Source organism: Haliotis rufescens, unplaced genomic scaffold (genome assembly GCF_023055435.1).
Source record: "Haliotis rufescens isolate VD_foot unplaced genomic scaffold, xgHalRufe1.0.p SCAF_7, whole genome shotgun sequence".
Lineage (NCBI taxonomy): Eukaryota > Metazoa > Mollusca > Gastropoda > Lepetellida > Haliotidae > Haliotis > Haliotis rufescens.
Window position 1 is genome coordinate 19,758,219 of NW_025964361.1, and position 72,089 is coordinate 19,830,307.

At 41.7% G+C, this 72,089-nt stretch overlaps 1 protein-coding gene across 3 annotated transcripts; it reads right to left on the reverse strand.

Annotated features, from left to right (window-relative positions):
* Window positions 1-1,055: 1,055 nt before the first annotated feature.
* Window positions 1,056-29,907, reverse strand: LOC124139809 (putative protocadherin beta-18). Of its 3 annotated transcripts, none has more exons than XM_048387928.1 (4): window positions 29,615-29,907; window positions 4,041-6,894; window positions 3,339-3,435; window positions 1,056-2,138 (listed from the first exon to the last, which is right to left on the reverse strand). In XM_048387928.1, the coding sequence occupies exons 2-4, from the start codon at window positions 6,798-6,800 to the stop codon at window positions 1,747-1,749; spliced, it is 3,249 nt and encodes a 1,082-aa protein (XP_048243885.1). In that variant the 5' UTR covers window positions 6,801-6,894; window positions 29,615-29,907; the 3' UTR covers window positions 1,056-1,746. The 3 variants fall into 3 exon arrangements, with proteins under 3 accessions (XP_048243885.1, XP_046363095.1, XP_046363096.1); XM_046507139.2 differs by lacking the exon at window positions 29,615-29,907 and adding an exon at window positions 16,683-17,040; XM_046507140.2 differs by lacking the exon at window positions 29,615-29,907 and adding an exon at window positions 8,581-8,705.
* Window positions 29,908-72,089: the final 42,182 nt, after the last annotated feature.

Here is a 72,089-nt window from a genome sequence, read left to right on the forward strand (position 1 = left end):
AATTGAACTATCGGTATACATACTTTCGAGATAAAAGGAAATGAGGAAACGACATAACATAAAACACATTCCTCCCAAACCACTTCCTGTGCCTTCAGCAGAAATCCGTTCTCTGTGGCTAAGCGTTAGTGGGCATTTGTCTCTCCCTAATTCTGTTATACAGTACTCATGGACTAAGTATTGTCATTAACACGTCCTATGTGCGTGTGTGATCATGGGTATACGCATGCACACACACACACACACACACACACACACTATAATAGACTGACAGTAAATATGTATAGGTGAATATGACGCTTTTGACGTTTGCTATCAGTTGATCAGGTCATATTGGCCATAGTTTATTCACACAAATACCTACTGAGACGATATACCACAAGATTGGCCTTGGTGGTTTACTTCCTCAACAACAATGTCAAACTTTCATTCATTAAAAGGCATGTGTAGGCACATTGTTGGATTTACCTATCAACTAGGAATAATGAAAAACTGTAGGTCAAAAGTCCTAGAAATTATGACAAGGAGTGATACCAGAGACTGTATATCGAAGTCTCGTTTACAAATATTTTTTCTCGTACCTAAAGGGTACACACGTAGTGAACGTCCACAAGTATGTGATGGGTGTAGCCGTACTTCAAGGTAATCGATTGTTATGACAGAAGTTAGGACAAAATTTAGCAATTCATAGACTGCTCATGTAACGTTGACAGTAACATGTTCATATGTATGTGTAATAGGCGACTATGCTTGTCGTAACAGGCGACTAACGGCATCAGTTGGTCAGGCCCGGTGACTTGGTTGATGCATGTCATCGTATCCCAATTGCGTAGATCGATGCTCATCAGTGGATTGTCTGGTCCAGACTGGATTATTTACAGACCGCCTTTAAACAACAAACAAATGCATTAGTCAGGACTAGATGTACTGTCCCATTGGCTGTGGCCAGCTGATGAAACTGCAGAGTGTGGGTGCTGTTTCTAAGTCCACTGGTTGGAGCGTAATAGTACCATTAACAAGTTCCATTATTTGTTTATAATAACAAAGGCATTCCATTACATTTAAAGACTTTATTTCTTCGAGTCTTCGGTTTTATATACATTATATACAAACACATGACATACACGTATGGCACGTACCCAGTAAGTAGCGTGCTAGCCCTAAGATGCTCTTCCGAAAATCCGGCCGGTAGTAATATTGGTGAGGATATAAGGTGGCGTATTCCCAACAATTTTCATAGTGAACGTTAGATCGTGTCAATTACACAAATAATAACAGGATACATCTTCAAATTATACTCCCATATTCCACTCTCACGTCAACTAGATTAAATATCTGACCCTCATGGGGGACATCCATGACAAACGAGACAGTGAAACAATGGTGTGCGGCATGCAGCAGTCACTGAAGTATGACATCAACAATGTCGACAACAGTCACAAATCTTTGCAAACTAAGTACGCGTGTGCACATTATATGTATACATCTGTGTAACTCGTTGGGTTGTCGTTTTTTAAGCACCTTTCGTAAAAAATTAGAACATAAATTGGCACCATTTGAAATCTTTTGATTCACGTCTTGAACAGTTTGTTCACATTGTAAATGTCTCACATTTATTATTTATTTGGCATGCAAGTATGATGTTTTACTCCACAACATCAGCACACATACATACACATCCTTTCACATTTACAAGATGACATTATGGCAATATTTGGCAGTGCGGACAATACTCTTTCAATACTCTTACACTATAACATCCTTCCCCAGAATTCTCTCCTCGAGTAAGTCTTCCTGGTTAAGTGTATAACTTCCGGATGTAGTTGTGCTGCCGTCGTCATCGTGGGACATGTTGGAAGACTGTCTACGGTATGACAACGGCCTTGAATAGTTGTTTGATCTGTCCTGGAAAGTATTGTGGCCTTGGCGCAATAAATAGTCACGTGACATGTCTCTTGGACTCTTCTTACTGGGGAAATCACGTCCCTCATGGAAACTGTTCGTGTGCAAAAACCTGACTTGATTGTGTCTGGAATTTTGAAAGTCAGGAGCCTGTTTGATCGGCAACGGGTAGCACTGGTCGAATGAGTGACTCTTACTGCCCTGAATAGGTGCGTCCCACCGTCTGAGGTGCATTTCTAGGAATACAAAAAAGACACATGTTAGTATTATCTCCAACTCTAACATAACATATTCAGTCTCACAGACTGAACAAAAAGCCATTTAGTTGATCATTAACACTATTTAACATTTTGAATGCAGTCTTAATCTTCCGAATAGCTTTCCAAGACAAAAAAACAGGAAATGCACTTTCCGAGGCTGTTTCCAGTTGACCAGCGTTTTGCCAGAACGCATCACATCACTGGCCAAGCCCCGCTGAACATGACAAAGGGCTGCCCAACTCATCTCATTATGTCTTCAGTGATAATACAGCCGGCTTTAGCCCTGAATATCTGCACCTTCATGGGAGTGGTTCAGAACTTACTGGGCTGAACACCTGGTTTGATAGCATATGCAACTAGACGAAATATGCTAACAATTTGTTGAGAAGGATAGTAACAAGAATGGTTGTATCGTATATGTTATCATATATACTGCTCATGTTTTTAAACAGAGGAAACATAGATTCAGAACAATGAATACTGTTTTGCCTAGTTTCTACTTGGGACAACAGCCAGGTTAGAAAGGTGTATTGGTGTATTGCATGAGGTTACCCACATATATCACGTTACCATCGACTGTCCTTCATGTATTGAACCCAACTGTGTGATACAGCACAGACAAATCAGCTATAATTACTGGGCTTGTTGACACTGTCACAAAAGAAAAACGCTACTTCCATGAATAGGAGTCACCGATGACTGGGATAACATCAACTGTGGTGAGCCTTTCTCTAAAGCCAAAAGCTCTCTATTGTGGCGATATACCAACACGTGTTGCCTGGACAAGCTTTTCAATAAACTAACCCAATGTGAAGAAAAGAAGAAACATTTCTGTTGATGGTCTGTAATTACTGTAACGATATAGCACATTAAGCATATGCCACATTCCGATAACTTATTTCAAATACAAAAGGAAAGCTCAGCAGTCGATTCTATCTGTACGTGTGTCTCAGTGATGACACATAATACGCGGCGTTCCTGTGATTGGTGGTGTGTTCGGGATTAAACTTTCCTAGGAAGAAGCCAGCCCTCTGTTGTTAACGTGATGTTGATGGTAATAAACAAAACTGACCCATGGATAAAAAAAAATCCCAGTCCTAAACATGCCTCAAGATCATTACACTCATTAAAAACCACCCACTATTATTTCAAATTGTGTACATTCAAGAAGCTTACTTTTATCTGTCTGGATGTTCACTTCTTCCTCACTGCCGCCTCTGCCGCTGTCGCTAGGAATTGTTTCCCCGGAGGTATCGCTATGAACGTCATCCAGCTGCAAATTAAATATACTTAATAAATAACTGTTCTCTAACATATCAACAAAGTCATTAACTCAACACAATGTAGTACAAAGATTCAAATTCCAAGTTTACCCATTATCAGTGGCGCATGCTTCATAATGACGACATGAGTAAACATTCCATGTATCCAGGGTATTGTGGAAGTGAATGGACAAAGGAGCGCAAGAGCTATCATACAATAGATTAGTAGCACAGGAGACAATATACCAGGGGTCAGAGATAGTAATGAACGTTTGATGAGAGGGTAAACAAACTACTATCACAAAAAGGAAACCAAGACGATCAGTGGACCCTCGAAAAATTATTCGTTATTATTATTATTATTACTTTTATTATTGTTGTTATTGTTATTGTAAGTATTAATTTTATCCTCATGGTGTTCAAATCATATCGGAATGTATGAAATGGCTGGTTACCTTCTCTTTGGCAGCCTATTTAGACACAACACTCAAACTTTGCAAAGTTGATATATTGATATGCGAAATTTATAGCGTGTAATCATTGCAAAACCGATTAAATTCAAGGTAATCTACATCTTCGTATATCATGACTATTGTATGGAGTGGATTGTGCTTACTTGGAGTATTTTATCACCCTCGTCCATGAATGTCAGTCTGGCGTTGGTGAAGATGATGTCTCGAGGTTTGGAGTCAAGGCTGTCATCAATGCTGAAGCTAACTTCCTTCTTTTTGGACGACTGGTCGGCTTGCTTGGCTTGTTTCTGTTGGCCGCTATGGACTCCATTGAATGGGGTTATCCGTCCACAGTCGACCGTGCCCCCTGAAGACAACTGCACAACCTCGGATTGAGCTGTGGCGGGGACTTTAACAGCCGCAACGAGGCCGTTGAATTTAGAAGTGTTTGTTGATAATGATGATGATTTCCGTCGGTCAGTCCTGAGCACAAAGCAGATGGCAGCAATGATGATGATGGACAGAATAATAGTTGCCGCGGCAACAACAGCAGCGATGATGACGTACTTGTCACTTCTAGTGTGCACTGGTGTGAGTATACTGGTGTTGTTGTCAAACTCGACATCAATAATAAGGTGAGTTTCAGTCTTCAGTTGAGGAGTTCCTGAATCGTGCACAGTAATTGTCAGATCGTACACATTGTTGTTCTGTAGCTTCCACGTGTTGGCAACCTTGGTCTCACCAGTGCCAATGTCTATGGAGAAAGCATCGTCGGCGTTGCCGCTTGATATAACAAAATTTAGAGTCGAATTTTCACCAAAGTCGGAATCGTATGCAACAATCTTACCAATGACGGAGTCTCTTTCCGGGGCCCTGGAAATGAAGACCGTGTGATTGACAGTCGTGGGGAACAGAATTGATGGGACGTTGTCATTCACATCCAGCACTGTTATTGACACTTCTGAAGAGTTTGTCTTGGGTGGAGAGCCCTTGTCCCGTGCTAACACTGTGAAGATGTATCTACTCTTAACTTCTCGATCTAAGGACTCTTCGGCAATCACTGTTCCATTCAACAACACCTTAAAAGGAATCATACCATCTGGAGACTCGGCTATGAAGTATTCAATCTCACCATTAAGGCCAGCATCAAGGTCTGTAGCGGTGATATTTCCTACGATTATGTTAGCGTTCATGTTCTCTACAACACGGAACTGGAACAGCTGGTGAGTAAAGGCTGGGAATTCGTCGTTGATGTCACTGATGTTCAGCGTCACCTCCGTCGTACCTGTCTTGGCTACCATACCCTGGTCGATGGCGAGGACATGGAACTTTATCACGGGTGTCACCTCTCTGTCAAACTTCCTGTTAGTTGTAATGATGCCGGAATCGTATTGGATTCTGAAGGATGGTTTCTGCGTATCTTCTACAACGAAATATCGCAGTCGGGCATTGTCCCCTTGGTCAGCATCATAGGCTGACACATGCAGTACGGAGTATCCAATTGGACTGTTTTCCGGAATAGACACGTTGTATTGTCTTCGCTGGAACTGGGGTGTGTTGTCATTAACGTCTGTAACATACATCTGGAAAAAGGCTGCCCCAGACAGTGGAGGGTCCCCTTTATCCTGACACACGACACTCATGTTGTACGAATACCTGGATTCACGGTCAAGAACAGTGTTCACTAATACCTTGTATCCCTTCCTGCCAGACAGAGGCTCCAGCGAAAATGCAGTGCTGGAGATGTTACAAACGACGTCCCCGTTCTCACCAGTATCTGAGTCCTCTACCTCTACATACGCCACAAAGAAGCCCATCCCTGCAGCCTCCGAAACAGTGTTTCCTGACGTCAGGGTGTTGATCGTCACATGTGGAGGGTTGTTCCCCGAGTCAAGCACTGTAACAGTGACCACTATCTGTGTCATGAGTGAACGGTCACCACTGTCTAAAGCCTCCACGATCAAGTGATAGGGTGTGTCGGGCTCATACTCGAGTTTACCGGCCACTCTTATTACTCCAGTAGTTGGGTCTATAGAGAACAGAGACTGCAACTTTGCTGACTGTAAGTTACTGAATTGGTATCTCACTTCGCTATTGCTACCCAAATCCGGGTCAGTCGCTAACACAACAAGGACTGTTGAATTGATGGCGGCGTCCTCCTTCACCATGACATCGTAGGACGAGTTTTGAAATCGCGGAGGGTTGTCGTTTTCGTCGATGACGTTGATTGTAACCGCGAGAGTTCCTGTTTTAGGTGGGGAGCCACCGTCAGATGCAATGATGTTGAAAAAGTACTGATCTTTAAATTCACGGTCAAGCGACTTTCCAAGGAGAAGATTTATCACCGAGCTGCCATCAAGGTTCTTTGTCGTGGTCAGTGAAAACATGTTTTCCAGTTGCGACAACTCATATTTCTGAATGGTGTTATTAAGTTGTGAGTCTCTGTCGACAGCACCGCTTATTTTTAACACTGTACCGACGCTGGCTAATTCTGAGACATCGAGTGTCACCTCTGTTGCGGGGAAAGTTGGGGCGTTGTCGTTGATATCCTCCACGTAAACGTGCACAGTGGCAATATTGGAAAACGCGCGAGAATGAACAGCGACATCAAACTCAACGCGACATGCGTCGGTGAAGTCGCACAGAGCTTCACGGTCGATGCGACCTTGGATGTATAGTTTTCCAGAATCAGGGTCGATGCGAAACAGTTTACCAGGGTGACTGTCTTTGTTCAAAATCCCAAACTTTAAAGTCTGTTTCTCCGGCTGTGAAAGGTTCTTGAACATAGCACTACTATCAGACACGTTTCCTATGTAAGTATCACGCTTGATTTCTTCCGGTATTCTCAACACTAGGTCTGGAGTTTGTCCCAGACAGTGTCCACATAGGACTGTCAGCAAGACGACGACACCAACCCTCTGCATAATGATCTTCTCTTATGACACTTGGATCCTCTCCTTCACGTCAAACATCCATCACAGCACGGCGTCTCAACACACAATGTTGCCACTGGACTTACTGAAAAGGGAATAAAAGATACAGTTTAAATCTTTTACGCATGTGCATAATACCTACAACGATTTTATATGACGTTGTTCATAAATGACATGAATACTGACATATTATCTGTTAAATAACATATTACCCGATTATATACATTCCGCTTAACAACGACGGGAGGTATTCAAAAGCATTCAGTTATCACATGAAGATCGCATCGCATGTCAGTGGTCAGGGTGATGTAGGACCACAAGTAGTGGGGAAGCTTGTAACCTTGTACAGTAATTGCGTAAATGCGTTTCAATTAATATTGCAATAGTTTTTTTATAAGGAATTTACGCATGTTTACGTTGGATATCAATGTACTGTGTTTCAATGTGCTGTGTTTACTGTGTTTCGGGACTGCTGGGATTAGCCATTGTTATTAAGTATACATCAGATTGTATCCACTGACAAGAATATACAGCCTTTCGGGTTGTATCGATTGCTAGAGATAAAGAAAACGTAGCGTGTTAAGTCTAACGCAGATATTCAGAGATCATATCGGCACTTGATACTTGGCACAATTATCAGATACACAAAGGTTGGCAAGAACGATACAACATATACTGGACAAATGTCCTCCAACACAAATTAAAAAACATGAAAAGACTAACAGAAAAACCAACATCAGACAACCCTCTGATCAGAGACAGCTAACTACAATGGGGATAATCAAACGTACAAATGGCGTTCGTATAACGAATGTCGTCTTTAGCTGCACAGTGGGGGCAAGGGAGCAAGGCCAGGGCTGAATACAAAGGCTCGTTATTTGGCGACATTAGGGTCGTGATCTTTGCAATAAAAGTTGGTGGAAAAATTAACGACTTTGACAGTGTGTTAGAGTGAAACGGTGCTATTCAAAACACCTCAGTCAATTGATGTACAAATAAATGGACCGTGAAAGTACGAGATACTAAAACAGCTAATAAATAGTAACGACCCACAATAAGGATCCATATGCGAAATCAGTCAGAAAAAGAGATCAATGTTAAGAAAATTGTTAACAGTGGAACTTGGTTGTTCATATGGCAACGTGGTTATGTTAAAATACTTCCATATATACGCATGGCAAGATGCATAGTAATGCATGTAAATATGTAGAGTTTCCATGAGCACAAGGAACAGCGGGCTCTTTCCGACACATCAAACACTGAATACGCCATCACTGATCGGAGGATTTACGAGGAAATGGTGAGGTTATACATTGTAGACAAATGATATGGCAGGGGAACAGATGTGAATATGCAAACGTTCGCGACCAGATGTTCAATTTTGTAAAACATTTATATATAATATGAGGTCCAAAGATACGTATCGTGTCAGTGGCCATTACTTGGACTACTGTTACGTGAAAGTACCTGGTTCATATTCATTACAAGTGTAGCATATTAGCCCGCAAATACAGATTGAAAACATTCTTCAAAGATCTATGAGAAATTATCTAAGTGTCAAACCATGCAGGCTAATCTTTTGAAATAATATTTTCCAGTAGAGAATAACAGTAATATTTTACAAACTAATACAGAATACAAATATTCAAGAAAAAAACGTTTACCAATATATACATATTGTATATACAAACACTGTACGATAGCCCAAAATCGAAAATCATATGGAATAAATTGTTTTAAAATGTGGCGTTCACTACTCGTATTGACTCACTGAGACACAAGGTATATCCACTGGTTCTGTGACGGAGGTGTAGCCTGCCAATGAGCCTGTGTACTGTCCCCGCTAGCCACTAGTCATGTACACTGAGACAGGGGAGATAATAAATACACGGCCACTCACACAGGACACGGAGTACGTAACTGTCCTTATAGCCTGGGACCGGGAGGATATGTCAGTCTGGGAGGACAAGCCCCACATACATCAATATAAATGTCATATTGTTTCACGTAAAAAGTAATAGCTTCAGGAAAAATGAAGCGATGGTAGTCATCAGCCGTGTGGAGAATGAGTAATCGGGATTTGTGGGTGAGTCTTCTCTAGCCCGGGGATATACAGTAGTATTAACAATAGGTACGGGAAACAGCAACGGCACTGTCCTATCAAACCTCTGATTTGTAGAATGTCCTAGTTACAACCATGTCGGTCGCTTCTGTGGCTTCGTGGGTAGAGGAGAGGCCGGACGTTTGATGCCAGGACGCGCCATACCAACTTGTCACCCCGCCTGGCGCTCGGCATAAGGGGACACACACTATACAGTGCAACGACGTTGAACTCCATTTCGCCTCACCCACATGCATGTCCTGCCAGGCAAGGTATGCTGTCTTTCTTGGTTCCCGAAAACACGAGGCAATGTATAAGACACACGTCCGTACTGGCGATAAAGCTTACAGCTACTCTCTTACTCAGTCATAGATGAAATGTGTCAAGATAAAACTGATTTCAAACAATTTCAATAATCAACGACACACCACCACTCAAGATTCAGGAGAGGTGACTCTTCACAAATTCGCGGAATATATTTATTTTATGGAAAAAAAACACAATCTAGAAGCGTATACAAAAGCAAGTCTAGCCAGCTCCAGTTAGCTCTATTCAACAATAATGAAATCAGCATTGGGACATTTGTTTATTTTTAGAATCAAGAAGGATATTGTGTAATATAAGATTTCATAGACTAAATGTTAGTCTGTGGTACCTTTGTGGTCAAAGCCTACTTTAAGCAAAGGTGACGGAGATTCACTCAGTTTTTTTATTCAGCTATATTTGTTTATAACATGGATGATATATCGGTGTGTGATCTCTGCTGATAATATATACATGATGCTGACTGATTCAAACACAATTTTCACATGAAACATGACATGAGTGATTCAGTCGTCAATATTGCCTACACGCCAAGTAGTAGATTTATAGCGGGGGTAACAAGTGACAGCCGTCAGTCAGCGCGTCATCACTGTACAGTGACATGGAGCGCCGGCAACCGTGTGACGTCACCACACGTACAGTAGGCTAACAATTTACTAATATTATATAATTTAGTATAGAATATATAAAATAATTAAGATATCGCGAAAATGAACTTGGATGTAAGAGCGAGAACACAAAGTATTTCCGTAAAATTGAACAAATCATATAACAAATGTGCAACGGCAATTGACATGTTAATCCTACATAATCCAATATAAAAATGCCACAGCAACTTCTGTATACTTAATTGTGCATACCTCACTCAATAAAATACAATGTCCCCTGAATGCTTCTTCACGCCTCCAACAAAAGCTTTGTTCAAATACATGAAGTATAATAGCCGAATAAAACCATTGGCCGGTTGGCGGATGAACATATGGACAAGTTGCTGTTATCACCGACATATAGTAAGAGGCACACGCACTTGTACCCAAGTCCTCGATGAGATGAGTTTTCTAACTTACGTGTACGCCGTGTATGTCAATACAATTTATCAGGAAGTCAACATTCTGTGTCATCTAATGTAAAAATCTTCTTGATTTTTTAGTGTATAATATAATTCAAGAAAAACAACAAACGTAAAGAAAGTGTTTGACTGAATTCAGTGATATCATCACATAAGTTAGCAATAGAAATAGGATCTCGATATAGCTGTCAACTATCAGAGTGGTAATATGTTACTTTACGGTTGCCTCAAAAATAATAAGGAAAATCATTTGGCTGTAGTCTTGCGTTTCCAACATTTTACAACATCTATAAAATGTAAATACACGACAACTATGTTTTGACTACACAGCCATTATTCACCACATGTAGTGCAAGTATGAAGAAAATGACTCTGACATACCACAACAGAATCGCCAGTTTTCTTTTCGAAATTCATTATGGGTAGTGGGACATGTGTTGTGTCTCATGTTAAACACATGGCGGATAAACACGACATGAAGAATCACACATGTTCTTGGGCCACCAGTAATACCGCGACGTTGTAATATTCCATTCTTAGTTCAAAGTCAAAGACTTGGCGTGTTTCAGTTTGGGGCTACTTCATGTGTCATTTTACAGACAAATGACCATATGGCAACAAGGAGGGACTATGAGAATAGTGACTTACCTTGGTAGGATGGATGTATATATCCGATGAGACTAGTTAATGTGGTCTGGCGTACACATGTGTGAATTGAGTGACCACGGCCGGTAGTGACCTGCCTATACCCCGGCCACGTAATGGTTGCACTCACAACGCTCAAATTATCGTACAAACTATCTGTATGCTCCAATTACCACATGGTCACTTGAGATCAAGCAGAGACAAACAACGGCTTAGACAACCATATCTGACCACTCAGTGACTCTTGACCACGCGGCTCTCTTGGTCCCGCCCCATTTTGGTCCGCATCCTTAATCCCCTTGTTCAAAGCAGGTTGTTTTCTTAGGCCAATGCCATTGTTGACCATGTGACCACGGAGAGAACGGAGGGTTTCTATTGTGTTTAGCACAGAAAAAAGTCGCGTCAACTACATGATCGAAAAAACACTTTGGAGAAACTTCTAGGCGTTTAAATAAATGCATTTTCCTGCATTCATCTCCAAAATAATAATATTAATAATAATTTGCCAAACTCTCTTTTGCAGTTAACGTTTAATGTGATGTTACTGTTTTGTCAGCCCAGTCATAATTATTTGTATTAACATAAGGGCACTGGTATTATTAATAACTAATAATGACAACGTTCAAACTCTTTTTGAATGACAAAACTATCTGAAACGCACATAACTTTGCTACCAAACATTCACACCTACACACAATGTTATTTCAGTTAGTTGCAATGTATATATAAGATAATCGGTAGAGGCAAGTGTGTACATAACCACTACTGCAATCTACCCTCCTTCCTAGTTTGCCACTGTGTCCACCCCGAGAGGCATCTATATTAATCAAACCTTTAGTCAAAACTTTGCATTCGGGCTTTAAGTAAACTGCTACATTGATAAATGTGGAACTAAAACTGACGTTCGCGTTGCTCTATGTTAGATATGGTGAAACTTGGACTGGCAGATCGCAATCATAGCGTAGGAAGTGAGAAACCTACTCAATACACGACCCCCTACTTGATAGTTGAAGTGATATTGGTAAGACCTACTCGACTTTACTCTGTGACATCTAGACGCCGATATTCAAAATACAATAAATTAAATTAAATTGAAATTGTTATTGGTAAAGACAAAGTATTATCACATGTTTCCATATATATCCTCCACATGCTGAGCGAGGTCTGTGTATAGCACATGTCAGACTGTTTACCCGCTCCCCGGGGCACGGGCACTGCAATCCCAAGCCAACAGTCTATAAACAGTCATTGCACAACAGATTTCTGTCAGACATGTCCATAAACACCAGTACAGACAGCGCCACCCATATATCGTAGATGGATAAAACTGCTGGACTGACATAACTGTAACAAATCGTTGATGCTGACGTTTTACACAGGGAAATATGTGTCTGACTGGACATGATGCTATCAAGCAATGACTGTTACTATCATAACAGCACTGTCAAATATGCTACTGTGATATACCTTCCATCTCTGCAGAAACTGGTAGTCTGTTTACGAGTTTGACACAACTAGGTTCAGCTTATAATGTGTTTGATATTAACTACCATATAATTAGAAGGGTCCCCATCCGATAGTCCCTACATCACAGGGCGGGGGGAGAGAGGTATCATAACTGACACTGAGGAACTTTGACACACTGTGAAATGGTTGTTTGATATATGCTTTAGCTTACACCTTTGTTGAAAGTTATTGTGAAACATCGTTGCTGAAAGAACCTCTTATCATATGATATTCATAATCGTAACCGAAATATTCCATTGTGTCAATGTCTCATCTCATGGCAGTGTCCACAGTTGTCGATGAAGTGCCAATTCATACCCATCAAGAAACTACATGGCTTAGCATATGAAACACTATTTACTTATTTTTGTCATTGTCTAACTGAGAAAATCCTTTTGAAATAATGTCTGGTTTAGAATTATTGACGGACTATCATTCAAGATTTGTTGCCTCAGTCCTCCAAATGTCCAGGCGCCGCGTGGATTCCGAGGTAGAACATCCCATGCTTTTAGTAAGAACCAACTGTAAGGGATCGAGTGTAGCCAGGCTCGTTGGCTGAGTATAGGTCGCTGTGATGTGGTTGGAATAATGCGGCGTTAAACAACATTCACTCACTCTCATAATCTTTCATTCGAGGAAGTGCAATTAATTTTTTTTCCATTCGTGACTGATAGCCTCTGTGAAAGCACAACCCTACGTTTTCTTGTCATGTGATGTAGTTGTAAAGTGGCACTCGATGTAAAACTATACTCAGTTTCATTTTGGAAACCTAACATCTTACGTTATTATTACCCGCTGACTGACTGACTGATATAGGAGATTTAACGTGCGCTTTCCGACTGTAGCGTATTTCGCACACGGGCCTGGCCGGACCATTTAGTGTATTCCGAAAAGGGTGAAAGTGGTGTGTGCAACCCAAGAGGGGGCTTTTAGGGGTTGCTTATATTGAATTTTTGGAATTTTTAAATTTGGAATAAATGCCGAGGTGGGTGGAGGATCAAGGATATTACCCGCATTAAACTAGGAATTTTAAACAATACCGTTTCTATCCACACGTATTTCCCAGGGCAAGACAGCTAGGTTAGGTCGCAGAATCTGAAAATATTTGACATTTCACACCACTAGCGATCAGAATAGTAGCACCTTAGTATACAATATGTTCTCCTATGGCTGAGAGAAATGGTTGATATCGAAAACAAAGTGTCTATACGTCGCCACACGGTGCCCTGTCATAAGGACATGACACGAGTCCAGTCTGCCAGCTATCTCAAGTGCCCCTTTTAGATATAGCACGAGCCCCTTCTACGTGCCTGCCTCAATGGTTGCTTATCTTTGTCTTTCACTGCGCTCAACTACTGGGTAAATGTTTTTCACATTAAAGGGATATCATTGGCCGTTGGTGGACGCCAGGTGTGCTGCATTGCTATCGCTCAAATACTAATCTTGCTAGTTTGCAAACAGCGCCGCAAGAAGTGTGACTTGAAATCTATAAGTGATAGTATTCTATTACCTGGCCGGGTGATAATCAGTTTGTCTTCTGGAAATTAACTCTTGGATATAGTTCGAATGGACGCATATCGTGGAGAGAAACTAGAAATCTATCCCCTGTAGTATTTCGAACGACTCATTGTGAAACTGAGTAAAACTGAGTCATTGTTGTGTAAATAAACCTGATATGATTGAATATTTTGAAAAGGATGAGCCTCATAAACTAGATCTTCGTTGTTACATTTCTTAAAAATTGAAAGTGATATTTTCCCCTTGTATACCCGTGGTTATTATGCAGCGGAGATGGACTGCAATCCCTACTACTTGTCACCAACGCACAATCAGACCTGTCAATAACCACATTGAAATGTATTCCCATATCAATCAGACAGGCTGCTGTAATCTCCGTCATCCACGGTAGCTCTTTGATGTTGGTCATACTAATCAGCACCGGGCTGGTCAAACCTTCCCTATACTAATCACTGGTCAAACCATCCCTATACTAATCATTGGTCAAGCCATTTCCCCTCCTATTGTGGCTCCCGTATGACCTGCAGGTGTTGTTCTCAGTCACAGTGAACACGCATTATTTCTGCAGCTAATCGCAATGCACTTCTTAGTTGCCATATAATTACAACAGAGAGAGAAATACGTGTATTAAAGGACGTGTGGACTTTAGCAGTGTGTGATCTACTTGGGAATTTTTAACAAGTAGTTTCCCGACTGTGTATTTGATGGTGTACCCTTTTATAACACATCGTCGTATCTATATCCTGCCCCACTTAGATGCTGGATGTATGTTCTCGTGCGATCACGTGACAGCTCCCTCTTTGATCCGTCCTCCCAATCCCTCACCTGTCAGCCAATCTATCACATTAAAGATGGGGGTAATCCCAGGTAAATATACGCTACGCTCTCCATACACGGGTCAATGAATCACCCCTACCACGACGACGTACGGTACTGCACAGAGGTGAGTGGAATTACCTTTTTTCGTCAGCAACAGCAAGTATAAGAATTTGAAATAAAGTCTTATGTTGAATGATTAACGTTTGTGGCGTCTACTGCTGTTCTCGGTGACTTTGGTCAAGCAGTGTCTGGGGGTACTGCCACTATTTCACAGCAAGTCCATTCAGACGACTTCAAAACCTGCGTCGTGTGAAAACATAGATGTCCCGGGGGTCCATAACCTCCTCTCCCGACAGACATGGGAATAGAGACATTATTACCTGTGTCAGTAATCTAAGCAGGGCCCTTACAGAATAGGCTTCGGCATTCCCGAGGGTGTAACTCCAATGTCAATTTCTACATCAGCGAAGTATTTTTCACCTTAATGAAGCAATAGCGTTGATCTCTCAAGTACACATAACGACAATGAGGGAAGATATTTCCCCAGATTTTGTTTCTGTAGTCTGTGAAGTTGATCCCCAACCCTCCCACATAATCCCCTAGTACTTGGTAATGCGATACAAAAGTCCTCTGATGAGTAACTCCGAGTCTTGATTTACTGACGGGACCTGACCTGGAGCTGTCATTCATTTTCGGACAGAAGACTGACCAAAAGGACAATACAGGGATTCATTCCATTGTCAACGGGGATCATAGGCTTTAACTTCAGAATTAAGCACTGTTATTTAAATCAATTTATCAAATGTGGCACCTTTACTACACCATGGGGACAAATCTTGCTACTAAGAAGTATCTACTGGAAATATTCCGTATACAGGTATTGTTGAACATACCCTTATAAGGAAGGTCACGTTCGTGTTTTCTTTCCCGAATGCAATGTTCATAACTTGAGCCATCTGTTTAGATTGACACACTTCCGTGTTTTAACACCAGCTCAAATAGACAGATCCAGCTACACAACATAAACAACTCTTTGAACAAACGAATGCAGATGAAAAGTTTCGTAATATGTCTTCTCCAAACATGAGATATTAAAGTTGGCATGCTGCTCCCGGATCACTGGGTGCAGTTTCACCTGAGTCGTGGAGAGATATTCTTACATTAAATAAAGCCCGTCTGACTTGAATGAAAACACACGGACATGCCTTCTAGTCGATGTGAAATGAACACATCCGTTGAGAAGAATATTCCTTCATCGCAGCAAAGTAAACACATTTATGTTAGATTGGGGATTATTAGGCGGATGTTATTATCATGCAGACCTCGCTCCGGAGCCTCGGCCACTGGGAGTAGCAATAATAAATGCGTACACGAGGAAAAGTATGTATGTAGCTTCCGCCCATATTGACTTCCATTGTCAGTTCCACATCCATGTTGTCAGTGTGAATGACAGATATATGTGTAAACTGACTGTGAGAGGAAAGTGTTATTAATCAAATTAGTACATTTAAAATCCTTTAAATGAAATACACGCTTTCACAGCATTCTATTCGCACTCTTATTATACAAAAGTAGAGGTTTCTAAAGAAAATTACATCCCATACAGGTAACCTCTACTTGTATATGTAACAATAAGCACCTCACAGACATCAATATTACTATAACGTAGAGCATATACCTAATGTCATTCTTTTTCAAAGGAGAATATCTTAAGCTTACCCAAACGCGAGTATTGTTAATTATATGTGTTAACTGTGTTGTGATCATCAGATGAGTGTCGACTGTCTCTGCAAGAGATACATGCCTACTTCTAAAACATGTCACGAAGATCCCGAGTTGTATTCCTACTAATGACACATCCCGCTAACGTTTAAATAAATGTTGTACTTACTGATGAATTATAGCGTCCGTGACGAAAGGCAAACTGTCCGTGACTTCCACCTGGGTATATGTCCAGCGGCTGCAATACAATCCGGCGTCCTGCCACAACCAGTGTAGCCGTCTATGTCCAAGTAAACGACTCGGCCAGTGCCGGCACAAGATATGTTTGATATCACAATATTTGTAGGAAAACAGCAAGCGGGAAAAGTAAACACCGCGTCTGTCTGATTACTGCACCATCCAACTGAAGGCCAACAGGCAAGTGGTTATTGACTTGGAGAAGGTCTCCTTTAAGCTAATAAATTCCCTGTGGTGTCAACACAGCAACATGCACGCCTAATCTGTCAATAAATTAGAATAAAAGGCTCTCCTGATTTCTAAAAATGTGCGAAAACTTTCTCCTTCCACACCGACCACCCATCAGCGAGAGGTCCGGCTGTCACTTATATTTCAATAACGGTGTAATTCGCGGTCGCTAGCTGTCACTCGTCTAACCTGGCCCCCCCACCACTAACATTTTCCTTTCCCATGTAATTCCCACCAGACCCGCCTGACCCTGAATTACGGGTATAAAAAGTCCTGATCAGACACCCGTGGGTAACAAAGGACCCCCTGTCCAGCCCAAGAGATTAAGACAAGGGGCTGCTTCACTGGGTGCCCCAGTTGAGAGGCTCACACTTGATAGACTGGGTAGTGTCGGCTACTAACAACATTTGTCACTTTCCTCATGCATGTCAATGTTTCACACAATCATGTATCTTGCTGGGTCGGGTTTTGTTCATCATGATTAGTTTCATTACACACACATTCTTTCAACAAGAAGATAACGCAATTACAAACCACTTGTACCGTAATTTTAAGTCTATATACATCTAATAATGTGAATGGGTACATGGTTAATGTTCTCTGTGCTTTGTTGGAACCTTGCTTACGGTAGTAGATTGCAAAGCCAAGGAGATAATAAGAAATGAAAAGCGACAATGTATTGTTCTATTATTGTATTACTTCATAACTTCAAAAGCTTTCCTAAAACATAAATTTGTCATGGGCTTGAGTCTGAATTAGTAAGATACTAGTTGACTAGAACCTTGTGTAAGTATTACTTTTTTTTGCAAAAATATATTTCTCCAGCTTCGCTGTTCTGGCACTGGGCCTCGTGGGTCTCGACATCGATTATCACTGGTTGTACAATTCATTGCTCTTGTCAACGTCAAACAGCGAACGACTTTCGTCAGTAACATCAGCTGGTTTTCAGGGAGGGGTTTTTTTGGAGTTAAATAGAGCAGTCAGTATCGCAATGTTTTGTGGGAGAAACCATCGGGAAGGGTATGATATAATGATCAAAATATGACATAGTAACATCACCGCCATGGGAGCTGACAAGTACGTACAACACACATGTACACTGTAAGGCGAATCATTACTTGAATGATGTAAGCGTTCTATTGGTAAGGTTCGGAAGACATCTGAGACCTTAATCCTCAACCGCGCCAATAGCCATAGAAGACAGACTGAAGAATCCAACACAATACACCACTCCAACACGCAAACCAATTCTTTACAACACATTTATCAGCAGATCACATTTTGAAACAGCAAATCCTATCTAAGGTTCCCAGTCATTTAGACCAACCCCCAAGAAACCAGAATAAAAATAGCTATGTTATGTCTCATCCTGCACGCACCTAATGCAGAGACAATGAATTGTTATATTCGTGTGAAGAAGCGAACAGCAAGCTTGTCAACTTACTGAATTTCACAGAACAAGACTTATTGTCACATTTCACGCCAAATTGGACAGATTGTTTGGGTCATTAATTCGAGAGGCAGGTAATGATATAACGTATATCGCCTTACGCCTGCCCTCGGGGGCGCACATAACGCGTGCAGAGAGCGCCTACGATTGCGTGCACGGTCTGGTGTGCGCCTACCAACGAGGACAGTTCTACAATAGAGACTGTCCCTGTCGCTTTACCTCAGTGGGTCGACGAGACGCCGCTCTGTCACTTGGTAAAGATAACACTTATTGATTGTGTCAGCTACACCTCACTAGAGTTCACTTATCATATACCAAAGGCGTGTCAAGCTCATAAGTATGTTGTTACTTGTTTCTAATGTCAAGATATAATGAACGACCGATTTATTTAATAATGGCTTTAGAATCGACACCGAAATGTCGCTACAATTGTAATATAGAGGTTGACCATCTGTACTTGCTTCTAAATGCCACAAAAACATATTACTTGATTCTTAGTTGTAAACGCCACGTATTTAATGCCGTGTAGCATGTTGAGGACAAGTAATCGAGGAAACTTGGTGTCTCAAATTTGTAAAATTGCAATACAAACTCCCTACAATAGTACAATGTGCACATCAATGTGACCATTGTTACAAGAGATCCACTACATAATTCATAAGAAGAATGTCTCGCGAAGCGAACTTGTTGTATCTTCCAAAGATGATTTTCTAGTGATACACAATGGGATTATATAGTGGAATCGTTTAACGCTTTACAGAAGACTCTCTTTATTTAATGATAACTAGAATTCATGTAAACGAATATTTGTGCTCGTGGGCTATTATATGGAATAATAATAGTGAATGCGTACAATGAGAGTACATTACATATGCGCGATAACGTTTCCTCGTTGTTGGAATGCTTTGTCCTCACCAAAACCCTTTATCTACAATATAGAATGCCCATTGTGATTAGTTATTTTTGATTATTGCTGTTGTTTTAAATATTAATTCATACAATCTCGACATGTTATCGATTTCTTGTGACAGAAATGAACATGACGATCATGTGTAATTAACAACGGTTGTTAACTGAAATGAAATCCGATATGCCTTCATTTAGCCGACACATACTTTATTGATATACAGAACGACTCATAAATAAATCACAGCCATACCTACAGCATTCCTTTCCCCTGTCACATACATAAGTCACTGGCGGTAGCATTTGACCTATCATAATTCTACTTTCTTCTCTTCATCATAAAATAAAATCATGCATCTCTACTGCCTGTTGTCTGTGGTGTGGTGTGTAGGGGACATGTCATATTAGCCATGTTTGTCTTGAGGGCCTTGTCGGTAGAAGAGTAGGAGGGAACTACCAGTATAAAAGATTATACATCTGTAACGCCACCTCACATGTCCTGGTTTACCCTTCTTTCAACCGCCCACCTCCATGCCGCCGTACCCTGACACCCAGCCCGTCTATCCTTCTCCTTCATCCCATGTCTCTACCCGGACACCCAGCCCGTCTATCTTTCTCCTTCATCCCATGTCTCTACCCGGACACCCAGCCCGTCTATCTTTCTCCTTCATCCCATGTCTCTACCCGGACACCCAGCCCGTCTATCCTTCTTCATCCCACGTTTCTCTACCCTGACACCCAGCCCGTCTATCTTTCTCCTTCATCCCATGTCTCTACCCGGACACCCAGCCCGTCTATCCTTCTTCATCCCACGTTTCTCTACCCGGACACCCAGCCCATCTATCCTTCTTCATCCCACGTTTCTCTACCCTGACACCCAGCCCGTCTATCTTTCTCCTTCATCCCATGTCTCTACCCGGACACCCAGCCCGTCTATCCTTCTTCATCCCACGTTTCTCTACCCTGACACCCAGCCCGTCTATCTTTCTCCTTCATCCCATGTCTCTACCCGGACACCCAGCCCGTCTATCTTTCTCCTTCATCCCATGTCTCTACCCGGACACCCAGCCCGTCTATCCTTCTTCATCCCACGTTTCTCTACCCTGACACCCAGCCCGTCTATCCTTCTTCATCCCACGTGTCTCTACCCTGACACCCAGCCCGTCTATCCTTCTTCATCCCACGTTTCTCTACCCTGACACCCAGCCCGTCTATCCTTCTTCATCCCACGTGTCTCTACCCTGACACCCAGCCCGTCTATCCTTCTTCATCCCACGTGTCTCTACCCTGACACCCAGCCCATCTATCCTTCTTCATCCCACGTTTCTCTACCCTGACACCCAGCCCGTCTATCTTTCTCCTTCATCCCATGTCTCTACCCGGACACCCAGCCCGTCTATCCTTCTTCATCCCACGTGTCTCTACCCTGACACCCAGCCCGTCTATCCTTCTCCTTCATCCCATGTCTCTACCCTGACACCCAGCCCATCTATCCTTCTTCATCCCACATGTCTCTACCCTGACACCCAGCCCGTCTATCTTTCTCCTTCATCCCACGTGTCTCTACCCTGACACCCAGCCCGTCTATCCTTCTTCATCCCACGTTTCTCTACCCTGACACCCAGCCCGTCTATCCTTCTTCATCCCACGTGTCTCTACCCTGACACCCAGCCCGTCTATCCTTCTTCATCCCACATGTCTCTACCCTGACACCCAGCCCGTCTATCCTTCTTCATCCCACGTGTCTCTACCCTGACACCCAGCCCGTCTATCCTTCTCCTTCATCCCATGTCTCTACCCTGACACCCAGCCCATCTATCCTTCTTCATCCCACATGTCTCTACCCTGACACCCAGCCCGTCTATCCTTCTCCTTCGCCCCGTATGTCTCTACCCTGACCATCAGCCCGTCTATCCTTCTTCTTCATCCCATGTCTCTACCCTGACACCCAGCCCATCTTTCCTTCCTCATCTTCCCGAGGCAAGAGAGTAATCTGACTTTAAAAGTCCACTTTCCAACCTTGCTGAACTATGCTGGAAATTGGCTCGATCGTAGCGCCACCAGTGGCTATTACGAGTTATGTCCATTATATGCCTCTCCCATGGACCAATCAGATTCCACCTCTCGTAGCACTTGCATTTGCTTCAAACAAAACGGTGGCGCCCAGTCAAGACGATCTGATCGATAATTAAGATCTATATATTGTGATAAAATGAGTCTTATATCGCGAAGTGCATCAAATCACGTGAGCAACTTAATTAAAACATGAAAAGATTTAGCACATATCTGTTGACAACGAGTTAGCAGTGCACGTGCTTTGCAAATCCTGCAATCGACCGAAATCTGCATGACAGTTTACGAACCGGATTTCGATTTCGGAGCGCGAATTTGATTGGACTATGCATGGACTCGTTAGTCCAGCCAGAATGTAACTCCACAATACCAGCCTAGATCGGCAAGGGTGGAAACTGGACTTTTATAGTCAGTTAACTCACTTGCCACGGGGAGATGATCCTTCTCCTTCATCCCATATGTCTCTATCCTGTGCAGAAAAATAAACTACATGACACTTCCGGAACTTTCCAGCAGAATACCACGCTGAAGTTTAAACTGCCTACTACTGTTGCAGTATTTTTCGTTGTCATACAGTGACGAAAGGTCACACTTTGTGTATATTAAATTAATCATCAAAACTTTACTTGATATTATTTATAACCTAGCCTTTGTTGTCGCATAATGTAAGTAATTGGTCGTAGCGTGTCTCATTTCGTGCGTGTTATTTCATGGTGTAACATCAGTGTGATGGGGACCCATGTCGTGATGTACACTGTCTAATTGTCTCGGGTTGTTGCCTTATTGGATTCCTCAGCTTACTGGGTAGTAAAACATTCGAAACGTTTCATTCTTTTTATCGTTATCCTTAATGTTGTGTGATGGCAGCGAACAGTTATTTCCCTGTACAAGACATTATTGCGGGCTCCTGTGGAGCTGAGAGTGGTAAAAGTATAAAGTTACATAAGTTGTAGCAGCAGGTTCCGATCATACACATTGACAGCATGCTTGACGATGACATAGCGTCGCGGCAAGGAATAATTCCATCCCTTGTAATTTGCCATGGCATTCGGGGACTGGTGGAATGACAACGAATTGGGTTTGGCCACGGGAGGCAGCGACAAGGCTGGAATACATGTGCGTCCCCGGAAGATGGCGGTTTAGTAATAACGGACGTATGTTACTCCGGTACTTTCAAACACTCCCCTAAATCGGTTCAACTGTAGATATTTATGCGCAGCGGCTTGTATGGAAAACACAGACACCGATAAATGAAGGAGATTCTTTTGTGAAATTAATTTTCACTCAAACGCCAGTTTCGGTTTTGTACGCACTTCTGTATCTAATTGACAAGCATACCGCACGCACATGTTGCTAGTTAAGTGATATAGGAATTCCTATTTTAGTAACAAACGATCCTCTAAAACATCTCATGTAAAACACAAAGTCCTGCATTTCCACGGCGGTGTGGTCTGTCCCGGTCTAATGTACCGTCCTTAATCTGAATACAATCATCACAAGCCAGACGAGAAAGAAAGCTGTAACACTTTAAAAATGCATTCACAACTTCACTGATATATACCTGTTAAACTACCATCTTATCTTTGAAGCAACCCGCTTATATACAATAGAAACAGATGCTACCTGATAAACTATTGTTTTTTGCTTGTTCTTTGACCAGCGGTCAAGTTGTTCAAAGAGACCGTGGTAATTGTTATATCTACTTATTACATATTATTCACACCCCTATTTTCCACTTATGCGCCAGCGTGATTTGCAATCAAAGCAACTTCTTGTCTCACCCGAGTAATCAGGCATTGTTCCAGCATCATGTCCATCACCTAGCAACCAGCCAGGTGGGGTAAGCCCCGGCGGACGCTGGGGTCTCAGGGAGGAGGGATTTGTGATAACGGGATGAATAAACATTATTTCAAAAGGACAAAGTTTTGTTTTTGTTTGTTGAAAGTAGTAAGCCTTGGCAAGAGTGTGGGAATGCGTCCGTTATCTTTTCCCGATCTCTCCTGGGAAAGTCGGGGAAATCAAGAACAAGGACATACACACACATTTGGTTTATAGTTTTAGAGGAGACAAGATTAAGAAACTATTTTATTAGTGTGTCACACCGAAGAGGCTACACTAAAACGAGTGGAATCGTGTCAAAAATAATACTCACTCAAAGTGCTTATATCAATACATGTGTTAAAATATGTGCAGACATAACAAAATTTCAGATATCAATGTGTATGTATTAATAGAGTTCATGAGAAGGATGACATTAAAACTTCGTACGCTTGAACATAATGTTCACGACACATGGACCAACGGTCACTCTCAACACTGCATTACACAGATAATTGATCAACTGGAGTCATATTAACTAACAATGTGTTAATTAGAGAGGTTTGTTAAAATAAATCCCCTGTCATATCCGAGTAGTATTCGCATATAACTAAGCCACGAGCCTCATCTTCAATTATACATCTATACATGCAGGCCAAGTGTATTGTTGGCGATCCACTAGTGGTATGCGAAGTGACATTGTTTTATACATATTGAGTGTATCAAATACAACCGCATTCTTGTTTATGACTATGCTAACTAAGAGCATGCTTGATGAAGATGGAGAACATCACTGAAGCATGTGTATAACATCACAGATATCAAATAGTTGATAGAATAAGGTCAACGGGAAATAATCTATCCACTATTTGGTCACAATAATGACTATGTTCACATTATCCACAGTAATCGTGCTCGGTACAACCCAAGGCTCGTAATAGCCGCGGATGAAAGCGACACTCAACAAGTTCTTACAGCAGATGAAATAATTTGTCCACGATACCTGCCAACATAAAGCATTACGCTTAAGTCAACAAACCAGTTCAGTTGACAACCCTTTCTTCTGACTAAAGATAGTCTAACTCAATATTTATAGTGCCGGCTCTCCAATCACACGGCGCACGTAGTAATGAGTATATTGGCTACATAGCCAATATTGGCCCCCTTGATATTGGCAGCTCTTGGATGTGCATGACATAAACTTCGGGCCGAGTCTGTTTAGTTTCCCCTTGGTTATTTTTAAGGCCCTACATATCTGAATTTCAAAACGTATAAAGTTAATAAGTGACTAGTGAGCGAGCTGGTGCTTTAATGCACGGCACGCGGGACACAAAGACGTAGCGGTTTGAAACAAGCGTGTTTATGTGGCAATTGTCAACGTAGAGTCGCCAATAAGTTTATCACGTGGACTTAGGATGACAGTTTCAGTTTGTCTATCACATTGACACATCTTAATTTTAAGATGCACGCCGAACGCTGACCCAGTTTGTTACAAATTAAGCACTAGGACAGACACCCAAGTACGCCGGGTGTTATCCACGACAGTTCCATTTCACGGTCCATGTTGCGGGCAGCTGTGAGACAGGTTCAAGTATAAAAAAAACACACGTGTCCGCTCAACGACTTTTTGAACTTTTGAATCATTTGAAATAGAGAATTGATAAAATATATCGAGGGTATTTTTCAAAATATTTAATTAAAGAAGTGCACGCAAATATCCACGTTACTGGCGACAGTGACTGCGGAGGGTAACTCGGGATATATGATGTCGTTAATAAAGGTGTCAATGTCAGATGTGGAGCGAGATACTTATTAGACTACATCAGTCCTCACTGACAACGCCAGGCACCCCATGCATAGTAAATGCTTATAACAAATTACGAGCACTGTCTCTGATACATAGAAACCTACAATAAATATTGTGAGATTGACATGGATAGGTGTCGAGTTACAAGTTGGTATTTCATTGTTGCCGGGTGCCTGTCACTGGTGTGTCATCAGGTTACCGCCTCCACCTGGTGTCAGTTGCACATCGTTCACTCGCGATATACACATCACCAAGCCGCTGGCTGGCGTGATTGATGACTTTCCTAACTATTGTCAATATACGTTGTCCTCATTACCATACTGGTCAGTCTATTATATCTGTCCGCGACATGTTGACACCAGCCTGTCCACAAGTGTACCACCAACGCCGACCCACATACTCTGCCTACGTTGTACAACCGTAGGTTTCACGTCATGTATTGTTAATAACAGAGGCTACACCCGAGTGTCGCCCATGGTGCAGACAATGTAGGTATGATTGGCTTCCGATGAAATATTTCTCTGCAAAAGGTCAATGTTACACACTCGTAGGGGGGATCCCGCCTGTCAGGTCGCCGGGAAGCTGAAAAACCACGGATCGATGTATATATCCAGTGGTAAACCAGAATATATGCATGGTTAAGACAGCTGCATCCATATACAGCCATCACTGAGATTTATACAAGAGTTATTCCCACAGATCGCACGATCAACCCATTTCATTGTAAATATCGATATCACCGCGTATTAGCGCATCATTAACAATAGCTTAGCACGGATCCACCCAGGAAAGATACGGGAACATAAACTCTTATTATAAGTGGTATATTCTAAATAAAACTAGTATTTTCTTTCTCAAATTTCAGTCGTTCTCATTCTGATATCAACTTGTGGTACAATATATCTGATGTCAATGTTGCTGTCATCGCACACTCTGACATTACACATTCAGTTGCTAGGATCAGTATTCCACACATTTGCTTTCTAACGTGAAATGAATAATTTAGACTCGATTACAGAATGTTATATTTCAGCAGACAGAGCATGCTCTCATTAGTATGGGTGACGATACAGCGAAACCTACTTTCTGAATATCTGTCAATGAGAACATGCAAGGTAAACCGATACAACTCAATTCGCAGACACACATGGCGGTTGTCAGTGTAATTGAAACACACCTATTGTTCGGGGGTTGACAGTTACGGTCAACTGTGTACCCCACACTGAGGTGCATGTGGCATCTACCCATCCAGTATATGTTAGTTATTACACGTGTACGTGGATGTCAACCAGGGTGACACGAGCTGTTTGTAGCATGTCTTTCTAATGATCACTCATACCAATGGCAGTTATGATTACTATTCTTTCTTACAGTAGGCCAATTCATATAACTTTCCCAGCTATTTTGCCCTTTACGCCAAACTGAATCTGTCTCGGTGGATAATCTAGACTGGTTATTCTTTCACATTGACAATTTATATATTCAGTCATTATTGCACGTGCCCGAGTTTTACAAATATGTGAACATTATGCAAAAAGCATAATGCCATGGAAATAAGAAGTACAGTGCTCAAAGTTCTACACATTGCAGAAAAGTAACCATAGCCAAACGTCCTGGGTAATCTACACAACTAATGAAAAGTTCATATTTAACGCAAATATAAACACCCCACCCGGAATTCATGATTTTTCTCGTAGTCCTGATTGTCTTGCTTCTAATCTTTCTCAGTATATAAGCTGTGACACTGCATCGCGAAATGTGGTGATAACATTATGAATATTGCGAGAAAACATAGTGTGGGGGGGGGGGGGGGGGGGGGGGTATCTACACAGCTGACCACCACACGCCCCTACCCAGCCCCGCTCCTATCTGCGTGCAGCAGCCTCGGATGTCTCAATCTCCGGCTCCCACCGTCCTGTCCGCTCAAAGTCACTGGCTCTCCACAGAAACAAGTCAAGCCTATATACACTCACTCCCGCTCTAAGTTTATGGTCTACATCAAACTGTTTGTAAAGAAACAAAATAAATGTTTGTGTTTGCTGGCTGTAGGCGGTCCGATTCAATTTAAGTTCATGTCTTGATGTTATGTCGTCATGCTGCAGTCTCTGGGCAATCCACATGGGACGTCCTTTTTGGGCGAATTAATCAAATCGATTCCTTTTGTTGTTACACAGGAGAGTTTCATTGCTATAGAAGGAACAGGAGTGTGTAAGATTTTATACGAGTGTTATTATTTCTATCCAGTACGGTATGTACAGAACCATTTCGACAGACTTTGTATTGACAATGTTCGTATAAAAAGCAAGGTGAAATAGTTTGTCCTCTCTACCCCATGTGGTGACAATACCATTGTGATCAACACTTTGAAGAGGAAAATATTTTGTAGAGGATAATTATGGGGGGGGGTATCTACACAGCTGACCACCACACGCCCCTACCCAGCCCCGCTCCTATCTGCGTGCAGCAGCCTCGGATGTCTCAATCTCCGGCTCCCACCGTCCTGTCCGCTCAAAGTCACTGGCTCTCCACAGAAACAAGTCAAGCCTATATACACTCACTCCCGCTCTAAGTTTATGGTCTACATCAAACTGTTTGTAAAGAAACAAAATAAATGTTTGTGTTTGCTGGCTGTAGGCGGTCCGATTCAATTTAAGTTCATGTCTTGATGTTATGTCGTCATGCTGCAGTCTCTGGGCAATCCACATGGGACGTCCTTTTTGGGCGAATTAATCAAATCGATTCCTTTTGTTGTTACACAGGAGAGTTTCATTGCTATAGAAGGAACAGGAGTGTGTAAGATTTTATACGAGTGTTATTATTTCTATCCAGTACGGTATGTACAGAACCATTTCGACAGACTTTGTATTGACAATGTTCGTATAAAAAGCAAGGTGAAATAGTTTGTCCTCTCTACCCCATGTGGTGACAATACCATTGTGATCAACACTTTGAAGAGGAAAATATTTTGTAGAGGATAATTATGCAGACCTCTTGTGTCCAACACAATGGGTCTCGAAATCGTTGTTTTAAACAGTGATCTAAATATTCCGATTTGTGTAAAAGTAAAATCTATTAAATGGACACCGGGGTATTACTATAGCGAGAAATTCACCCTCCCACTTGAGTGTTCTGTAACTATTAGTGTCTGTCAGATATTGCGAGGGGGCAGCTATTGTCGAGGCACCGGGGTCCCCTTTTATACACCCCATAGTTTTTGAGTTGCCAGGGTATTACAAAAGAGCTGAAGGTTCAGTCTCCCATAAGCAATAAATGACTCATTAACTTTTGACATTATATGTGTTATATTGTTCCAATGTCAGTCATACGTAGTCCAGATTGTTTCTGTTCAGAAATTAAGTTTTATTGCTGTCAGAAAAAAGGTGTAGGGATATCACGTGTACCCAAATTACGTTTGAGTTATACAAACCTATTGTCAATGGCCGGGGGACATAATACAATTAGGCAACAGCACTCAATCCAGGCAAGATATATAGAGAACAGATTACTATGAGTGTTTATATTGTCACTTTCACAGGATTCGTGTCAATATCTATTAGGGTAAGTTAATACGTGATAAGGCCAAGCGTGGAGTGTATATCCTGTCACGTCTCATACAACTCACACACCTGATACCCCCCCCCCCCCCACACACACACACACACACACACACCCACACACACACACACCAATTATACTGCATATGACACGATGTGTTCTTGCCATGCATCGCTACAATAAACCTTTATGTGTTCTCGTATTTTCTAAAATTAGTAAGACGTCACATATGTCTATATGTTGGGAACAGAGTGAATCAACTTTTCAATTACTAAAGACAATTATATTAAATATACTTGAAGCACGATATACGTAGGTTTCAGCATGTATGGCAGACCCATGTTAGACTACTGCTGACTGTTGGTCTAGCTCTAATGCTGGGCATATAAACACTAGGTCATGGGTGAAGTGTTACTCTATAAAAGTATCATATTTCTACAACCTAATGTGTTTCCACATAAAATAAGACAGTCCCTCTACAGGTGATTTCGATACACGTTTAAGCATGTATATTATTCAAGTAATGTATTTCTTTCACACGTATGAATATGGGGTATTACAACAATGCATATCTCAAACTTACTTATTTCGTTGTTTTTATTATAAAAAGCATAAATCAGTTCCACAGAATTCACAATAATTTTAGGGCACATTCTGTTTTCTAGCAAGATGTTAAATTGTTTTTTTCACTGAATTGTACTTGTGCATTTCATTTTATCATCAGCAAACATCTTACCATACCATAACAGATGTTGCCTGGTGCGAGAAGCAATATGTACGCCCCATGTTTTTATCATGTTATGTGTGTCATGTTTGGTGGACATACTGTCACCGACGTGATATTTACAATAATGTTACACATTGCCACTCATGTCTTGTCCATGTTTTTATCATGTTATGTATGTCTTTTTTGGTGGAAATTCTGTCACCGACTTGATATTTACATAAATATTTTACATTACCACTGATGTCTTGTTTGGTAAAGTTACCCCAGGTCATACATGAGAATGCAAAAATGTTAACTCACCTGAGAATAGCAATATGATGTGGACACAGAGGCAGGCAAATTACAGTCGTCAAGAATCAAAATACAACGTTGTTATCGAATCACGGTAATTTTCAAATGATACCGCCAAGATTCACCTGTCAGGTAAACATAGGTAGCGCCGTCCAGAGGTAGATCGTTTCACTCTCACAATCCAACAGCAGTCTGATAAAACTGTACGGTCCACATGCGCCTATCACTCACGCCGAATACAGAGAACAGCTTCACTCACATGCGTAGCTGTGGCATCAATGACACGGCAGGCAATCTCTCATCACGTACAGCCGATCATTGGTTAGAGCGCCACCTCGCGGCAATCTGCTCCGTCGTTGAGGGGAGTGCTTTCATACCCTCCGCCTCAGAAAGGGACTACCTCAAGGGCTCGCGATAATTATATTCTAGCTAGTTCATTTCTTTCATTAAATGGCTGCCGAGGCGGAAAATTTCTTGTATCGGAGCGTCTGTGTGGAAATGAACACGAGTAAACAGGGCAGGGCGACGGGCAGACCTTAGGGGTGAAGAATGGGATTGATGGGGGCGGGGCAGGCTCTCGGGTTCGGGTAACTATCTCTGTGTTCTATGTCCTACGCAGGGCGGATGCGGTCTTTATGTGGCATTAACAAAGCAATGATCCCACATACTTGCCGGCGATTTGAGTAGTAATTCTTTGTAAATAATATTGCGGAAACAAATAAGGTTTATGATATTATTTTCTCGAATTATAGAAACATGGCCGAACCGCATTTTAGCAAGTATGATTCGAGTCTAACACCAACTTGTTGGTCTGCTAACCAAAACATTGTTTTATGTTGATTTTAAGAATATTTTTACCCTATACCTTCACAGAGAAAGTATCCCAAACTCATCCGTGGCTCTTATTACAACGGCTACTGTTGATGTATAAAAGACACAAAGTGAGTTGACAAGACATGCATTCATTAAGCATCAAGACAGCCTTGTCGACATCTCCTCCACGCATCCCAATACCTCTGACTGGCGTGTGCGTTTGTGATTAGAGTAATACCCTTAAACAATTACAAGTTATGTAATTGGTAAAGGTGTCCTTAATGCTTGCTATTTAATGCTCTGAAATTGTTGCTGAGCAACAGTTACTAGTAACTTCCTAAGTACGAAATCAGGAATTTTGTACTCTGCCTTATCATGACACTGTGTAAAAAGTGTCTTCTTCTGTGACGTAATACTGTAGATGGGAAGGTAGACTGAAGCCCATCTCCAAAAGATCACCTTGGCAACGAGTGACGTCTCTTGTCTGCTTCTCCTAAACTCTCCCGAGTAACACCATCTTTAATTGACATGGAATATATACCGCAAACATAACTCATTGCAAGACACTGCATCGATTATTTCAAAATGTATCATTATGGCTATGTAGTTATTCGGAACCTGTGAATGTGCTGGTAAATGTGGCACCCTGTCTTGCTGTAACAAATGTGATATCAGTTAACGTGACATTCAATAAACATGCTCGCCGCCGATAAACCTCCCCTCTAATTGATGGAAAACATGTTGGAAATTTGCAATTAAACAAAACCATAATTCGATTTCAGCCAGAAAGCAAATGTTTGACCAGTGGTCTGTGTGCGTGGAATTTCAGCTGACCATGTATGTACAAATGACCAAATATGATACGTCACATTGTTCGATTGGCCAAACAAACGTGTTTTTGACAATATATGTGTGGACTAGTTCATATTGGATTAGTATTAGGCGCGACAGTGTGAACAAACTCAGTTTCCAGATTGTTCAGTTCAAGATGTATTTGATGTTGATGGCTTCATCGAGAAAATTGAAAATCCACACATTTGTCAAAAGCGAGAAGCACGAAGTATTTCATAATGCAATAGAAATGGCAGTCAACAGATACGACAGTGAAGAAAACATGATACGTGACTGAAGACATGGTTGGATCCAGAGCACCCCCTCGGCTGACCGGGCAACTATCTCCATGGCCAACGCCTCTGTGTGCGAATTCTCTTCATAATAAAGACATATCCAGGACTTCATCATAAAACTCAACATCCATCTTTACATAAACTGTAAACTGTCTGCGCAGGACAGATATTGACCATGTGCTATTTGAGGAAAAAAAAGATTTTGCAAAAAACGTAAAACGAAGAGCATTGAATAGACACGTTGTGATTATACAAGCATAACGACACAACGCTCTATTCTATATTCCATTTCGCGAATTCAAATCTATAAGTAAAATATAGTATGTGTTTCTCCATTCTACCGTGACAAAACTGAACGCGAACTCTTTGGTGTAAGCGAAAATATGAAGTAAAGCGGCGTGGTTGAGTCTAGGTTGAGTCAAGGAAACATATTATACCATTTTATAAATTATGACAAGGTTAAACATTGTGCGTTGTACATCACTACTTTACTCGACTATTTGAGGGGCATTGTTTAGCAGTGTAAGCCAATACCAAAATGGGCAGCACTCAAGTTTAATTCAGCAAGCCTTGCAAGGTTTAGTTCTTACACAGAGATTCGCCATGATGATGTCACACACCTCACTGGAACAATAAGACGTGCTAGACAACTATATGACGTCATAAAAAATGACGTCTCAGTATTTATTTATTTATTTATTTATTTATAGAAAAGCGCTAAATGTCAAGCTCTCTGTTGTCCCTAAAAGTGAAATACACTCTCGTAATCTCGTATCACTTTTTCTGCCCTAATGCATTGACACACATACTTTGAATATTGTAGTAACCACACCTTTGCATTTTGTTCGCAATAGTTATAATTATCATTATACATTTAAAGATTAGTCAGTATGATATTACACAGTGTATACTTTCTTTGATCATCACCACCCACTTTCAGCCCTAGTATGCTCCAGACAGGTGCTACGGTGCAGTATAGTGTCAAGGGTGCGTCATTTAATCGTCATAAACAGCCAATATTACCCCATCTATTTCAAGTGTGTCAGCGTTACAGGTACATGGCTGCATAAATCTCCCATGCCGTGTGTATGTGTACAGACCGAGGCCTCTTGGGTTGTTTGATTTCACATTAACGCTACACACTAGCCGCTGTTACGGCACGGTCATTTGTGTCGTCCAGGTCACATATTAACGTCCATTCTGATAGCACCATGCATCTCGTCCAAGCCAGAGCTCAGTGCTCGCATTGTCCCAGCTGGGTATTATTTACTATTATCTACATTCTCTGAGAAAGGACAAGGAATGATAAGGGCAATTTTGGCCCAAGGGGTTTTCATTATTTAATAGATGATCCACACCTTTCGGCATCATTTGATGCGTTCATGTAAACGAGAAATATACCTGTTGAAGTTCGAAAAATTAGTCATTTTCACTCATCGTAGCCGTACTTATGTATTTGGTCATGTCAGAAGTCCAAAGCTGGCAAGCGTAAGAAGGGAAAACTCTTGCTGTCAGCCATCCTACTTCGTCCAAACTTGAAGGTTCTACCAAATGAGATGACAATGCTCTACATAGAGCAGCACTGCCTATGTGATCCTACATTATCGCATATCCTCCCGAAGCGCCTTTCGGCCTGGCCATTGTAATTTGAAACGGTTAAGGTAGTGGTCGTTTTAATATCATCACTATATATCAGTTGGCCCACTGTGGTTAGCGGTGCTTGGACTGTTTGTGAGCGTTGGCGTCGCTGACCGTGGAAAAGTCCCTCGTGAACACAAAGCGGCCAATGAATGACAGCCCGTGGGGCAACCCAGCAGTTGGAATCACAGGGACGGGGGACCATTTCAAAAACTGTTCCTCATGTCATTTTTGATGAATTTATAAAGTCAATGGAGGGTGAAACTTGTGTGTGGATGGTGGAGGTAACAATATCGTGTAACGTCCAGGTGTACGGTTACACCCGCCGCCCCCCTCATGTCTAACAACATGTGAATGTTAGCTATTGAAACTCACCTCGGCGATATAATCACTGAACGCTGAGGCCAACGCCACTAAAATGTTAGTGACTGAAATCAACCCCGTGAAATGTGAAATATACAAAATCTGAGGCCCATGCAATTGAATAGATGCTTGAAAATGTTTCGAGTTTTAAATAACGACAGGGACGTTGTGATCGATTTTTACCTTTTCAAATGGGTTGTATGTTTCCCCAGTAGAGGTCAGAGAACCGTAATGTCCGCTGTCGTCTTTTGAAAACGATGAAAATATTAAACTCTAATGACACAAAGAAATGAGATAACATTTGGTTTGAAATGTGTATATGTTACACGGTTATAAGAAGTCACAATGAGAAGTATATGCAGTTAGAAACCCTTTGATCAGTGAGTTGATAATTCCGTCAGTCTGCACAAAGAGATGGAGTACAGGTGGAATGCCGATACCCCTACACTCCAGATACCCATTATGTAGCGAGGTGGCATCAGGTGGTTCCGCAACATCCGCGTACCTCACCGTCATGCCTCCACTCTCTTGCAAAGAAATGTATCATTCAGCGGCGTGCTTTATAACGTGTTTAACAGCCGCGCCAAGACTCTTTTGTGGGTATTATTCTATATTAAAATGTATGTTTTATTCATGACTTCAAAAATCAACCTGCTTAGAAAAATCTTAGATATCTGAGAACTGTCATTCTACAATAGTATCCTTTTCTATTATCTACAAACACGTATCAGCTGAGAGTTTAGTTGTTAATTGTTTCAGGGTTAAAAGAAAGTCATCTTATAAAACTTGCCCATCAACCTGCAACTGTGCTGGAGGGATGTCTGTTCAGAACGTGTTTGACGAAAGGAAACACCTATTCAGGATGATACACATTATTCGTTGTACATTGTCAAGCATTATTGTTTATAAACTTATGTCGTAGGGTTTAATTGTGTTTCAATATCAATCAAAATCTTTGGGGAAAATACCAAATAAATGAAATTGGTTTTTTTGCATTCAACAACAGTATTGCTGTGCAAACATTATAATCAGATATTATTTCTCACATCCGCTGAGATGATTGTAGGGCTATGTGAGGGCCAACTCAGCACGTTAATCCATTGACTGTACAAGCATGACCAGCAGATGGCTAGAAACCCACGCTTTAGGACCAGGAAAGTCATAACATAATCAATATATATGTTGACTCGATACAGACATGTTGGCATGAAATGTACACATTCACTGAAGAAATTGACAATTTCTGTAAAGACGTGCCATATATCTTTTAACATTGATCATATTCGTTGTTTACACCTAATCTACACTGACACGCTACTTGTTCCTTTTTCTTTTCTATTGACCTTTTGGTGAATTATTATTAGAAAATGCCGAATTTTACCCAGTTTTGTTCCTAGAGCGGCAAAGGGGCCACCAACGTGTGTTGGAGTTTATATGGTTTCATTAGACAGTTCACGTCAGACCTCCGACATCGACACGTACTGCTACTGAGTTGTTCCATGAATGATCTTGTAAAATAATAATCCCATCTGAACGCATATCACTGTCTCTTAGACTGAATCAATTTACTTCGCTTTCCTGTATAGATAATTTTATTACAATACCGATGTTGCTATCATTACACTGATCACGCGAGGCAAGCGGCGAGCTTTGCTGGCCCATTCCTCCCAGTGTAACGGGTGTTAGGGATATCGATTTCACATAACACACACGATATATGAAATTATTATCTTGATAAAATGTACATTTCACTTGGGTGTAATACGCTATTCACATATAACATCTGGGAAATACAATAATCTTTCATTCTGGCGAAAGCGTTCTGTATATTAATAAACAGGTGTCACCAATGAATATTTTGCTATCATTTTAATGTCACATCGTCTTGGCATTTTAATGAAAGTCTCTATTACGAGGATATTTGCTTCTGTTTGCATATGAAATATGATATAGAGATAACAGCAAGCACCGGGGTGTATTTAGTAGACAAGTGAGTAAAGGTTATGAGGTAAAGTTGTTCATCAACCATCAGGGTTGTTGTGGAATTACCGAAATGGATCTTCTATATGAAATATACCTGTGATGGGACCTATCACAGCCTATATCACATCGATAAATAGCTACATTATGGCGTCACTATATTATCTCACCGCACCCATCTTCTCATAAATGTGTCAACTGACTGTGTTGCCATTAACATATTTCACACGGATCACCATTTTTGTATTTATTAAAATTCATTTGCATGCCCGACACATATTCCGTAACTACATTGGACAATGCATGCGACCAGTTTAGGTCACGTCGCTAAGCCCCCACTTATTGTAGGCTTTAATCTGTACCTAAAACCCAGCCTGTAAGACTTCCGTGCACATTACATGTCAATATCACAGTTGTCAGTTTCACACTCGCTGTGTAAAAGCACATTGCGCTCTCTGTGGTCGCCGAATCTCTGTCGGGTACCCAGCCGCGGGGCCAGCCTTGTCGGGGAGCCCACGTCGCTGGGGAAAACAAACAGTTTATTACCTTCCTGTAAGTAACACCCAACAAAGCATTTTTTCAATAAACATGTGCCAGAGTGCACCATCATCATTTTCATCAAGTGATAGCTCGTAAAAGGTTTACACGCCTCCATATGTAACGTACAATAAAACGATAAACCTCCATAACATTATGGAGTGTTATCGAAGCTCCATTGCGATTGGGCGTTGCAATAAGTACGCGAAGTCAACTAACTGTTCTGGGTGTCTCGGCAACCGCAGCAGTAGGGGAGTAATGCCGCCCGGCACGGGGTATGAACCGAGGGGAGGGGGCCAGTTTCACGTAGATCCTCCCTGCATGGGGCATGCAGTGTATCAATCTGTAACGATCATTGATGAAGTCCTACTGCTTTATATACATTTGTTCTAGTTTGTGACGGATATTTATTGTATTTTTCAAAATAAAACACTAAGTCTAAAGGAAAGAGAAACTGAAACCATCTTGGCTGATGTAGTGCGATTGTATTATCCTCTACATCATACACATCACCAAGGCTGGCTACTCTCTGTTATCCTCAAGTCAGAATACTTTCCCAATAAATCAAGTATATATCAGTTGCCTGTGACCAACCAAAGAGTGTCTACCTATACTGGAATGATGAGAATATACTTTAAGAATGGAATAAACTCGTCAATAACACCCTGCCAACCTATAATTACCTGTTATGTTGAATGTGGAGCTGAATGCAGTGAGGATTAGTTGGTTCATATTCATGAGAGTTAACAAGTCAAGCTGTCGCTGTGGCACGACTGTTACTTCACAATCAATGCTACTAGCTACAAATAGTCGTGCCTATAGCTCTTTTCTCTGGCTACAAAACTGCTTATAGGCTGTGAAAGGAATGAGACTGTGTGGCAGGAATAGAGGGAAAGCTTGTTTGTATCGATGTAAAAAGTTAAGAAGCGAACTGAAGGTATTGGCATGTTGCACACATTTGCCTCGCCTGTCGTGGAAGCTTGCCTGACATATTTAGCATGGAAACTGCCATATACAGTCAGAGTAATGCCAACCCAGTTGTGTTGTTTGGAATATGTTAAGATTATTATAATACATCGCCCCAAGGATATATGATCCCTCCCAGTCCAGATACTAAGGACATAAAGGACGACAACGTGAATATCTTAACCTCAAATTAGTCACACACAAATCATTCTGCCTGCAGCTGCACAAAGACTAGTGTAAAATCTTTAATATGTGGGATGTATCCTATATCTTCTGTCACTCTGACAGCATATGTAGGATGCATCCTATAAACTGTTTGAATCTGACAGTATGTAGGATGTATCCTGGAAACTGCATCAATATGGCAGTATATGCTGAATGTGTCCAATAAACTGTGTCACCCTGGCAGTATCTAGGATGTGTCCTATAACCTGTGTCAATCTGGCAGTACATAGGATGTGTCCTATAACCTGTGTCAATCTGGCAGTATCTAGGATGTGTCCTATATACTGTGTGAATCTAGCAGCATGTAGGATGTATCCCGTAAAACTGTGTCAATCTGACAGTATATGTAGGATGTATCCCGTAAACTGTGTCAATCTGACAGTATATGTAGGATTCATCCCGTAAACTGTGTCAATCTAGCAGCATGTAGGATGTATCCTATAAACTGTGTCACACTGGCAGTATGAAGGATGTGTACCGTAAACTGTGTCAATCTGACAGTATATGTAGGATGTATCCCGTAAACTGTGTCACACTGGCAGTATGTAGGATGTGTCCTATAAACTGTGTTAATCTGGCAGCAGGTAGGATGTATCCTATAAACTGTGTCACACTGGCAGTATGTAGGATGTATCCCGTAAACTGTGTCACACTGGCAGTATGTAGGATGTATCTTGAAAACTGTGTCAATCTGGCAGTATGTAGGATGTATCCTATAACCTGTGTCAATCTGGCAGTACATAGGATGTGTCCTATAACCTGTGTTGATCCGACAGTATATGTAGGATGTGTTCTATATACTGTGTGAATCTGGCAGCATGTAGGATGTATCCTGCAAACTGTGTCAATCTGACAGTATATGTAGGATATATCCTGTAAACTGTGTCAATCTGGCAGTATGTAGGATGTATCCTGGAGACAGTGTTAATTTTGCAGTATCTAGGATGTATCCTATAAACTGTGTCACCCTTGCAGTATGTAGGATGTATCCTGTAAACTGTGTCACTCAGGCAGTATGTAGGGTGTATTCTGTAAACTGTGTCAATCTGACAGTATATGTAGGATGTATCCTGTGAACTGTTTCAATCTGACAGTACATGTATGATCAATCCTGTAAACTGTGTGAATCTGGCAGTATGTAGGATGTATCCTGTAAACTGTGTCAATCTGACAGTATATGTAGGATGTATCCTGTAAACTGTGTCAATCTGACAGTATATGTAGGATGTATCCTGTAAACTGTGCCAATCTGGCAGTACATGCATATGTAGTATGTATACTATCAACTGTTTGAATCTGGCAGTATGTAGGATGTATCCTGTAAACTGTATCAATCTGACAGTATATGTAGAATGTATCATATAAATTGTGTCAATCAGGCAGTATGTAGAATGTATCCTGTAAACTGTGTCAATCTGATAGTATGTAGGATGTATCCCGTAGACTGTGTCAATCTGACAGTATATGTAGAATGTATCATGTAAACTGTGTCAATCTGACAGTATGTAGGATGTATCTAGTAGACTGTGTCAATGTTGCAGTATGTAGGATGTATCCTGTAAACTGTGTCACTCAGGCAGTATATAGGGTGTATTCTGTAAACTGTGTCAATCTGACAGTATATGTAGAATGTCTCATGTAAACTGTGTCAATCTGGCAGTATGTAGGATGTATCCTGTAAACTGTGTCAATCTGACAGTATATGTAGGATGTATCCTATAAAATGTGTCACCCTTGCAGTGTGTAGGACGAATCCCGTAAACTGTGTCAATCTGGCAGTATGTAGGATGCATCCTGTAAACTGTGTCAATCTGACAGTATATGTAGGATGTATGCTTTAAACTGTGTCACCCTGGCAGTATGTAGGGTGTATGCTTTAAGCTGTGTCACCCTGGCAGTATGTAGGATGCATCCTGTAAACTATATCCATCTGGCAGTATGTAGAATGTATCCTATAAACTGTGTGAATCTGGCAGTGTATGTAGGATGTGTCCTATAACCTGTGAATCTGGCAGTGTATGTAGGATGTGTCCTATAACCTTTGTATCTGGCAGTGTATGTAGGATGTATCCTATAACCCTCGAATCTGGCAGTGTATGTAGGATGTGTCCTATAACCTGTGAATCTGGCAGTGTATGTAGGATGTGTCCTATAACCTGTGAATCTGGCAGTGTATGTAGGAAGTGTCCTATAACATGTGTCAATCTGGTAGTATGTAGAATATATCCTGTAAACTGTGTGAATCTGGCAGTGTATGTAGGATGTATCCTATAAACTGTGTCAATCTGGTAGTATGTAGAATGTATCCTGTAAACTGTGTGAATCTGGCAGTGTATGTAGGATGTGTTCTATAACCTGTGTCAGTCTGGTAGTATGTAGAATGTTTCCTATAAACCGTGTGAATCTGGCAGTGTATGTAGGATGTGTCCTATAACCTGTGAATCTGGCAGTGTATGTAGGATGTATCCTATAAACCGTGTGAACCTGGCAGTGTATGTAGGAAGTGTCCTATAACCTGTGAATCTGGCAGTGTATGTAGGATGTGTCCTATAACCTGTGAATCTGGCAGTGTATGTAGGATGTATCCTATAAACCGTGTGAATCTGGCAGTGTATGTAGGAAGTGTCCTATAACCTGTGAATCTGGCAGTGTATGTAGGATGTGTCCTATAACCTGTGAATCTGGCAGTGTATGTAGGATGTGTCCTATAACCTTTGTATCTGGCAGTGTATGTAAGATGTGTCCTATAACCTGTGAATCTGGCAGTGTATGTAGGATGTGTCCTATAACCTTTGTATCTGGCAGTGTATGTAGGAAGTGTCCTATAACCTGTGAATCTGGCAGTGTATGTAGGATGTGTCCTATAACCTTTGTATCTGGCAGTGTATGTAGGAAGTATCCTATAACCTGTGAATCTGGCAGAGTATGTAGGATGTGTCCTATAACCTTTGTATCTGGCAGTGTATGTAGGATGTGTCCTATAACCTGTGAATCTGGCAGTGTATGTAGGATGTGTCCTATAACCTTTGTATCTGGCAGTGTATGTAGGAAGTGTCCTATAACCTGTGAATCTGGCAGTGTATGTAGGATGTGTCCTGAAACCTGTGAATCTGGCAGTGTATGTAGGATGTGTCCTATAACCTTTGTATCTGGCAGTGTATGTAGGAAGTGTCCTATAACCTGTGAATCTGGCAGTGTATGTAGGATGTGTCCTATAACCTTTGTATCTGGCAGTGTATGTAGGATGCGTCCTATAACCTGTGAATCTGGCAGTGTATGTAGGATGTGTCCTGTAACCTTTGTATCTGGCAGTGTATGTAGGAAGTGTCCTATAACCTGTGAATCTGGCAGTGTATGTAGGATGTGTCCTATAAACTGTGTCAATCTGGTAGTATGTAGAATGTATCCTGTAAACTGTGTGAATCTGGCAGTGTATGTAGGATGTGTCCTATAACCTGTGTCAATCTGGTAGTATGTAGAATGTATCCTATAAACCGTGTGAATCTGGCAGTGTTTGTAGGATGTATCCTATAACCTTTGTATCTGGCAGTGTATGTAGGATGTATCCTATAAACCGTGTGAATCTGGCAGTGTATGTAGGATGTGTCCTATAACCTGTGAATCTGGCAGTGTATGTAGGATGTATCCTATAAACCGTGTGAATCTGGCAGTGTATGTAGGATGTGTCCTATAACCTTTGTATCTGGCAGTGTATGTAGGAAGTGTCCTATAACCTGTGAATCTGGCAGAGTATGTAGGATGTGTCCTATAACCTTTGTATTTGGCAGTGTATGTAGGATGTGTCCTATAACCTGTGAATCTGGCAGTGTATGTAGGATGTGTCCTGTAACCTTTGTATCTGGCAGTGTATGTAGGAAGTGTCCTATAACCTGTGAATCTGGCAGTGTATGTAGGATGTGTCCTATAAACTGTGTCAATCTGGTAGTATGTAGAATGTATCCTGTAAACTGTGTGAATCTGGCAGTGTATGTAGGATGTGTCCTATAACCTGTGTCAATCTGGTAGTATGTAGAATGTATCCTATAAACCGTGTGAATCTGGCAGTGTTTGTAGGATGTATCCTATAACCTTTGAATCTGGCAGTGTATGTAGGATGTATCCTATAAACGGGTGAATCTGGCAGTGTATGTAGGATGTGTCCTATAACCTGTGAATCTGGCAGTGTATGTAGGATGTGTCCTATAACCTGTGAATCTGGCAGTGTATGTAGGATGTGTCCTATAACCTTTGTATCTGGCAGTGTATGTAGAGAGGGGCCTATAACCTGTGAATCTGGCAGTGTATGTAGGATGTGTCCTATAACCTTTGTATCTGGCAGTGTATGTAGGATGCGTCCTATAACCTGTGAATCTGGCAGTGTATGTAGGATGTGTCCTGTAACCTTTGTATCTGGCAGTGTATGTAGGAAGTGTCCTATAACCTGTGAATCTGGCAGTGTATGTAGGATGTGTCCTATAAACTGTGTCAATCTGGTAGTATGTAGAATGTATCCTGTAAACTGTGTGAATCTGGCAGTGTATATAGGATGTGTCCTATAACCTGTGTCAATCTGGTAGTATGTAGAATGTATCCTATAAACCGTGTGAATCTGGCAGTGTTTGTAGGATGTATCCTATAACCTTTGAATCTGGCAGTGTATGTAGGATGTATCCTATAAACGGGTGAATCTGGCAGTGTATGTAGGATGTGTCCTATAACCTGTGAATCTGGCAGTGTATGTAGGATGTGTCCTATAACCTGTGAATCTGGCAGTGTATGTAGGATGTGTCCTATAACCTTTGTATCTGGCAGTGTATGTAGAGAGGGGCCTATAACCTGTGAATCTGGCAGTGTATGTAGGAAGTGTCCTATAACCTTTGTATCTGGCAGTGTATGTAGGAAGTGTCCTATAACCTGTGAATCTGGCAGTGTATGTAGGAAGTGTCCTATAACCTGTGAATCTGGCAGTGTATGTAGGAAGTGTCCTATAACCTGTGAATCTGGCAGTGTATGTAGGATGTGTCTTATAACCTTTGTATCTGGCAGTGTATGTAGGATGTGTCCTATAACCTGTGAATCTGGCAGTGTATGTAGGATGTGTCCTATAACCTTTGTATCTGGCAGTGTATGTAGGAAGTGTCCTATAACCTGTGAATCTGGCAGTGTATGTAGGATGTGTCCTATAACCTGTGAATCTGGCAGTGTATGTAGGAAGTGTCCTATAACCTGTGAATCTGGCAGTGTATGTAGGATGTGTCCTATAACCTTTGTATCTGGCAGTGTATGTAGGAAGTGTCCTATAACCTGTGAATCTGGCAGTGTATGTAGGATGTGTCCTATAACCTTTGTATCTGGCAGTGTATGTAGGAAGTGTCCTATAAACCGTGTGAATCTGGCAGTGTATGTAGGAAGTGTCCTATAACCTGTGAATCTGGCAGTGTATGTAGGATGTGTCCTATAAACTGTGTGAATCTGGTAGTATGTAGAATGTATCCTGTAAACTGTGTGAATCTGGCAGTGTATGTAGGATGTGTCCTATAACCTGTGTCAATCTGGTAGTATGTAGAATGTATCATATAAACCGTGTGAATCTGGCAGTGTATGTAGGATGTATCCTATAACCTGTGAATCTGGCAGTGTATGTAGGATGTATCCTATAAACCGTGTGAATCTGGCAGTGAATGTAGGATGTGTCCTATAACCTGTGAATCTGGCAGTGTATGTAGGATGTATCCTATAAACCGTGTGAATCTGGCAGTGTATGTAGGAAGTGTCCTATAACCTGTGAATCTGGCAGTGTATGTAGGATGTGTCCTATAACCTGTGAATCTGGCAGTGTATGTAGGATGTGTCCTATAACCTTTGTATCTGGCAGTGTATGTAGAGAGGGGCCTATAACCTGTGAATCTGGCAGTGTATGTAGGATGTGTCCTATAACCTTTGTATCTTGCAGTGTATGTAGGAAGTGTCCTATAAGCTGTGAATCTGGCAGTGTATGTAGGAAGTGTCCTATAACCTGTGAATCTGGCAGTGTATGTAGGATGTGTCTTATAACCTTTGTATCTGGCAGTGTATGTAGGATGTGTCCTATAACCTGTGAATCTGGCAGTGTATGTAGGATGTGTCCTATAACCTTTGTATCTGGCAGTGTATGTAGGAAGTGTCCTATAACCTGTGAATCTGGCAGTGTATGTAGGATGTGTCCTATAACCTGTGAATCTGGCAGTGTATGTAGGATGTGTCCTATAACCTGTGAATCTGGCAGTGTATGTAGGAAGTGTCCTATAACCTGTGAATCTGGCAGTGTATGTAGGATGTGTCCTATAACCTTTGTATCTGGCAGTGTATGTAGGAAGTGTCTTATAACCTTTGTATCTGGCAGTGTATGTAGGATGTGTCCTATAACCTGTGAATCTGGCAGTGTATGTAGGATGTGTCCTATAACCTTTGTATCTGGCAGTGTATGTAGGATGTATCCTATAAACCGTGTGAACCTGGCAGTGTATGTAGGAAGTGTCCTATAACCTGTGAATCTGGCAGTGTATGTAGGATGTGTCCTATAACCTGTGAATCTGGCAGTGTATGTAGGATGTGTCCTATAACCTTTGTATCTGGCAGTGTATGTAGGAAGTGTCCTATAACCTGTGAATCTGGCAGTGTATGTAGGATGTGTCTTATAACCTTTGTATCTGGTAGTGTATGTAGGATGTGTCCTATAACCTGTGAATCTGGCAGTGTATGTAGGATGTGTCCTATAACCTTTGTATCTGGCAGTGTATGTAGGATGTGTCCTATAACCTGTGAATCTGGCAGTGTATGTAGGAAGTGTCCTATAACCTGTGAATCTGGCACTATGTAGCACATCGGACACAATGTCTGACATGTCCTTTGTACTGTCTCCCCTTTCTGATGATTAATTCTCTGTGATGTTTACCAACCTGCAACTGTTCTGTGGGCAGAAAGTGGAGGACGGGACCTGACCCTCCGACCCTGACATAAGCACTGAACCCCAGCTATAAAGTCTTCACATCTTTAGATCTACGGTAAATATATTGCCGGATAAATTAGTCGACGGTTAAAAGTAATGGCCAAATAAAAATAACAGTGCACTTTTATAGCACATTTCATATCGTATTTGTGGTTCACTGTTTCAAGACTGGTTACCCAACCTGTTCACATCAACAACACTCAGGTTAGCCAATATCACGATGATAGGAGAATCGCAATAACAGGGCAATGATATGTATTTATTGCACGTGATAATAGGGACTAATACGCTATGTTTGATCATTTTTATCGTACAAACATAATTTGATGCTTTTAAATCTTTTATTCTGACAAATTCTGAGAATTGGTGATTGATAACGTAAACACTCACACTACATCCGTTAACCTGAACCTTAACATTCCCTGACGTGAACCGAGTAACATATTCTTAATTATTCAAATAACAATACAAATATCTGTGCAAAATCCCCTTTGATCATAATCAAGATGTTCATCATTGCTGCAGGTCACGTTGGTTTTCGCGAGAAGATCGCCATTTAGGACTGTCGACTTTATTGTGCCAGAGGCACAATCTGTTTGTAGCATGAATTGATGCCTTATCTTCAAACAAGCGACAAGTAAATCTTGTACAAGCTGAGAGAAATTAATCGTACAATCTGGTTGTAAAAAGAGACGATGCTTTAATCCAGGCGTGACCTGGAGGCATCTGTTTCCCCGGCACAGGCAGAGACATTCTGAGACATAGAGCTAATTTCAAACCTTTACATCATCAGTCTCATTAAAATCGGGAAACTTCGGGGTCAGGATTTGTCCCTGAGGTTCCATCCCCGTGGAGAGGGGAATAAAATTGCCACACAGGCCAATCTCTGAAAGATTTGTCGCTTCTTTTAACAGGACAGTTACACTATTTACAGATAATGAGTTTACTGCGTTCATGGTCCTGTGGGCCAACAAGTTATACTCCCACCTGAGAACCAGCAGGCACACCAAACTGCCTTTATGTAGAATTATACACCGATAAATTACATTCCAATATAAAACGTAATGTGTTGTGCGAAACAAACCACCCATTTTTTGTACAACAAAGCTGTACTTAAAGGTTTGATCGTGACAGAGCGAGATATGGTTCCACTGGCTGGCTTCCCCGCTCCACCTTGACACTATAATCCAGTAACGGAAAACAGTGTTATGTTCAAATGAAACCCAACCCAATCTTCTTTTCAAACCTAACGGGATGCTTCATACTTGGTGGTAAAGTATATGGAATTATTACCCACCTGACTCACCTTACTTCCTCTCTGACGTTGGGGATCAACTCTAACATTATCTTGTTTTTAAAGAAAACATCATGACACAATAGCAGCTTGTGTGACCTTACACCGACACCCAGTTCGCAATCACCGGGTTTGTCATGGTGTTTGAACACGAGGACAGCGTCGGCGAATAATAATGACAGTACACGTTAGATCGGGGCAGAACAGGAAGGGGATTACCTCTCTAGTCGTTGTTTAGGTGAAATCTCGAAATGCAATTGGCATACGTCCCCGTGATTGACACTGTGCTGACGGGTCATGTACGTACAGCCTGTCTTACTGGCTCTATGATGGGAAAGTCACTAGAACCCCTTCATCTCTTCCCACCCGCTCTCCTGTAATAGCAGAAACACATCTGACCTCTCGGGCATAGCACACTGAAAACAACGTTTCTTTACTTAATATACTTGAGCAAACCATATCATAATCACCTGGCTACCTTCGATAGTTTTATTCAGAAACGTGTGGTATATAAGAATGATGCTTTTTTTTAAAGCCCCGACTTTATCCTTACTCAAGGAGGTCCCTCGGCTATTCCTCCACCAAGATCTCAACATACGAAGGAGATAGGGTCAGGGAGCAGTTTATGTGTTGTTCGTCTTGAGCAGTCGGAGGCGAGTGCAAAAGTGACAGTGTCAGGTGATGTAGGCGGCCACAAGCCCCAGCAACATCGTCTGTTCTTATCTGTATAACCCTTGTGTAAATCACACAGTCTGTGCTATACAGATTAACTCTGTGTTCACGACACGCACAAACTATTGGCCTAACGAAAGCAGTGAAATGAGCCGTTGCTGTCTGATGAGTTACAATAGGCCGTATCTATGACACGGGATTTATATGACAGGGCACAACAGTCATATTAATCACATTATGTCTGAGGAAATAATGTCATAATTGAATAACCGTTCTAGGTTTCATAATCGTCATTCGATCACATAATTCATGATTTTCCTGGTTTCCAAGAGGAAACAAACATCCAATTTTAACACTACCCCCGATTGTCTCTAATCTTCTGAGAAAAATATCGAGGACCCATTCGCCACCACAACTTCGCCGGGAGTCTGGTTCGAATGACACGATGCTTAAAATAGCCATCTAAACAAATTGCACTGTACTCTCATGATTGGAGGCAGAGATGTCACCTGGATCCCGACTTACCGTTTGGGAAAGTTTTGCAGTGGGATCGACTTGTCTTAATGCGACAAAACCCCTTCCATATTCATTAGAAATCTCTGCCAAACGCAGAGTCGACTGTACGATTCCGACTATCCTGCCCCACCGGTGCAACGTTTCCAGAAATTGTATTAGCGATCTTATTCAATTATGTATATTGAGGACTCGCTACTAATGTAGCAGTATACGGGGTACGGATTTAGGGCTTTAATGCGATACCTTGTATGAGCAGATCAAAGATCACATATCAAAGACGTAAGATGCCCTGAAATACATAATTATATAATAAGTAATAGGTACAACATTATCATCAACGCTACATACATATACATAAGATAGACTTATCGTACGTAAGTATTACATATCAGATATCCATTAAAACACTAGATAGGCTGTGCGCTTAACGCTTGTACTAGAGCATATACAGAAGTAATAATGACAATACAATACTGACATCAAAGGGAGATAACTCCTTGATTTTTATATTGGCGAAATAATATATACACAAAATAATACATAACGCTTACACATTCTGTATAAACATATACAACGCTTTAAGACAGAAATTAATTATATGTAACATTACATTAAATGTGATCATAACTTTTACATTACACTGTAAACCTTAGACACAAGGGTGTGACTCCCCACTGCCAAACTTATAGCAGCACCATACTCATGGATCTGAATAAATAATACATAGACTAAAACACTATTTAACACTTAATATATTGAACAAAGTAATACACACATTTTATTTACAATGATTCGCATGTATCGCCTCTGAATCTTTACATAACAAAACTTTTTAAACCATTCTAGAAGTAAAAACAGCACTTATAGAAGTAAAAACAGCACTTACACACGTTTCATTGAAGTGATAGAACATATTTTAGGGATAAATTATGGCTGCTCAGCTTACCTTTAAATAATTAGATATAACCAACATTTATATTGGATTACGTACATTTTGTTTACATAAAATAACACTTTAATCATACTGTATTATATCAATACAACAAAAAAATAGAGATGATAAATTTATATTCATTTAACTCACCTTATTTATACAACTTTATTCCTTGCTGGTCTGAGCAGTTCAGTCAGTTCATGTGCTGAGAGAGTATGCAGTTTAACAACAGGTGTAAGCTTGGCCAATCAGCATATTGAGCTGCTGGCCATGGGGCAGTTAGTAGGTAAAACGGGTCAGATACGCTGTGTTGTAACTGACAGATGAAACTAACAACTAATTATATATAATAAATATATGTAAAAACCTGAAATGAAATTAAAACAAATATATACAAAAAAAACTGCATTGGCCTTGCCAGTGACTGGATCCATGATTGCATTAGAAAGTCTGTATCATGGCTCCCGGAACAATTTGTCAGCTTGAAGTGAGTTGGGATAGTTGGCTCAGTACGGATCTGCAACTGCAGAGAAAGCAAACTCTCCACTCTTCATACATTTCGGCTGTGCCCGGGTCCGAGTCGACTGTCGTGGACGTGGAACAGGAATGGTTATCTGGAGTTGGCTGTTGCTCTCTTTCTTCGGAACTCATTGTCATCATCATTTCTTCTCAATATTTTTGTATTAATATGATATAACCAATATTGACAGTACCCGATGTATTTGACACGAAATGGTACAGAGGTGGATGTACTGTCTGAACAGAAACGGTGCAGAGTTGGGGTGGTACTGTCTGAATAGGTGTGGATGCAGAAGCGGGGTGGTACTGTCTGAATAGGTGTGGATGCACAGGTTGAGTGGTACAGTCTGAACAGGAGATGATACAGAGGAGGGTGGTACTATCTGTACAGGAGTGGATACAGAGGTGGGTTTGTGCTGTCTGTACAGGAGTGGATACAGAGATGGGGTGGTACAGTCTGTACAGGAGTTGATACAGAGGTGGGGTGGTACAGTCTGTACAGGAGTGGATATAGAGGTGGGGTGGTACTGTCTGTACAGGAGTGGATACAGAGATGGGGTGGTACAGTCTGTACAGGAGTGGATATAGAGGTGGGGTGGCACTTTCTGAATAGGAGAGGCCACAGAGGAAGGGTGGTACAGTCTGTACAGGAGTGGATACAGAGGTGGGGTGACACTTTCTGAATAGGAGAGGCCACAGAGGAGGGGTGGCACTGTCTGTACAGGAGTGGATGCAGAGGTGGGGTGGCACTTTCTGAATAGGAGAGGCCACAGAGGAGGGGTGGCACTGTCTGTACAGGAGTGGATGCAGAGGTGGGGTGGCACTTTCTGAATAGGAGAGGCCACAGAGGAGGGTGGCACTGTCTGTACAGGAGTGGATGCAGAGGTGGGGTGGCACTTTCTGAATAGGAGAGGCCACAGAGGAGGGCGGCACTGTCTGTACAGGAGTGGATGAAGAGGAGGGTGGTACTGTCTGTACAGGAGTGGATACAGAGGTGGGCCGGTACAGTCTGAACAAGAATGGACGCAGAGGTTGGTGGCATTGTATGAACAGAAGAGGATACAGAGGTGGGATGGTACTGTCTGTACAGGAGTGGATACAGAGATGGGGTGGTACAGTCTGTACATGAGTGGATACAGAGATGGGGTGGTACAGTCTGTACAGGAGTGGATACAGAGATGGGGTGGTACAGTCTGTACAGGAGTGGATACAGAGGTGGGGTTGTGCTGTCTGTACAGGAGTGGATACAGAGGTGGGGTTGTGCTGTCTGTACAGGAGTGGATACAGAGGTGGGGTTGTGCTGTCTGTACAGGAGTGGATTCAGGGGTGGGGTGGTACAGACTGTACAGGAGTGGATACAGAGGTTGGGTGGTACAGTCTGTACAGGAGTGGATACAGAGGTGGGGTGGTACAGTCTGTACAGGAGGGGATACAGAGATGGGGTGGAACAGTCTGTACAGGAGTGGATACAGGGGTGGGGCGGTACTGTCTGTACAGGAGTGGATACAGAGGTGGGGTGGTACAGTTTGTACAGGAGTGGATACAGAGATGGGATGGTACAGTCTGTACAGGAGCGGATATAGAGGTGGGGTGGTACTGTCTGTACAGGAGTGGATATAGAGGTGGGGTGGTACAGTCTGTACAGGAGTGGATACAGAGATTGAGTCGTACAGTCTGTACAGGAGTGGATACAGAGGTGTCGTGGTACAGTCTGTACAGGAGTGGATACAGAGGTGGGGTGGTACAGTCTGTACAGGAGTGGATACAGAGATGGGGTGGTACAGTCTGTACAGGAGTGGATATAGAGTAGGGGTGGTACTGTCTGTACATGAGTGGATACAGAGGTGGGGTTGTGCTGTCTGTACAGGAGTGGATACAGAGGTGGAGTGGTACAGTCTGTACAGGAGTGGATACAGGGGTGGGGCGGTACTGTCTGTACAGGAGTGGATGCAGAGGTGGGGTGATACAGTTTGTACAGGAGTGGATACAGAGATGGGGTGGTACAGTCTGTACAGGCGTGGATATCGAGGTGGGGTGGTACTGTCTGAATAGGACAGGCTACATGGGTGGGGCGGTACTGTCTGTACAGGAGTGGATACAGAGGTGGGGTGGTACAGTCTGAATAGGAGTGGATACAGAGGTGGGGTGGTACAGTATGTACAGGAGTGGATACAGAGATGGGGTGGTACAGCCTGTACAGGAGTGGATATAGAGGTGGGGTGGTACTGTCTGAACGGGAGCTGGTGCTGTAACGTGTGATACCTTATCTCATGATAAATATGTCTGTGTGTGAATCGTATGGAAATATACCCGCGCTTCAACTCTGTGACATTGACAGATGCCAGTGTATGTTTTCTGCGGTGACAGCTCCTTAACATATACCCTTGATGTTACAACTGAGAATGTTACGAGGAGCTTGATTGATTATCTAAATAACGTTGTGCCCTTTGTCTTTGTAGTATGGCCCGTGGCTACGTTCCAAGTCACGTGATCTGGGCTGTCATTCAAACCATACTGTCAGTTTCTTCGAGCGTCTTCGCAACTGGCGTGTCAAACTTCCCTCCCCAATTTGTACGAACATGGCGATTTTCCTTCAGCATTTCACTGCATCGCGCACTTTAAGTCTTATCACTCGGAACGGTTTTGTTCCCCTGTTCGGTCGTTCCTCACTGACAATGACCACGATGTCGTAATCAAGTGAAATACACGTCGGCCCGACACCTGGTCGCTGTGAAGCAATGTATGGCGTGTTTATGTAGGAAAGAACAACGCACTCTCCCCACAGGTTTAGGCATTTCTTTATTCTCTCATAGCACATGTAGGGATAGGGTTACATATCGCATATAGGGATATGGTTACATATCACATATAGGGATAGGGTTACGTATCACATATAGGGATAGGGTTACATATCACATATAGGGATAAGGTTACATATCACATATAGGGATAGGGTTACATATCACATATAGGGATAGGGTTACATATCACATGTAGGGATAGGGTTACATATAACATATAGGGATAGGGTTACATATCACATATAGGGATAGGGTTACATATCACATATAGGGATAGGGTTACATATCACATATAAGGATAGGGTTACTTATCACATATAGGGATAGGGCTACATATCACATATAGGGATAGGGTTACATATCACATATAGGGATAGGGTTACATATCACATATAGGGATAGGGCTACATATCACATATAGGGATAGGGTTACATTTCACATATAGGAACAGGGTTACATATCACATATAGGGATAGGGTTACATATCACATATAGGGACAGGGTTACATATCACATATAGGGATAGGGTTACATTTCACATATAGGGATAGGATTTCATATCATATATAGGGATAGGGTTACTTATCACATATAGGGATAGGGTTACATATCACATATAGGGATAGGGTTACATATCACATATAGGGATAGGGTTACATATCACATATAAGGATAGGGTTACATATCGAATATAGGGATAGGGTTACATGTCACATATAGGGATCGGGTTACATATCACATATAGGGATAGGGTTACATATCACATATAGGGATAGGGTTACATATCACATATAGGGATAGGGTTACATATCACATATAGGGAAAGGGTTACATATCACATATAGGGATAGGGTTACATTTCACATATAGGAACAGGGTTACATATCACATACAGGGATAGGGTTACATATCACATATAGGGACAGGGTTACATATCACATACAGGGATAGGGTTACATATCACATATAGGGACAGGGTTACATATCACATATAGGGATAGGGTTACATATCACATATAAGGATAGGGTTACATATCACATATAGGGATAGGGTTACATATCACATATAGGGATAGGGTTACATATCACATATAGGGATAGGGTTACATATCAAGACGTCGTATGCAGTCCTTTCATATAACTCTTCTTCTATAATCCAGTATCATAGATTGAAAATACATGAACTTGTTAACTGAATTTCGAGTAGGTGTCGGTCGTTCTGCAAGAATCATGAAGCCCCGACTTTGTACCACGAGACGACAGTTAGGAGTATGTTGTCTAACTTAAAATACGTCTTTACTCTCAGACTTTGACAAACTTGCTTTTATGAAAAAATATAACCTAGAACTCTGTAGGTATCATAATGTAACGCAACATTATACATATCATTTTCTAAATCTTTAAGGACATACAATTATTTGAAAACATTCAATAGTTAATTTCAATTTCAACTTCCATCATGTGTCGCTTTAGTAGAGGCCAATATTACTCGTCTCTTAATCATACGAAGCGCGACACATGTCTTCTGAGAAAGTTTGAAATTATTAACTTAAGCGTTAAAACAAAACAAAAAAATGCGTAAATCCCAAGTGTACACTAACTGAAAGGATAGTTCAAGAGGATGTAGACATAAGTAATGACAAACTGCCATGGCGTGAGACGATCATGCATGTAACAGAGTGACGTCACGGCAGTGTCTCAATTACTCTAAAAGGATGAGAGTGTTCATATGGGTATCGCAACAAGACATTATACTGCCTCATTTCCCTTAGCTGTCAAACTCTTATACATATACACAAGGTACAGAAGTTATACTGATGACGTAGACAATTAAATCATCCTTAGAATTATAAGAGAGGTAAAAGAAAACCAAATATATCAATACTCTAACGCCACTTAATTGGGTGTTTAAGTCAGATGTAGGATCAAGTCATTCAAGGAGAATGCATTGCGTATCCAAGGTGATACAAAACTTCTAATCATCAGTTATTCTAATTTTAGAATATCGGCGTAAGTCGTCCATGAAACGACACCCCGCGGGTTAATTAGCATCGTTGTCTATTTCATTTTACGGTTTAATTGCTCGCGTCTGCAGATCAATCGAACATGGAATCTAAGTGTCTCATTCTGAGACTCACCGCAACGACCAGAAATTAGCACGTGTCTGTTTCATCATGGAATAATCCGTTCCGAATTGAAGTCTCTATCAATCAAGTGTCAATTTCATGCGACCGGTGTTGTGTTATCAACACCCAGCTGGGACGGGTCGACTTGTACGCGACGGGGAGAACAATGGTCCTCGTTATATACAGGAATGTTTTTTCCTGAGGGAGAATAGAAAAAAACTAACTCCGAATCAGTCGGTTTACCTAAAATATTATACTGAACCAAATTAAAAATTTCACAATCCTAAAATTTTAACATTTTGACCAGTTGTCATTGTGAATGGCCACGTATTGTCTTCAGATAACACCCGTTTTTGTGCAGGTGAATCGATCAAAATCATGTGCACAGCACTAAAGTGGCAAAAGTGGTTTTTCACGTGCAACTGGTTACGTGGCCATAATACCGCACGTGTTTTCAGCCATACTTGTTAGCAGTCATTAACAAAAAAAGAAAAACACAAGAAAACAAAAGTCTTTACGGCCATTTGTCATGCCACGCCTTTCAAATGTGCAACATGAACGTGCCATCGGCATGTTGCAGACGGGAACGTCCGTAGCTGAAGTAGCAAGGACGATGGGTTGTAGTCGACGGACTGTTTATGATTTAAAGACGCGTCTACAGAAAACGGGTACCACCGCTGATCGCCCTCGGCCAGGTCGACTACGTGTGACGTCACATCCAGAGGATCGTCAGATTGTCTTACGTCACCTCCGTAACCGATTTTTTGACGGCTACATCAACCAGAAATGAACTGTTTAGGGGTAGACTGAGTGCGCAAACTGTTCGAAACCGTCTGAGAACTGCTCACCTTCAAGCACGACGGCCATACTGCGGGCCGATTCTGACTCAATTACACAGACGTCAACGTCAGTTGTGGGCACAGCGACACTAACGATGGACTCAGAGGAATTGGAATCAAGTCGTCTTCAGTGATGAATCCCGATTTAATCTTCGATTTGCTGATGGTAGGGCGAGGGTGTGGAGGCGCCGTCATGAACGTTACGCCCAGTGTTGTGTACAGGAAGTTGACAGATTTCGAGGCGGAAGTGTCATGGTGTGGGATGCTTTCTGTGGCAATGCACGTTCCAGGCTTCTTGTCATCCGTGGCAACCTCAACGCTGCTGCTTACCGCAACCAGGTACTGGCACCAGAACGTCTGCCTTTTATGGCAGCACATGGACCCGGTTTGATCTTCCAACACGACAATGCCAGACCCCACACAGCAATTTTGACAAGGAATTTCCTTCAGAATGCGGGAGTCAACGTCATGGAGTTGCCGTCAAGGTCTCCCGACCTCAATCCCATCGAACACGTCTGGGATGCTCTTTGCAGAAGTCTGCGCACTCCCCAGAACCAACCACAGAATTTGCAAGATCTTGGCACCATTTTGCAGCAACAATGGCGTCGTCTTCCCAATCATGTGTTCACAAGCATCACAAGGTCCATGCGGAGGCGTTGTGTGGCAGTTGTCAACGCACATGGTGGCCATACACGCTACTGAACTTGTGTGTCATCAGATTCTCGTGCTTGGGACTTATGATTTAAACTGTTGATGTTATTACCGAATACCGTAGGTGCTTGGAACAAACTATGGTTACCACCGTTTATTAAAATCCTTCTTTGGACATTGATGATTAAAAATTACCTTCTCTGATACATTTGTCCGTTGTATTTCATATAACGGATTACTTTTAAAAATGTGAAGTTTTTAACTTGACTCAGTATATTTATCTGAGCAGTAAAGGTACAGATGAAAGTGATTAAACTATTAGATTTGGGATATGAGCGATGTCCCCCTGTGGGTTAACATGTAAATTATGACTCAGTAAGTTAACTGACGTCGGTTGGGAATAGACTACAGTTCTGATACTGTGGCACTGTGTGACGTCACGGACACACGCATCAGTCAGCACAGTTAGTACAAAATACATGCCGCTTCATAGTCGCTGTAGATGTTCTGTTGTTCAAAACGAGCTCATAGCGCTATCATAGTGCTGTGAGGGTGATATCGTAATACGATCCTAGTGCTATAAACTGTTATCATAGAGATATAGGATTGTAATCATTGTGTCATAGTGCTGTGTTAGAGTTCTATCATAGTTTCTTCTTAATGATAATATAATGTTTTCATAGTGCTATTATATAGTGTATAAGGGGTATCAGAGTGTTCATCACATCCAAAAAAAACACCTAGCCAGAAAAAGTTTCCCCATGCACACAGCACAGCACAGCAAAGCATGGCCGGCGGTACAAACCAGGAGACAGTGCCCCGCTGTGGTGAACAGCTGTCTGTTCCTGTACATGGTATCCTGAGTCTGTCTCACAGTCCCTGAACCATTGCTTTCCCTTCCGCACACCTCCTGTACTTCAAACGCCCAAATGAAGATAATCTAGATTTTCCTAGGGCTCTGAATCTCCCATCTCACTGGGGCTCATTTTCAGTTTAAATGGAAATATTTGATTCTATCAACATCATATATATTCAGACTGTAAGCGTTAGTCTAGTACTATCCTGTACGCCACCGTAGTGTGTTGACAACACTGTCCAATCTGTACGTCAACTGCAGTGTGTTGACACCACTGTATAATCTGTACGTCAACTGCAGTGTGTTGACAACACTGTCACCTCTGTACGTCAACTGCTGTGTGTTGACAACACTGAACAATCTGTACGTCAACTGCAGTGTGTTGACAACACTGAACAATCTGTACGTCAACTGCAGTGTGTTGACAACACTGTACAATCTGTACGTCAACTGCAGTGTGTTGACAACACTGTACAATCTGTACGTCAACTGCAGTGTGTTGACAACACTGAACAATCTGTACGTCAACTGCAGTGTGTTGACAACACTGAACAATATGTACGTCAACTGCAGTGTGTTGACAACACTGAACAATCTGTACGTCAACTGCAGTGTGTTGACAACACTGTACAATCTGTACGTCAACTGCAGTGTGTTGACAACACTGAACAATCTGTACGTCAACTGCAGTGTGTTGACAACACTGTACAATCTGTACGTCAACTGCAGTGTGTTGACAACACTGTATAATCTGTACGTCAACTGCAGTGTGTTGACAACACTGTCACCTCTGTACGTCAACTGCAGTGTGTTGACAACACTGAACAATCTGTACGTCAACTGCAGTGTGTTGACAACACTGAACAATCTGTACGTCAACTGCAGTGTGTTGACAACACTGAACAATCTGTACGTCAACTGCAGTGTGTTGAAAACACTGTACAATCTGTACGTCAACTGCAGTGTGTTGACAACACTGTACAATCTGTACGTCAACTGCAGTGTGTTGACAACACTGTACAATCTGTACGTCAACTGCAGTGTGTTGACAACACTGTACAATATGTACGTCAACTGCAGTGTGTTGACAACACTGAACAATCTGTACGTCAATTGCAGGGTGTTGACAACACTGAACAATCTGTACGTCAACTGCAGTGTGTTGACAACACTGTACAATCTGTACGTCAACTGCAGTGTGTTGACAACACTGAACAATCTGTACGTCAACTGCAGTTTGTTGACAACACTGAACAATCTGTACGTCAATTGCAGTGTGTTGACAACACTGAACAATCTGTACGTCAACTGCAGTGTGTTGACAACACTGAACAATCTGTACGTCAACTGCAGTGTGTTGACAACACTGTACAATCTGTACGTCAACTGCAGTGTGTTGACAACACTGTATAATCTGTACGTCAACTGCAGTGTGTTGACAACACTGTCACCTCTGTACGTCAACTGCAGTGTGTTGACAACACTGAACAATCTGTACGTCAACTGCAGTGTGTTGACAACACTGAACAATCTGTACGTCAACTGCAGTGTGTTGACAACACTGAACAATCTGTACGTCAACTGCAGTGTGTTGAAAACACTGTACAATCTGTACGTCAACTGCAGTGTGTTGACAACACTGTACAATCTGTACGTCAACTGCAGTGTGTTGACAACACTGTACAATCTGTACGTCAACTGCAGTGTGTTGACAACACTGTACAATATGTACGTCAACTGCAGTGTGTTGACAACACTGAACAATCTGTACGTCAATTGCAGGGTGTTGACAACACTGAACAATCTGTACGTCAACTGCAGTGTGTTGACAACACTGAACAATCTGTACGTCAACTGCAGTGTGTTGACAACACTGAACAATCTGTACGTCAACTGCAGTTTGTTGACAACACTGAACAATCTGTACGTCAATTGCAGTGTGTTGACAACACTGAACAATCTGTACGTCAACTGCAGTGTGTTGACAACACTGAACAATCTGTACGTCAACTGCAGTGTGTTGACAACACTGAACAATCTGTACGTCAATTGCAGGGTGTTGACAACACTGAACAATCTGTACGTCAACTGCAGTGTGTTGACAACACTGAACAATCTGTACGTCAACTGCAGTGTGTTGACAACACTGAACAATCTGTACGTCAACTGCAGTGTGTTGACAACACTGAACAATCTGTACGTCAACTGCAGTGTGTTGACAACACTGTCCAATCTGTACGTCAACTGCAGTGTGTTGACAACACTGAACAATCTGTACGTCAACTGCAGTGTGTTGACAACACTGTACAATCTGTACGTCAACTGCAGTGTGTTGACAACACTGTACAATCTGTACGTCAACTGCAGTGTGTTGACAACACTGAACAATCTGTACGTCAACTGCAGTGTGTTGACAACACTGAACAATATGTACGTCAACTGCAGTGTGTTGACAACACTGAACAATCTGTACGTCAACTGCAGTGTGTTGACAACACTGTACAATCTGTACGTCAACTGCAGTGTGTTGACAACACTGAACAATCTGTACGTCAACTGCAGTGTGTTGACAACACTGTACAATCTGTACGTCAACTGCAGTGTGTTGACAACACTGTATAATATGTACGTCAACTGCAGTGTGTTGACAACACTGTCACCTCTGTACGTCAACTGCAGTGTGTTGACAACACTGAACAATCTGTACGTCAACTGCAGTGTGTTGACAACACTGAACAATCTGTACGTCAACTGCAGTGTGTTGACAACACTGAACAATCTGTACGTCAACTGCAGTGTGTTGAAAACACTGTACAATCTGTACGTCAACTGCAGTGTGTTGACAACACTGTACAATCTGTACGTCAACTGCAGTGTGTTGACAACACTGTACAATCTGTACGTCAACTGCAGTGTGTTGACAACACTGTACAATATGTACGTCAACTGCAGTGTGTTGACAACACTGAACAATCTGTACGTCAATTGCAGGGTGTTGACAACACTGAACAATCTGTACGTCAACTGCAGTGTGTTGACAACACTGTACAATCTGTACGTCAACTGCAGTGTGTTGACAACACTGAACAATCTGTACGTCAACTGCAGTTTGTTGACAACACTGAACAATCTGTACGTCAATTGCAGTGTGTTGACAACACTGAACAATCTGTACGTCAACTGCAGTGTGTTGACAACACTGAACAATCTGTACGTCAACTGCAGTGTGTTGACAACACTGAACAATCTGTACGTCAATTGCAGGGTGTTGACAACACTGAACAATCTGTACGTCAACTGCAGTGTGTTGACAACACTGAACAATCTGTACGTCAACTGCAGTGTGTTGACAACACTGAACAATCTGTACGTCAACTGCAGTGTGTTGACAACACTGAACAATCTGTACGTCAACTGCAGTGTGTTGACAACACTGTCCAATCTGTACGTCAACTGCAGTGTGTTGACAACACTGAACAATCTGTACGTCAACTGCAGTGTGTTGACAACACTGAACAATCTGTACGTCAACTGCAGTGTGTTGACAACACTGAACAATCTGTACGTCAACTGCAGTGTGTTGACAACACTGTACAATCTGTACGTCAACTGCAGTGTGTTGACAACACTGTACAATCTGTATGTTTTAATACATTACGGGCCATGCATAAATGTTGTGGCGAAAAAAACTGTGCATGTCCAAACAAGACGCCATGTTAACCCCAAGACACCAGATATATGTTTGAACTATATTCAGCAATGTACATACGTATAGGATGAAACTGTACCTTGGCTCCTCCCCTATAAGACCCACACACACCACAAACACACCCTCTCCTGCTCATGCCCTCCCCCTCCCTCCATGTCAGCAAGTTGACATATGACGCTATTACGAAGGTCACAAACAAATGGTTGACACTGGCTGGAAGAAAAACGAAATGACTCCACAACAAGTAAACACAACGGGGGCCAAAACACATTTGATCAGTCAGTCCCGACAGAAGGGAGGGATAGGTGTCCTAAATCTGTGTACACACACATCACCTAATTTACCCCACCACACGTCGAAGACGCAAGAAGAGTTTGACCAACAAACTGGACCTTGGCCTATCTTCTGTCGTTTCTGCCGTCATGGTCAGAAGAGCTAAATTTACACCAGTCAAGTGCTAAACCTGCTGCTAACGATTTAAGTCTCATGCGCCATATTGAACAAGTCAACACTGCCTGGAAGGTAGGGTACACGGCAGGTTCGAACCTAGGATCCCAGCCCGTACATGTCGCGGTCCATACCAGCGGGGGTATTGTTGACAAGGAGGGGCAACTGTGGACTTAAGGGAGATTTTTAAGCTTTAAGCGGTGTTAGAGGCTTTGATCGACTCCCGCAAATTTGATGACTTTGTTGATTTTCTTGGTGAACATGTTGACGAACGTTTATTTGGTAAAACATGGCAAACCGGCAACGTCAACAGGTAAAATCGGCAGTAAACACGTTTGGTTAGTTTGTTCTTGAGCGACACATGGCGACCTGTGTTATGCAGGCCGGCAATATGATCGTATTTTTAGCTTTATTAATCCTCTTCACTGTTGTGAACTCTGGGGAACGTTTGTGCTGCATTTTAAAGCTGGTTTGCTTGTAATAAAAGGAGAGGACATTGGGAAGCCGTGTAAAATGTATTGATCAAGATTGTCAAACCACGGAGAAAATTGTACATCGTAAGAAGTGAAGTGTGTCAACCGGAGGCCGATGACACGATGTAGAACGCTATGTCTCGTGTGTAGGTGACGACTGTAATGAAGTCAGGGAGTTTCCGGTTTTTCATACTGTACATTAACCATACTGTAACACACGCAGGTATACGGCAATGTGACATGTACCCAGTCAGTCACTGTATTCCAACAATACTGTAATACACGCAGGTATACGTCAATGTGACATGTACCCAGTCAGTCACTGTTCACAACAATACTGTAATACACGCAGGTATAAGGCAATGTGACATGTACCCAGTCAGTCACTGTATACCAACAATACTGTAATACACGCAGGTATACGGCAATGTGACATGTACACAGTCAGGCACTGTATTCCAACAATACTGTAATACACGCAGGTATACGGCAATGTGACATGTACCCAGTCAGTCACTGTATACCAACAATACTGTAATACACGCAGGTATACGGCAATGTGACATGTACCCAGTCAGGCACTGTACACCAACAATACTGTAATACACGCAGGTATACGGCAATGTGACATGTACCCAGTCAGTCACTGTATACCAACAATACTGTAATACATGCAGGTATACGGCAATGTGACATGTACCCAGTCAGTCACTGTATACCAACAATACTGTAATACACGCAGGTATAAGGCAATGTGACATGTACCCAGTCAGGCACTGTACACCAACAATACTGTAATACACGCAGGTATACGGCAATGTGACATGTACGTACCCAGTCAGTCACTGTATACCAACAATACTGTAATACACTCAGGTATACAGCAATGTGACATGTAGCCAGTCAGTCACTGTTCACAACAATACTGTTATACACGCAGGTATACGGCAATGTGACATGTACCCAGTCAGTCACTGTACACCAACAATACTGTAATACACGCAGGTATACGGCAATGTGACGTACCCAGTCAGTCACTGTACACCAACAATACTGTAATACACGCAGGTATACGGCAATGTGACATGTACCCAGTCAGTCACTGTACACCAACAATACTGTAATACACGCAGGTATACGGCAATGTGACATGTACCCAGTCAGGCACTGTTCACAACAATACTGTAATACACGCAGGTATACGGCAATGTGACATGTACCCAGTCAGTCACTGTATACCAACAATACTGTAATACACGCAGGTATACGGCAATGTGACGTACCCAGTCAGTCACTGTACACCAACAATACTGTAATACACGCAGGTATACGGCAATGTGACATGTACCCAGTCAGTCACTGTACACCAACAATACTGTAATACACGCAGGTATACGGCAATGTGACATGTACCCAGTCAGGCACTGTTCACAACAATACTGTAATACACGCAGGTATACGGCAATGTGACATGTACCCAGTCAGTCACTGTATACCAACAATACTGTAATACATGCAGGTATACGGCAATGTGGCATGTACCCAGTCAGTCACTGTTCACAACAATACTGTAATACACGCAGGTATACGGCAATGTGACATGTACCCAGTCAGTCACTGTACACCAACAATACTGTAATACACGCAGGTATACGGCAATGTGACATGTACCCAGTCAGGCACTGTTCACAACAATACTGTAATACACGCAGGTATACGGCAATGTGACATTTACCCAGTCAGTCACTGTATACCAACAATACTGTAATACATGCAGGTATACGGCAATGTGGCATGTACCCAGTCAGTCACTGTTCACAACAATACTGTAATACACGCAGGTATACGGCAATGTGACATGTACCCAGTCAGTCACTGTATACCAACAATACTGTAATACACGCAGGTATACGGCAATGTGACATGTACCCAGTCAGGCACTGTACACCAACAATACTGTAATACACTCAGGTATACGGCAATGTGACATGTACCCAGTCAGTCACTGTATACCAACAATACTGTAATACATGTTGGTATATGTCAGTATAGCGTCTACACAATCAGTCACTGTACACCAACAATACCGTAATACACGCAGGTATACGGCATTGCGACATGTACTCAGTCAGGCACTGTGCACCAACAATACTGTAATACACGTAGGTATATGTCAGTATAGCGTCTACACAATCAGTCACTGTACACAACAATACTGTAATGCATGTAGGTATATGTCAGTATAGCGCCTACACAATCAGTCACTGTACACAACAATACTGTAATCCATGTAGGTATATGTCAGTATAGCGTCTACACAATCAGTCACTGTACACAACAATACTGTAATCCATGTAGGTATATGTCAGTATAGCGTCTACACAATAAGGCACTGTACACAACAATACTGTAATACATGTAGGTATATGTCAGTATAGCGCCTACACAGTCAGTCACTGTACACCAACAATACTGTAATGCATGTAGGTATATGTCAGTATAGCGCCTACACAATCAGTCACTGTACACAGCAATACTGTAATGCATGTAGGTATATGTCAGTATAGCGTCTACACAATCAGTCACTGTACACCAAAAATACTGTAATACATGTAGGTATATGTCAGTATAGAGTCCACACAATCAGGCACTGTACACATCAATACTGTAATACACGCAGGTATACGGCAATGTGACATGTACCCAGTCAGGCACTGTATACCAACAATACTGTAATACATGTAGGTATATGTCAGTATAGCGTCTACACAGTCAGTCACTGTACACAACAATACTGTAATACATGTAGGTATATGTCAGTATAGCGTCTACACAGTCAGTCACTGTACACAACAATACTGTAATACATGTAGGTATATGTCAGTATAGCGTCTACACAGCCAGTCACTGTACACCAACAATACTGTAATACATGTAGGTATATGTAAGTATAGCGTCTTCCCAATCAGTCACTGTACTTCAACAATACTGTAATACATGTAGGTACATGTCAGTATAGCGTCTACACAGTCAGTCACTGTACACCAACAATACTGTAGTGCATGTAGGTATATGTCAGTATAGCGTCTACACAATCAGTCACTGTACACAAAATACTGTAATGCATGTAGGTATATGTCAGTATAGCGTCTACCCAGTCAGTCACCCTATACATCAGCAATACTGTAATCCATGTAGGTATATGTCAGTATAGCGTCTACACAATCAGGCACTGTACACAACAATACTGTAATGCATGTAGGTATATGTCAGTATAGCGTCTACTCAATCAGGCACTGTACACAACAATACTGTAATGCATGTAGGTATATGTCAGTATAGCGTCTACTCAATCAGGCACTGTACACAACAATACTGTAATGCATGTAGGTATATGTCAGTATAGCGTCTACTCAATCAGGCACTGTACACAACAATACTGTAATCCATGTAGTCATATGTCAGTATAGCGTCTTCACAGTCAGGCACTGTACACCAACAAAACTTCAAATCCTTCAGATCAACGTGTCTTTATGACTGTTAATTGTTACCTCGGTTAAATAAACAGCGACATTTACGTTCACCATGTAACAATATATGTGTCATCAGCTTTAGACTCTCCCTGATAAGTCAGAAATCCTTAACAAACAAGAGATCGGAAAGAACCGAGCTAGCTAGGAAATTTACATTGGTACATATTTCAAAAGATGTGTCAAAGTACTCTTCAATATTACTAATAATATTATTTGACAAAGACTACATATTCAGTAATAAATATGTACTAATATAAAAATTGATTATAGAATACTATTACAAATCTTAGGTCATATAAATAACTTTCTCCCTCAGGAGTGGGCGGGAATCACAGATGTAAATATACCATGTGATTACATGATAAACATATCATACACTTGATTGTAAACGTCGGTCTTAGCTAGGCAGAAAATATGTCCCCATTATTCGCCAACAAAGCACCCTACATCTGTGACTCGCCAACACACTAGGCCCTAAACAATCTCCCTGTCACCTCCTCAACACATTGCTTTCTTCAATACATATAACTGTTTCCAAACAATGTTGGGTTTCTTTGTCCACGGTACCAAAAAGAACAATGACACAAGGTCCAGATCGGGGCAATGCTGCCTTTTGTACCAGTCATGAAATTCATTTGGTAGAAAGCTGAGAGATGGCCTCCACGTTACCCCTACATTACCTCTACATTACCTCCACATTACCACCACGTTACCCCTACATTACCAATACATTACCTCCACATTACCACTACATTACCTCCACATTTCCCCTACATTACCACTACATTACCTCTACATGACCTCCACATTACCTCTACATTACCACTACATTACCTCTAAATGACCTCTACATTACCTCTACATTACCACTACATTACCTCCACATTACCTCTACATTACCTCCACATTACCTCTACATTACCTCTACATTACCTCTACATTACCTCCACATTACCTCTACATTACCTCTACATTACCTCCACATTACCTCCACATTACCCCTACATTACCTCTACATTACCTCCACATTATCTCTTCATTACCTTTACATTACCCCCTACATTACCCCTACATTACCTCTACATTACCCCTATATTACCCCTACATTACCTCTACATTACCTCTACATTACCCCCTACATTACCAATACATTACCTCTACATTACCTTCACATTACCTCTACATTACCTCCACGTTACCTCTACATTACCTCTACATTACCTCCACATTACCTATTCATTACCTCTTCATTACCTCTACATTCCCTCCACATTACTGCTACATTGCCTCCCCATTCCCTCCACATTACCTCTACATTACCTCCATAATTACCTTCACATTACCTCCACATTACCTATTCATTACCTCTTCATTACCTCTACATTGCCCCCGCATTACCTCCACATTACCTCCACATCACCCCCGCATTATCTCCACATTACCTCTACATAACCCCTACATTACCTCTGCATTACCTCTACATTGCCCCCGCATTACCTCCACGTTACCTCTACATTACTTCCACATTACCCCAACATTACCTATACATTGCCCCCACATTACCTCTACATAACCCCTACATTACCCACATATTACCTCTACATTACCTCTACATTACCTCTACATTACCAACGCACTACCCTTACATTACCCCCACATTACCCCTACATTACCTCCACATTACCTCCACATTACCCCCACATTACTTCTACATTACCAACACATTACCCCTACATTACCCCCAAATTACCCCTACATTACCCCCAAATAACCCCCACATTACCTCCACATTACTTCCACATTACCCCAACATTACCTCTACATTGCCTCCACATTACCTCTACATAACCCCTAAATTACCCATATATTACCTCTACATTACCTCTACATTACCAACACATTACCCTTACATTACCCTTACATTAGCTCTACATAACCCCCACATTACCCTCACATTACCCTACATTTTCTTTACATTACCCCAACAGTACCTCCACATTACCCCTACATTACCCACACAATACCCATACATCACCCCTACATTACCCCTACATCACCCCTACATTACCCCTACATCACCCCTACATTACCCCATAATTACATTTACATTACCCCTACAATACCCCAACATTACCCCTACATTACCCCTACATCACCTCTACATTACCCCTACATCACCCCACATCACCCCTACCCCTAAAATACATTCACATTACTTCTACATTACCTTTACCTTTCCCTTACATTACCCACACAATACCTCAACTTTACCCTTACATTACACTTACATTACCTCTACATTACCCCTGCATTCCCCTACATTACCCCTACATTACCCCTACATTACCCCTACATTACATTTACATTACTTCTACATTACCTTTACCTTACCCTTACATTACCCACACAATACCTCAACTTTACCCTTACATTACACTCACATTACCTCTACAATATCCCTGCATTCCCCTACATTACCTAAACATTACCCCCAAATTACCTCTACATTTCGGGGCGGTCGGGTAGCCTAGTGGTTAAAGCGTTTGCTCGTCAAGCCGAAGACCCGGGTTGGATTCCTGACATGGGTACAACGTGTGAAGCCCATTTCTGGAGTCCCCTGCTGTGATCTTGCTGGAATATTGCTAAAAGCGGCGTAAAGCCAAACACACTCACTCACTCACTCACTCACTCACCTCTACATTACCCCTACTTTAACCCTACATTAACCCCAAATAACCTCTACATTACCCTCTACATCACATCTACATTACCCTTAAATTATACCTACATTGCCCTTACATTACCCTTACATTACCCTTACATTACCCCCACATTACCACTGCATTCCCTTACATTACTTCTACATTACCCCTACATAACCCTTACATTACCAGTTCATTACCCTTATATTACCCCTACATTACTCCTACATTACCCCAACATTACCCATACATTACATTTACATTACCCTTACATTACTACTACATTTCCCCTACATTTCCCCTACATTACCCCTACATTACCCTCACATTACTTCCTACATTACCCTTACATTACCCTCACATTACTTCCTACATTACCCCTACATTACCCTCACATTACTTCCTACATTACCCCTACATTACCTCTACATTACCCTTACATTACCAGAGTACATTACCCTTACATTGCCCTTACATTACTCCTACATTACCCCAACATTACCCATACATTGCATTTACATTACCCTTACATTACTACTACATTTCCCCTACATTTCCCCTACATTACCCCTACATTACCCTCACATTACTTCCTACATTACCCCTACATTACCTCTACATTACCCTTACATTACCAGAGTACATTACCCTTACATTGCCCTTACATTACTCCTACATTACCCCAACATTACCCATACATTACATTTACATTACCCTTACATTACTACTACATTTCCCCTACATTTCCCCTACATTACCCCTACATTACCCTCACATTACGTCCTACATTACCCCTACATTACCCTCACATTACTTCCTACATTACCCCTACATTACCCTCACATTACTTCCTACATTACCCCTACATTACCCTCACATTACTTCCTACATTACCCCTACATTACCTCTACATTACCCTTACATTACCAGAGTACATTACCCTTACATTGCCCTTACATTACCCCTACATTACCCCTACATTACCCCTACATTACCCTCACATTACTTCCTACATTACCCCTACATTACCCTCACATTACTTCCTACATTACCCCTACATTACCCTCACATTACTTCCTACATTACCCCTACATTACCCTCACATTACTTCCTACATTACCCCTACATTACCCTCACATTACTTCCTACATTACCCCTACATTACCTCTACATTACCCTTACATTACCAGAGTACATTACCCTTACATTGCCCTTACATTACCCCTACATTACCCCTACATTACTCCTACATTGCCCTCACATTACCCCTACATTACCCCTACATTACCCTTACATTACCCCTACATTGCCCCTACATTACCCTTACATTACCCCTACATTACGCCCACATTACCCTTACTTTGACCCTACATTACCCACATGTTATCCACATATTACCTTTATTTTACCCCTAAATAACCTTTACATTACTTTTACATACCGAGATAAATATTTGTGACAGGTTATGCAGGTTGGGTGACTGTGTAATTATCTAGCTACTCACATATATGCCTTTGGTGTCTTTTAACATGATAAGGACGATTTTATACACTAGATCCGCTAAATTCAATATATACTTCGATTTTGGATGTATATCTTCTATATCAAATGGAGAATCTCACCCGAGTGTCTTTTGATATCAAATATATCAACCCCAGTTGAAAAAAGTGGAAAAACTCAACGAGTGTCTATATATTTGATATCAAAAGACACGAGTGTGAGATCTTATTTATCATCCAACATCATTCGTGCAACTTTTTCCGTTTGTAGACAGTAATAAGCAGTGTCTTAAATGTAAAAAGTACTGCAAATAGCTTCAATAGCAGTGTCATTAGTGATGTCATTTGATTGTGACGTCATTGTTACCATGACGTCACAATCAAATGACATCACTAATGCAAAGCATTGTAACGCAATTTCATTGCAGCGATATCTACAATGTAGATATCGCTTAATCTCACGTCAGATGGTAATCAAATGTTCAAACTTGGAAATCATCATTGTCATTGACCCAGGTCCCATATAGCACACATAGATGTAGATTTTCAAGGGGAAGGTAATCTGTTCTCAATATCTTGTATTGCCACCATTAGAATCCAAAAACTGACGGACATCGTCGTCACATGTAAGTTATCAGATCCCTTATTGTGGGCTGGGGACTATTCACCTGCTCTTACTGTGGTGCTTGGGCCAACTGTAGGAGATTCTGAGGTTGTTACTGACGTGCTCGCAGTCGTTGATCCAGTACATCCAATAAATGTTCGATTGGGTTTAAATCTGGAGACCTGTTGGGTCATGGCAGGACCTGGATGTTATGATTCCTGAAAAATGCCGTTGTCAGTCTTGCCATGTGAGGTCGGGCGTTGTCATGTTGGAAAATGACTTTTTGCTGTTGCAAGATGGTAAGGGTGTGTGCCGTCAAATTCCCCAGAACTTGCACCAAGTCTGTTCTACGTGTGTAAGAGATAGCACATCATCATGCTACCACAACCAAATCTGTCCACATTCTGTATGCAGTTTCGTGTATAACGTTCCCCGCGACGCCTGTAAACACGACGTCTACCATTCGCACGGCAAACCATAAAACCTGACTCGTCACTGAACCAAAATCGCAGTTGTGGCCCTATTCTGTGACCTTGACACCATTGACGTCGCAGCTTGACGATGCAGGTGCGTCAAAATGACACCTCGAACTGGTCGTCTAGCGCGAATGCCTTCAGCGCTTAAACTGTTCCTCACTATCCTTCGCAATTCTGGTATTGTCATTGTAGAAGTGGCCGTCGTGTGCTTGGTGCTACGTGGAAAAAAATAGCTACGGCCAAAGATGGTTCTCCTGTGTATAGTCGGCCGATGGTGTTGTTGCGTTGGGCTTCCGTCAGCCGTTGTGTCATTTTTTCGCTGTTCATTTGCTATAAGATTCGGAAGCCATGCAAATGGAAACCCAACGATTTTTTATGGCCCAACAAGTGATTAACACGTGCATGTCATGTTGGTGTGTTTCGGCGCCAGGCTCTCACGTGGTTGTAGTTTTTACGATTTTTCCATCTTTTACACCAAATTTCTGCAGTACCTCTACCATGCAGAAATGACCGATTAATTTCAGTATTAATTTTGTATGGATGTCGGCAACACTTTCAGAAATTTACGATTTTACTACTTTTGCGGGGCTTTTTTTTTTTTGGAACACTAGAAATCGTTGTCAAAGTTCTCAGATGAGTTCATAGGAAAGAAAACTGGACTTTCTTCAGTTCAGTGCTTGCACGTTCTTGCAATAGACTAACATCTAGTCTCTGAAATGAACATATCTTACAGAAGCAGTTGTTAAATTAACTTATTAAAATATAAATAAAAGGAGCCCAGAGACTCTCTATGCTGCGGTAATCTAGACTTGCCAAACATTACAGACTTGCATGGGTTGTATTGGATATATTTGTCTCAGGGTCTGTATGACAGACTTCTTCTTTGAATTATTCGTATAGCAACATCAAATTTGAAATAGGAAGTTGGAAGACTTCTCGCATAATGACGTCACCTGCACACCAGCACATTTGACCCGCCCGGGCATGTTTTTCATACATCATATTGCATTATCAGTCAATGAGCATTGGGCCAATCAGATCATTTCCAAATGTAGGACATATATGAAACTATGTCGTACTGAACACAGCTACAAATATTTGTCGTCATCGTCGCGTCTTCCAGAAAGTGTTCGGTTGCCCTTACTAACTAATATAACAGAATAATGCAGTTCTAATTATCCCGTGATCGGAAGTTGACATTAGTGACATTTGTCTCGGCTGACAATCTGAGAGAGGCAGTGCCAAGTCGGTAGGTCGCCGATTGTTACCGACAGGAGGTAATCAATATCGTCCGCACTGCACGCACAGTCACCTGGCTCGGTTTTAGCATAATATTTTAATATCGACGGAAAACCGCTTGTGGTGGATTATGGTAAAAGCACTGATATGCGTCTCTCTTCTAATGAGGATTAGCTATCGAAAGTTATAAGATTTTATCAGGAAATTAAAAAAATATGAAATATTGATAACAATGAAGGTTGTGAAGGATCTGAGGACGGCACGTTCAGCAGAGAGTACGGTCTCTACCTCCTGGACAAAAGGTTTATTTACATTCCAAATGATGACTGTTGTATTTTCAATTTTTGCATGCAAAATATACAAGTATATATATATGCAACCTGTCGTGTTTCCAGTTAAAAACATCAGTGCTTCACATAACGTTATAAATAACTAAATGCTCGCTATTGTACATGTACTTCCTACTCTACATGAATCTCCTATTGTACATTGTATCTTCTATTCATGCGCAGTGCAATCCTTGCTGTTGTCTATAGTTTAACGTAATATCAAGCAGTGTTATTTAACTAGAAACATGACAGGTTGCATAAATATAATTATATGAATGTTGCACTTAAATGACTGTTTGATTGATAGCAAGAATGAATACACATGCTGGCGGCGTAGACCCACGAATGAGGCAGAGGTGATATTGAGATCAAGAGTTAATAGGAGTGTTTTTTTCTGTGCTATCATATATCCTATTACCATGACACTGATCCTTCTTGACAGTCATGTACAGTTTTATGTACAGTAATTGAAGCGTTTTACAGTGACCGAGACTGGGTTCACTGCACTGACCCGGGCTAATTCCCCGTTATAGTACCGTGGACGGGTGCCAAGCAATAGCGAGGAGTACTTGTATATTCAGTGTGAAATATAAGTGTCAGATTCTTTGAATTACCTTCATGATATCTTGACTCCTGGGTTCATGAATATTCATACCAGAAAGCGATTTATCATCCACCTGAAGGCTTCATACAACACGAAGAGTTTGGTTCTGTTTCGGGTAGTGAATATCAACGTGCGATATTCGCGGTTTGACATTTTGAGGGAAGATCTTCGTCTGATAAAGGGGCGCATGGATTGTCCCCGCCACATTACTAATATTATAACTGGGCTATTTGTTTAAAATGAAGGATGCTTAATGCACAGAAGAGTCAGTCTTTGATCAACACCCCACCACTCTCTCTCACACACGCACGCACGCACGCACGCACGCACGCACGCACAACTACAAATTACGGCGTGTCAATTACAGACTATCACATTACACATACAACATGATCATAACTTCTGGACGAGTGAAGGATGAGCTTAGAGCTGATGATTATCCCAGTTCGACTGATTAATCCAGCAGAAGTAACAACACATGCATTCCCGCCACACTCAGATCAACCTCGAGATATGCAACATAAACTACAATCTTTTCCTAACAAACGTGTGCCTGGAACTGCTGCTTGTAAGGACTTAATATCCCGTCAAAGGGAGATCACTTGGGGCCGGACACTTGAAAGCCCTGCAGTCATCGGTAAGGTAATTGTCTTGAACATTACGACCAATAAACTTATTGATGCCTGAATTTCGTATTTGACAACGGCTTGTCGGCTGGCATCAAATAAATCCTGTGAAGTTTTAGACAGGTACCCGTTGATGCTGCATGCAGAGACGACAGTTTCCCCAAATGTAATTAGCAATTCAAATCGGTGTGAGGCCAGCAATATAGGTGATCTCATATGGTGGTACTCCCCTTTGTGGCCTGGGTCGGCTTGCGGCTGTCCACTTCTTTGTCCACCTCCGAAATGATAAACGATTCAAATGTCCATTGCGTTTTTTCATCACTGGTGCATGATGCAGGTTTAGTTCAACGTCTTGGACGTAACAGACCATAAGCCAGCAATGACCCCAACCCCACCG

What these genes read in the sequence shown, in the direction of transcription:
- LOC124139809 (XM_048387928.1), bottom strand. Translation starts at nt 6,800, where the DNA reads ATGCAGAGGGTTGGTGTCGTCGTCTTGCTGACAGTCCTATGTGGACAC. An exon ending in AGGGTGATAAAATACTCCAA is followed by an intron (nt 3,436 to 4,040) that starts GTAAGCACAATC and finishes TTTAATTTGCAG; the next exon opens with CTGGATGACGTTCATAGCGA. An exon ending in GAACATCCAGACAGATAAAA is followed by an intron (nt 2,139 to 3,338) that starts GTAAGCTTCTTG and finishes TTGTATTCCTAG; the next exon opens with AAATGCACCTCAGACGGTGG.